Source organism: Neoarius graeffei, chromosome 9, assembly GCF_027579695.1.
Source record: "Neoarius graeffei isolate fNeoGra1 chromosome 9, fNeoGra1.pri, whole genome shotgun sequence".
Lineage (NCBI taxonomy): Eukaryota > Metazoa > Chordata > Actinopteri > Siluriformes > Ariidae > Neoarius > Neoarius graeffei.
In genome coordinates this window covers 36,755,494-36,814,932 of record NC_083577.1, presented here as the reverse complement: position 1 = coordinate 36,814,932, position 59,439 = coordinate 36,755,494, and the positions used below count along the sequence as shown (strand labels likewise).

General features: G+C 43.5%; 2 protein-coding genes across 2 annotated transcripts; both read right to left on the bottom strand.

Moving 5' to 3' along the window:
• Positions 1-2,176: 2,176 nt before the first annotated feature.
• mid1ip1a (MID1 interacting protein 1a) lies at positions 2,177-3,291 on the bottom strand. Its single transcript, XM_060928674.1, has one exon. The coding sequence runs from the start codon at positions 3,159-3,161 to the stop codon at positions 2,706-2,708; it is 456 nt and encodes a 151-aa protein (XP_060784657.1). The 5' UTR covers positions 3,162-3,291; the 3' UTR covers positions 2,177-2,705.
• Positions 3,292-7,870: 4,579 nt separating this feature from the next.
• On the bottom strand, positions 7,871-40,282 carry otc (ornithine transcarbamylase). Its single transcript, XM_060928673.1, has 11 exons — positions 40,212-40,282; positions 39,925-40,063; positions 39,671-39,752; positions 39,384-39,471; positions 39,134-39,287; positions 38,947-39,069; positions 38,783-38,836; positions 29,561-29,710; positions 27,696-27,833; positions 17,869-17,988; positions 7,871-7,908 (listed from the first exon to the last, which is right to left on the bottom strand). Exons 1-10 carry the CDS (start codon positions 40,280-40,282, stop codon positions 17,929-17,931), a joined length of 1,059 nt encoding a protein of 352 aa, XP_060784656.1. The 3' UTR covers positions 7,871-7,908; positions 17,869-17,928.
• Between the last annotated feature and the right edge of the window lie 19,157 nt (positions 40,283-59,439).

Sequence of the window (59,439 nt, the reverse complement as noted above, 5' to 3'; positions counted from 1 at the left end):
TCTTCTTTAACCATTCTTTGGTAGAACGACTTGTGTGCTTAGGGTCATTGTCTTGCTGCATGACCCACCTTCTCTTGAGATTCAGTTCATGGACAGATGTCCTGATATTTTCCTTTAGAATTCGCTGGTATAATTCAGAATTCATTGTTCCATCAATGATGGCAAGCCGTCCTGGCCCAGATGCAGCAAAACAGGCCCAAACCATGATACTACCACCAACATGTTTCACAGATGGGGTAAGGTTCTTATGCTGGAATGCAGTGATTTCCTTTCTCCAAACATAACGCTTCTCATTTAAACCAAAAAGTTTTATTTTGGTCTCATCCATCCACAAAACATTTTTCCAATAGCCTTCTGGCTTGTCCACGTGATCTTTAGCAAACTGCAGACAAGCAGCAATGTTCTTTTTGGAGAGCAGTGGCTTTCTCCTTGCAACCCTGCCATGCACACCATTGTTGTTCAGTGTTCTCCTGATGGTGGACTCATGAACATTAACATTAGCCAATGTGAGAGAGGCCTTCAGTTGCTTAGAAGTTACCCTGGGGTCCTTTTTGACCTCACCAACTATTACATGCCTTGCTCTTGGAGTGATCTTTGTTGGTCGACCACTCCTGGGGAGGGTAACAATGGTCTTGAATTTCCTCCATTTGTACACAATCTGTCTGACTGTGGATTGGTGGAGTCCAAACTCTAGAGATGGTTTTGTAACCTTTTCCAGCCTGATGAGCATCAACAACACTTTTTCTGAGATCCTCAGAAATCTCCTTTGTTCGTGCCATGTGTTGTGAAGCTCAGACTTTAATAGATCCCTGTTCTTTAAATAAAACAGGGTGCCCACTCACACCTGATTGTCATCCCATTGATTGAAAACACCTGACTCTATTTTCACCTTCAAATTAAGTGCTAATCCTAGAGGTTCACATACTTTTGCCACTCACAGATATGTGATATTGGATCATCTCATCTCATTATCTCTAGCCACTTTATCCTTCTACAGGGTCGCAGGCAAGCTGGAGCCTATCCCAGCTGACTACGGGCGAAAGGCGGGGTACACCCTGGACAAGTCGCCAGGTCATCACAGGGCTGACACAGACACAGACAACCATTCACACTCACATTCACACCTACGGTCAATTTAGAGTCACCAGTTAACCTAACCTGCATGTCTTTGGACTGTGGGGGAAACCGGAGCACCCGGAGGAAACCCACGCGGACACGGGGAGAACATGCAAACTCCACACAGAAAGGCCCTCGCCGGCCCCGGGACTCGAACCCAGGACCTTCTTGCTGTGAGGCGACAGCGCTAACCACTACACCACCGTGCCGCCCCTGACCAGTGAGTTTATATACATAATTGTATAGCTGATAGAGATATTTGTTTGGCACGCTTGCAACTAGTTTTAGCTGGTTTCAGTCAAATCCTTGAAACTTATCTTTGCTCACACATGTGCTCTCTATTTTTCTTAAAGCTATCCTGGTCAGTAATTCTCCATCACCCGTTAAAGCTATCCTATCACACTCGGCCAACACAGCTTTGTGAAGTTACATCATAGTCTTGAATGTGGATATATACTCATGTTTGTCTTTCAATAAACGGGAACATTTCTGAACAGCTGTGTCTGGGTCAGTGACTGTTGCTCCTGGATCCATGAGGCAGAATCTCCTAAGCAACAGAGAACATATATTTCTTGATCACTCATACTTTGTCAATTCAACCTTTTTCAGTACAGACAAATCAAAACCTATCAATAGCAAATCTGTATTTATCATACTTGAAGCAGATCTTTGTATTTGTTTCTCGGATTTCTTTCATTGTCCTGCCTGTCATGCTTGTGTATTTTCTTAATCCTCATATTTTTAGATACCCACATCAGTTAAAAGGGATGCACGGACTGAGTGTCATCTGGACAGATAGTTTTGGTGTCTTGAAATGCAAATAATGCATATTATTTCTAAATTGCTAATTTACTATAGGTAGTCATGAAGTAATAGATTACTATAAAGAACTACACATAGTAAAGTTAATACATGTTGTTATCCAAGAATGTTGTCGTTCCTATTTTTTTCTCCTCTGGAACTTTTAGGATTCAGAGTAAATATTTCATACTTTTCCCATCCATCCATCCATCCATCCATCCATCCATCTCTGGTCAAAGATCACACAAATGAGCAGGGATCATGAATCAAACACATCATGTTTATTTTAATACAAATTAATCTCCAATATAAAAGTAACAACAAATGTTTTGGACAAAGGCACTGGCAACAGTGGCACAACAACAACAAATATCTCAAGGAGCTCTTCATGAAGTGTACTTTTCAGAGCAATCCAGGTCATTGACTGACAGGTAGTTTCAGATCATTTTCCTTTCACTGAAACTAATTCTGTGTAGACTGCACAAACAAGAACAACAAAAATAAATACATTCAGCTGTGAAAGCTTTCAATGCAGCTGAAAGAGTGATATTCGAGAGGGATTGCATCATAAGAACAGATTTGTCTTCTGCCCACTCTCTGCATTACAGTAATACATACAACACAGCTCCCAAATACATAGAGGAGGTAAGATTTGTGCAAAAAGGTGGCTTGACACTTGGCATCAGCTTTGGTCAATACCAAAAATGATGTTAATCACAAAAGATAACACTTTTAATGCTGAAAAGTCATCTCCTTGTGGGGGTTTGAGTCTTGCTTGTCTTTCTGTCTCAATGTCCCCATCCAGCTATGCCGATCTCCTGCTTGTAGCGGTCGGTGAGTTCATTGGCGTGGCTGGTGAGTTTGGCCAGTACACCATACAGCCCCTTCAGATGGAAACGCAGCAGGTGCTCCAGCTCTGCGTGCTCACTCATCTCGTGCTCGGCTGCTTTCTCAGCGAGTCTCTGCGACTCTTCAGCGGATCTCTGCGGCTCCTCGCCTCGCAGTACAGCTCCCCCCCACTCGATTTCATTGCGGATGGTTTTCAGCTGTGTGTAGTAGGTGTACATGTCGGCCTCGGAGGCACGCAGGTAGTCTCCAGCATCACTGGCGCGCTCATGTGGCACGTCGCGTAGCAGACTTGGCACCATCACCGTCTGGTCCATGTTGTTGACAGCGCTGATGAAGCGGTTCATGGCCATGAATAGAGAGTTCTTCTGGCTCTGAAGCTCAGGCAGACGCATCATTTTTGACCTCTTGAGGTAATACAAAAGGCTAATAAATAAAACAAGTAAACAGGTAGTTTAAAAGTTTCTCTCCCTTGAACTTGGTTTTCTCAAGCTGCTCTTCCTTGCAAGCGTTTTTATCCCTTTGTGGGAGGATAAGGCGTGACCTCACAAACTTGTTAATCTGGTTTACACCGAGAGAAGAACCGGATTCCTGCCACATTAGAAATTCACTTGTACATGCCCACACCAGCATACACAAGATTTGTTGAAAATATAGTTCATGGTGAAATGTGTCTTGTAATTGCTGTACTTCAGATGCATCATTAGCCATTTATGCATGTCATGCACTGACTTTGAGTTCTGTATCCTAATATTGATATTATAGCATTAAAAAAAAGCACCATGATGTTCTCTAACACAATAGACTATTTACTGTATTGTTCAGTATCTAGGCCATTCTCTGTCTATTTTATAATCCATTAGCTTGGCTGTAATTAAAACAAATTATTTTGTGTGTTTTTTAATGAATTTATTTTTAAACAAATTAATCAACTGATTGATTACATGACAATATTATCATTGTCATAATCAATTGTAAGGGTGAGGAAGAGAAGAATTTATGAATATTAATACAGTGACCTGCAGGGTGACCTGTCTAACATTACAGTTCAGTTTTTACAAATGGTAAATGTTACATTTTCTCATTCAATTATCTTATGCCACTTCACTGCAAATTATCAGCCACTCCAAATGTTATTTCTGAACATACACCCATCCACCTGCTGTTTGATGCAGTTCTCTAATCAGCCGATCCCTTGACAGCAGCACAATGCATAAAACCATGCAGATACAAATCAAGAACTTCAGTTAATGTTCACTTCAAACATCAGAATGGGAAAAAATTGTGATCTCAAAGTACGACTTTCACTGTGGCATGGGTGTTGGTGCCAGATGGACTGGTTTGAGTGTTTGAGAAACTGTTCATCTTCTCGGATTTTCACACACACAACAGTCTCTAGAGTTTACACAGAATGGTGCAAAAAATGAAAAACATTGAGTGAGTGACAGTTCTGTGGGTGGAAACAAACACCTTGTTGATAAGAAAGCTCAGAGGAAAATGGCCAGATTGGTTCAAACTGCCAGGAAGGATATAGTAACTCATATAATCACGCTTTACAACCGTGGTGAGCAGAAAAGCATCTCAGCATGCAGCAGAAGAAGAACACATTGGGTTCCACTCCTGCAGCCAAGAACAGGAATCTTAGAATCAAGAACAAGTTCCTATTAAAGTGGCCGGTGAGTGTACGCTGAACAGGTACGTCAAAAAATGGCCAGTTATTTGGACAAATTTTTGGAAATATGCCTTCACACACACACACACACACACACACACACACACACACACACACACACACACACACACAATGTAAGAGCGGAAACAATGTTTAATGGAGAGAGGTTCAAGACACTAGTTATAGGGATTTCAGTCTAAACAGAAATTAAACACACAATGAAAGTCTCCCAGTGAAACGTTACTGGTATTGTGAGAATGTTGCTTTGGGCAAAAACCTGCTCCACTACTTTATCTCTTTGTGGCTCTTTCTGTACCACTCCCTTCCGATCATTTTCTGTCACTCTCTTTCACTCACACACAGAGGTGTAGCTAATAGGGCATGTCTAACACACAAGGCCAAAGCAGGGATGCAAATTCATGAGAAAATACTCAAACCCTACCAACCCCAAAACACGCACATACACCTACATTCATCAGTTCCATACGGCACACCCAGCGGTTACAGCCAGAGCACTCAGATTTAATTAAACTAAGTTCAATTCAATTCAAAGTCACTTTATTGGCATGGCTATATTAATATACAGTATTTCCAGTGCATTTATGAGTTTATCATACAACCCCAAATGAGAAAAAGTTGGGATAGTATTCTGAAATTGAAATTAAAACTGAAAACAATGATTTGTAAATAATCTTTGATCTGTATTGCGCTCAAAACAATGCAACACATTATTTGATATTTTACCTCACAAATTTTATTGTATTTTTGAAAATAAACATGTCAAAGTTGATTCTTTCAACACATGCAAAATAGTTGGGACGGTAACACATTTACCACTTTATAATGTTGCCATTCCTTCTCACAACACTTAAAAGATGTTTAGGAACTGAAGACACCAAGTGATGATGTGTTTCAGGTATTATTTTGTCCCTTACTACTTACTTACTTAGTCCGAGCTCCCGCTTGAACCAATCTTGACTGCTTACCCCCACTGCATCCTTTCTTGCATTGCCACGCTTATTTCTGTGACCTCCTGAAGACCTGTGTCTCTACGCAAGTTGTCAATATAGTTGGTTGGAGGTCTACCTCTACCCCTGCCCTTTGATGGTTGTCAGAGCACAAGTGCTGATGCAGTGAGCTCAGGGTGTCTAATACAGTGATCAGCAAGCTTCATCCTTCTTTCTGCTACCTTATCTGCAACCGGTGGCAATTCCTGGTAGAGCTCCTCATTTGTGAGTTTTTGTTTCCATGAGACATTTAGGCACATTCGTAGCATTCGTGTGTAGCATCTATTTAGCTTCCTCTCCAAAGATTTTGTGAGTGACCACGTTTCACTGCCATATAGTAGCACGCTCTCAACAGTAGCAAGGAACAACCTTACTTTGATCTTGCGTGGGAGTGAGGAATTCCAGATGTTTTTTAATTTATGGCAGCTACTCCAAGCTAATGCCTTCCTAACCTCTAAATCTTTCTCTGTACTTTCCATCCAGGATCCAAGGTACTTGAAATTGCTGACTACTTTCAAGGTATTACCGCTTCTTGTGATGATTTTAATGGGCAGTTCCTGGTTGTATGCCATGACCTTTTGTCCCATTCATTGTGAAAACAGGTCTTAAGTTGTGCAACAGTATGGGGTCATCATTGTCATTTTTCATTTAAAAATTCGCCACATATTCTGTATTGGGGACAGAGGGGACAGGCACCCTCTTCTTCCACAGCCATGCCTTTGTAATGTGTGCAGAATGTAGTTTTGCATTGTTTTGCTGAAATCTCCCTGGAAAAGATGTCGTCTTGAAGGCAGCATATGTTGCTCCAAAATCTCTATGTACTTTTCTGCATTAATGCGCCATCACAGAAGTGTAAGTTACCTTTGCCAAGGGCACTGACACAACCCCATACCATGACAGACCCTGGCTTTTGGACTTGTTGCTGGTAACAGTCTTGATGGTTCTTTTTGTCTTTTGTCTGGAGACAAAAATCTCCTACAAAAAAGACCTGGAATACTGATTCATCTGACCACAGTACATATTTCCACTGTGTGACGGTCCATCCCAGATGCCTCCGAGCTCAGAGAAGTTGATGGTGTTATTGGATACAGTTAACATAAGGCTTCCCTTTTTGCACAGTGAGGTTATAACTGCTATTTGTGGATGTAACTCTGTATTGTAGTGCTTGACAAAGGTTTGCCATAGTAATCCCAAGCCCATGTGGTTATATCAGCTAAAGATGACTGAAGGTTTTTATTGCAGTGCTGTCTAAGGGATTGGAGATCATGGGTGTTCAGCTTAGGCCCTTGCCCTTTATATACTGAAATGCCTCCAGATTCCTTGAATTTAATGATATTCTGCATCATTGAGGGTGAAATATCCAAATATTTTCCTATCTTTCTTTGAGGAACATTGTTTTTAAACATTTCAATAATTTTCTCATGTACAGTATTTGTTGACAAACTGGAGATCCTCGGCCCATCTTTGCTCCTCAAAGACTAGGCTTTGCCTGGATACTGATTTTGTACCAAATCATGATTATAATCACCTGTTGCCATCACCTGTTTCAAATCACATCATTATTTAATTATGTCATTACTAGCCCTAAGTTTCCCCCGTCTCAACTTTTTTTGGAATGTGTCGCAGGCCTGAAACACAGGAATGGATGTATATTAACAAATGAAATAAAGCTGACCAACAAAACATGAAATATCTTGGGTTCATACAGTCTGCAATGAAATACATTCAAAGTAAATGTAGAAATCACTACTTTCTTTTTTATTTGCATTTTCCATCTTATCATCTCTAGCCGCTTTATCCTTCTACAGGGTCGCAGGCAAGCTGGAGCCTATCCCAGCTGACTACAGGCGAAAGGCAGGGTACACCCTGGACAAGTCGCCAGGTCATCACAGGGCCGACACATAGACACAGACAACCATTCACACTCACATTCACACCTACGGTCAATTTAGAGTCACCAGTTACCCTAACCTGCATGTCTTTGGACTGTGGGGGAAACCGGAGCACCCGGAGGAAACCCACGCGGACACGGGGAGAACATGCAAACTCCACACAGAAAGGCCCTCGCCGGCCCCGGGGCTCGAACCCAGGACCTTCTTGCTGTGAGGCACCAGCGCTAACCACTACACCACCGTGCCGCCTGCATTTTCCATCCCATCACAAATTTTTCTGAATTGGAGTTGAAAATAAAATACTTTGAAATAACAGTCTTGAAAGGAATTTAATATGCAAAATAGTTATAACAATATTGCACTACTTTACAAAGTAGTTGTAGAACTTTGCACAGGTGGGTGGAGCACAGAAGTACGGCAGGCCAGAACTGAGTTTCCAAAAACTCTTTATTAACACTTGTCAGCATTTTTCACTCTCCCAGACACTCAGACACATACACACACACACATCAGCCGTCTGGTTGGGGAGAGAGCCCTCTTCCTCTGCTCTCTCTCTTTATATCGGGCGTGGTCGCTGGGAAGACACACAAACAGGTTAATTGACATCAGGTGTAGTGATTCTGCCACTTACCTTCCCTGACTCCGCCCTCCGGTCACAGACCGACGCTTGACCACGCCCCCGCTGCCACATACCCCCACCGCCCGACTCAGGCCGGGCAACCGTCCGGCCTGCAGCTGACTCCCCCCCCCCCCCCCCCGACGGGAGAGGAAGTCCGCCACAACCATCTACGCCCCCGGCCTGTGGATCACCTTGAAGTTAAAGGGCTGGAGTGCCAGATACCAACGGAATTAAGAGTGTTGTTCAATAGACCAGTAGTGGCTCTCTGGCCATTCTGGGGTTTTTACTCACAAACAGTGACTTTATGCAATAATCAGCAGCAAAATAATTCTGGAAAAAAAAGTAGAACTAGAAGTAATTGAATAAAACTAAATTATTATCTGTCACAGAACTGAATTCTTGTAGGTTTCTATGTAAATATCAGCAAAGGGGAGCATCAAAGTTTGCGAGATAAATCAAGCAACATGATTCACCACTACACTAGACAGAAAAAATGTAAATGATGTAATATCACGTAAATTTAGTGAAATCATTAAGCATTTCTATGCCCAGGTTCTACATATTAAAGATAATTGTGCCCTCTATTGACAAGAGAGTGGATTCATTATAATAAGGGTGTTGGGTTTAGTCTGTCATGCACCTGAGCTGTTATGTCAGAAATAAATTCATAAAATGAAATGCTAAATTGGTAAACAAGCAACGCTAGGTACATTCAAAGTCCTGAAATAAACTTGGGCCTCACTTTCAGACATAATAAAGGAAATTAGATAGGAAAACATGTAGAGATCCTGATTCTTGACTTACATAACATTACTGGCATTTAGCAGACACACTTATCCAGGGCAACATACAACAATACCCAGGGCAGCCTGGGGCGCAGTTAGGGGTTAGGTGCCTTGATCAAGGGCACTTCAGCCATTCCTTCTGGTCCAGGGAATTGAACCGGCAGCCTTTTGGTCCCAAAGCTGCTTCTCTAACCATTAGACCATGGCTTCTTAACTAAAATGTCATTTACAGGCTCTGGAATTTAGTTAGGTTCTCAAATGGGTGGCATGGCGGTGTAGTGGTTAGCACTGTTGCCTCACAGCAAGAAGGTTCTGGGTTCAAGTCCAGTGGCCAATGGGGGCCTTTCTGTGTGGCGTTTGCATGTTGTCCCCTTGTCTGCGTGGGTTTCCTCCAGATGCTCTGGTTTCCCCCACAGTACAAAGAGATGCAGTTAGGTTAACATGGGGCAGCCATGGGCTGAAGTGCCCTTGAGCAAGGCACCTAACCCCCAACTGCTCCCCAGGCACTGTTGTATAGCTGCCCACTGCTCTGGGTATGTGTGCATGCGTTCAGATGGGTTAAATGCAGAGACCGAATTTCACTGTGCTTGAGTGTGCATGTGACAAATAAAGGCTTCTTCATCTTCTTCAAATGTTGCAGGTTCAGTTGAGGGATCTGAAGACTACAGTCAGTCAAGATGCATACCATCAACCCCCATAGAAAGACAATTACGCATGAATGCATTAAGTATGCATACATATTCTCTTTCTCTCTCTCTCTCTCTCTCTCTCTCTCTCACACACACACACACACACACACACACACACACGTTCATATTACACTAATGGTCTATTGGTGGATTTGAGCCTCTTTGAATGACAAAAAAGCAGCTACACTTCCTGTCTGATAGTCAATCAGATCACAGGACAGAATCAGTCAATTATCCAAAGTTATCCATAAAGAAAATTCAAGGCAAATAAAATCTTCTTTTTTTTTTTTTGAAAATGAAAAGTTAACTACCTGATACACAGGGACTGTTGATCACGCCACTCCCACTGCAGACTTTGCACAGTGAACAATAATGCAGTATCACTTTTACAATGCTTCTCTCTCTCTCTCTCTCTCTCTCGCTCTCTGTCTCATACACACACGTTTACATTTATTTATTTATTTTTTACATATACTATCTCAATACGCTCACTCAACTTTCCACACATTAACAGTGACAGGTACTGGTTGGCAATATACTGTTGTTTATGCTAGTTGTCATTTTTGCACTGTCCTTGTTGTCTGCACTTTTGTTGTGTGTAGTTTGTTGTCAGCGATGTTTGCACTCGCTGCACTCTTGCACTTTATGTTGTATTTGTAGATTTGTAGCCCTGTGATGTTTAATGTAGCACCATGGTCCTGGAGAAACATTATTTCATTTTAACTGTGTACTGTACCAACTGTATATGGTTGAAATGACAATAAAAAGCCTTGACCTTGACCTTCTCTTTCACATTCCAAAACGGTGAAAATAGAACAGTTGCATAATTATAAATATTTTACTAAATATTTCACAATACCTTACTTTGCAATTTAATTCACAAGAGCAAAGTTTATGAATGGACTATGGCACCATGGCCAATAAGAATAATAAAAATGTGTAGTTATACCATAAGGGCTGGTTAATGCTCTGTCCATGCTGAAACCAAAAATGGACCCCCCTACACACACACACACACACCTACCTGAAGGGATTTATTCACAATATCTTGCCTTCCTCATTCAAAAAAGTTAATGCACAATGAAACAATTGTAACATAAGTAATGGTTAAGTTATTTTAGAATGTAAAACACGATGTCAGTTATAAACACTGTGCAGCCTACTGGACTCCAGATGGCAGACGTGTCATACTTAAAGGAAAAGGCAACTTTTGTACAAAACCAGGTGTGTAATAGGAGAAAAACATATACGTAATCAATTCCGTTAATTATTTCCATTATATATCGAACATGAAAAAATATTTTTAACTTTGAAATCATGAATTGACACAGAGGAGTCGAAGTTGGAGGAGGCAGCCATTTTGAGATTGTGGGCAACTATAAACCAATCAGAATCTTTCGTTAATGCGCCTCCCTCTGATCTGTGACGTCACTGGGCCCATGAAAACAGTGTTTACAAGCAGATCACTGTGATTAGGAGTCCCGGCGGGTGGCTTGTATTCGATTCGTTTATATCCCGACCTTGTCAGCTGTCAGATTTATGTTCATGGACCCGGTAAGCTGGTAAATAATCTCATCTCATTATCTCTAGCCGCTTTATCCTTCTACAGGGTTGCAGGCAAGCTGGAGCCTATCCCAGCTGACTACGGGCGAAAGGCGGGGTACACCCTGGACAAGTCGCCAGGTCATCACAGGGCTGACACATAGACACAGACAACCATTCACACTCACATTCACACCTACGGTCAATTTTAGAGTCACCAGTTAACCTAACCTGCATGTCTTTGGACTGTGGGGGAAACCGGAGCACCCGGAGGAAACCCACGCGGACACGGGGAGAACATGCAAACTCCACACAGAAAGGCCCTCGCCGGCCCCAGGGCTCGAACCCAGGACCTTCTTGCTGTGAGGCGACAGTGCTAACCACTACATCACCGTGCTGCCCCCTGGTAAATAATTTTTTTTTTCTTTACCAAATTCTAACAGAAAATGAGAGCGCCCGAAAGGGAAAACCGAGCCGAGCCGCTTCATGCATGCGCAGTAGGCTTGGTAGGACAAATCCAAATAGGAGTCATTCAGGATTCAGCCATGTTTTTGCTCCGTGTTTTTACTCAACCAAAGTTATACAGTATTATGAGCTTCAAGTTGCATAAATAAAACCATTTGGTGAAACTTTGAAGAAGCGATTGTACTGGTTTTTTACCTTATTACCATGAAGCACTGAAGAGTTCTTTTCAGTGGTGGGCCACATGACGTCACGCAGTAGATCAATATGGCGGAATGCATCTTCGCTGAGCTCAGCGCAAGCCCATATTATTAAAAGTTAAAAGATACTGTTATGCGGTCTGTTCTTTCTCTATAAATTCCATGATCGATTACTTTATATATTTATCTATCTATTTGTGGTGATTTTGTACAAAAGTTGCCTTTTCCTTTAATGCTCTGAGATGGGCATCTCTGTGGGGCATTGTTGAGTCCCTGCCACATACGTTGTAGACCCCAGTCTCAATTTCACAGAAGTCATCTTGACTGATTATAACCCCTTCGGACACAAGGAAAAATGCTATGGAACTTCATGCTATGAAACGTCATGCTATGGAACTTCATGTGTACAATTGTACACATTATGTCTGAAAGGGATAATCTAAGCTTACATTCAGGGGTGTCGGTGGGGTGGAGTGGGGTGGGGTGGGGATGATCAGGTGGAATACTGTCACATCAATACCTCTGATGTCATGGCCAGGATTTTTTCCACAGTGTTGTTTATGCCAATGTTTCTCAACCACTGGGCCATGGCCCATTAGTGGGCCACAATTTTTTTTTCAAGTTGAATTAAATTTTTTACTCGTAGTAGGGTACAATTGCTGGGTTGCATCTGACGTCACATCCGCCTCATTAAGCTATGATCACACTAAAGGTCACGATGCTTTGCAATGGGTTATCGATGAAAATGAGACATTTTGGTGGCGATATACATGTGAGCTAAAAGTTGTGGTCACACAGTAAGTGAACACTTGACTGTCACACTTTTGTGCGCTTGAGCCTGGCACAGCTCGAGCGGCTGCATGTACTCATGGCGCGTGCTGTGCGTGCTCTTGGGATCCAGTCATTATGGGAAACACCTGATGCTGATTTGAGCACAGTCAGCACGCACAGATATGGATGCTGTTTTCACAGAGGCTTTCTGAAGCATTATGATTATCACTGCCATGTTTGTTTCTAGCCATGTTTATAACACTGTTTAAATATCCAGCTTTCTGTTTTGCTTTTGTGAATGTCACACCTGCTAATAAACACTCTTCCTACACTTAGATCTGTCTACCGCTGTCTATTTTGTAGTGTGTTAATCCCCAGATCTTTAACCCAGCCACATATAAAAAGTTGTACTCCTCCATGCTCTTCCAGGTTTTCATCTGTTTGTCCATGTAGAACGATGTCTGCAGCACCAGGTAGCTTATGTCAAGGAATTCAACAGATGGATAATTTTACAAGTCAGCACACAAGTCGTTCTACCAAAGAATGGTTAAAAAAGAATAAAGTTAATGTTCTGGAATGGCCACGTCAAAGTCCTGACCTTAGTCCAATCGAAATGTTGTGGAAGGACCTGAAGCGAGCAGTTCATGTGAGGAAACCCACCAACATCCCAGAGTTAAAGCTGTTCTGTACGGAGGAATGGGCTAAAATTCCTCCAAGCTGGTGTGCAGGACTGATCAACAGTTACCGGAAACGTTTAGTTGCAGTTATTGCTGCACAAGGGGGTCACACCAGATACTGAAAGCAAAGGTTTACATACTTTTGCCACTCACAGATATGCAATATTGGATCATTTTCCTCAATAAATAAATGACCAAGTATCATGTTTTTGTCTCATTCTGGATTCTCTTTATCTACTTTTAGTACTTGTGTGAAAACCTGATGATGTTTTAGGTCATATTTATGCAGAAATATAGAAAATTCTAAAGGGTTCACAAACTTTCAAGCACCACTGTATGTAGAATTAGTCATTATGATTTTTTTGTAGATAACTTCAGTGACAAATATTTTGTGGCCTTTCTCTGTAAAATCTTAATTTGTGACTCTTACTTGCGTAAATTGAATGACTTAATTGCAAGTGGGATTCAAATTAGGATGGACAACATACTTCCCAATTTCGAAGAAGGATGGTGGTTTCTATCTAATTCGATGGTGAGAGAGTTGACCTGGTTCCTAAGAGCCTTCCTGTTTTGCATATTAAGGCTTTCAGATATTATTCATGCTATGCACACACAAGACTGGTACATCTCAGTGAAACTGTGCAATGCATATTTTCATGTGCGCAACGCTGCAGGACCCAGTCCTTGGAAGACAAACCTCATAAAGCATCTGTCATTCTGATTCTCTCTACCACCACAGGTCTCAAGAGGTATGCAAGCAACCCTTGCTACCTCTGATGGCCAGAGATGTAATGATGCTTGCATATTTGGAAGATAGACTTATGTGCCCTCATCATGTACCAAGCCATCAAAGACATATCTGCTCAATAACTAGCTCACAACACAAGGCTTTTCTCACAAAATGTGTCTGCCTGGTAGCGGTACCCCATCAAAAAGAGTCACCACCGATGCTTCCCTCGCTCACAGGTATGCAGTGTGTTCACACAAAGGCAAAAGTGGCATATGGAGCCCAAAGGTATCAACATACCACAACACAGCCTGGGCAGACTGTTGCACAGAAGTGATGTACCACATCTGGGATAGCACTGGCAGGGCACAGGTGGACCTTAACGCCAATGTTAAGTTACTTATTTGACTTTAATCAGAACAGCTTGGCAAATTTATTCCTGATTACATCTGTTATCCAAATGGAGAATAAAATTCGGCACCCTCAGCCAGGTTATCCCTTACAAAAAAGAAGTTTATTCAAGTGTGCTTCTAGTATACTTCTTTTAAACTAAAAATAAGAGTATGCTTTCAGTTTACTTTTTATTTACTTATCAGAGATATACTTAATAAAGTTATACATAAGTATACTTGGCTTATACTGAAAAGTATATAGAAAATTCTGTATATTAAGCTTATACTTTTGATCAAGATATACTTAACAAAAGTGAAATAAAGTGTTAAAATATTTGTGCCTTATGTTTAATTGTACTTGCCCTGTAGTTGTGCTTCAGCATTGTTGACTCTTAGGTATGTCTGCGGTTCCGTATAAGGTTTTTTTTTTTATTTCTCGAGTGGGATAATTAAAATTTTATTTATTTATTTTTCTTTAGAGCTTGGATGCCAATTTCAGTTGTCATTGCCATGCTTTTATACTTTGGCATTTAATCCAATGTTGCTTTAAATGTTGATTTTTAAAGAAAATGAATATGTTCTTAATTCTGAGTATCTGTTGTTATTTTGTGAATTCTTACCTTTATAATTTCATTGTAACTTAAGGAACAAAACACTAAAGTTGTCTACTGATAGTGTGTATAAGGTAAGGGTGAGGGCTAGAGAACTAATAGTATACCTAGAAGGGTAATTGCAGTATACTTCAAAACTAAAAAGTGGCCTATGGTAGATGTATATAACAAGTAACTAATAGTATATTTCCAATATGCTACAAAGTATACTTTTATAAACTGAAAAGTGGACTAGAAGTGTGTAACGAGTAAACCAATAGTATATTTCCAGTATACTATGAAGTATGCTTTTGTAAACTACAAATATAGAACTATAGTGGACTACAAATATAGAACTAGTAAACTATTAGTATATAAGTTTACTTGTGGTATACTTGCAGTACAAAATAAAAAAAAAATACTAGCTGTATACTCAAAGTTTACTTCTCTTAGACTTAAAGTATACTTTTTATCAACTAAAAGTGGGCCAATTTAGTCCCAAGAAGCATTAGATTAGTTTACTTACAAGTATACTGTAAGTACATTGATATCAGTATACTTGGTACACAAAAGTATACTTAAGGAAATATACTTTAACTTTACTTAAGTATACTTAATTAAATTAACTTGAAGTATACCTCTTTTTGATAAGGGATCTGAACCTGTAGGTTTGACCACTCTGAGTGAAGTGCAGGTTGAGGACTGCAACCCAGCACTCTGGGGAACAATAATGAACACAATTTCTCCTTGTACACAGGCTTTATGTTCTCAGGTAGAAACTGCTCCATGAATCACAGGCACTCCATCATCTGGAGATTATGTACTGCCTAGTTGCTAGAGTAGTAGCTTTGCTGCAGACTATAGAGTCCTGGGTATGACTTTGAACTGCAACCGGTGGTGAGTCTCAGATCCAGGAGGACTTGAGTACTGGGGAAAGTGGAGTTACCCCTTAATCACAATTGCTCCCAAGTCCTCTCTGACCCGGAGTGGTAGCACCTACCTGGGTTCCAGCTATGGGTTAAATAGTACATCACCAATAAGGCACTGGCAGCAGGGCGCTTTTCAGTACAATGTGGCAGATGAACCCAACAGGGTCAGTGGCACACCACCTGATGGCATGCGGAAGAGCCACTCAAATGGCCAGTAGATGGCATCATTCGGCAAGTCAGATGTCACTGCGGGGCAACTTCCACACCCGTCAGGTCTGTGGCACTTTTGTTTACCACTTGGCATCAGGTCTGGAGGTCCAGAGAGACAATACAATGGGGGCACGACATCGTTTGTCTTCCCTTACTGTGCAAGGTGCTTCATTAGGAGAGGAGAATGGTATGTGAGAGCTCACGAGGCCAGACATTCTGTGGTGGCTCGGCTGGGCTGTTCGTGCCGCCTCTGTGGGAGACTCTGTCACTCTGGTGCAGGCCTCGTGACCCATCTGTGTTTCTGCACATCCGAATGAAGCAGTCATCATCACTAGTGATGGACAGCTGATGACGACGATAGAGCTAGAGAGAACAAAGTCCCTGTCCCTCCCTGTTTTATGTATTTGGCTGCTGTTACAGTGCCTCACAGCACCATGGATGGTACTCTTGTTGCCATGTTTCCCAAAGAGCTTACTGGGGTTTCTCACTCTTGTACTGGAGTCCTTATAAAGACTACCTTTTTGCTAGTGATCGCTTCAGCAAAAGAGTGGGAGAACTGGATGACAGAGATAAGCTAGCCTTGCATGTATGGGTGGCCAGATGACTGTGGAATGACCTTGTAGTTGAATCCACAGTCTCTGCCCAAAATTATATTACTTACTTTTATTAACCAATTGACTTTGCAGAATTCCATGAGAATGTACCTGCTGAGCATTCATTAGTATGCCAAGTATGTGCTCTACAATACTAAACCTTTTCAAACACAGATCATGAGGGATGCAACCATTTGCAACTACATGCAATATTTGTGTCGTTCAATTTATTATTGCAAAATATTCCAATTAATCAATGAAAAACTCTCATAAAACTCATCAAAAATAGCAAACATCCTATTCCCTGTTTATTCTACCATCTTCTCAACACCATCTGAGGAGGATGCTGGGGCAAAATGAGTTATTCTGGTGGTGGTGGGGGGGGGCTCAAGTTCAAATTTTGTTTAGGACCCATCTTAATTGCTAGAGCCAGCCCTGATGAAACTATAATTATCCACAAAATTAAAGTGAGAAAATCAGCAGAGCTGGAAGTAAGAGTTGCTGCAAGTGTATTTTTAATAACAAATAATCAGCAATCAATTATCACTAAATAAATATAGACTTAACCATAAACTTTTTCCCCCAAGAACACAACTAAACTTTCACACTAAAATAAAAACGGTGTGTGAAAAGTAACACAAATAGGCACACATAATATAATTTCATTTACCCAAATATTACACATGCTGGTTGTGTCCTCTGTAGGCTAGTGAGTGAATTAATCAGGTTTAGTCTGCCATACACAGGAACTATTCTGTCATATCTCTTCTTCTTCTTCCAGCTGCTCCCATTAGGGGTCGCCACAGCAGCTCTGTTCCGCATATTTGAGTTGGCATAGGTTTTTACACCGGATGCCCTTCTTGACACAGCCCTCCTCAATCTATTCTGAGCTTGGGACCAACACTAAGTTCGTTCTGTCATATCAAAATCCATAAAAGCCATTAAAGTACATTAAAATTTTTAATTTTGGATTTGTAAACTAAAATTCTAATCTGAACAACATGCAACATTCGATAAATTGATGAATTAGCCCAACTATCTGAGTGAGGAAGGGTGTCAGAGTAGGTAATGTTTGATTCTGAGCTCTGGTTACTGTTTGTGCACAGTTTTGCATGGTCTCCTCATGTATGTGTGGGTTTTTATCCGAGTTCTCCAGTTTATTCCCACCTCCCCACCTTGCTACACTTAACTGCCCCATGATGTGAATATGAGTGTGTTTGGTATGCCTTGCAATAGCCTGGCTTCCTCTGCCAGGTGTATTAATGCCTTGTGCCCAGTATTTTTTGGAGAGTCTCCATTTCGGACCATAACCCTGAACAGGATAAGGTGATTACTGGGGATGACTTACATAAGAAATGAATTACTGAAGGAGTCCTGTGTTGTATGTTCTGGAGTTCAGTTCTGAAACTTACAGTTTCAGTTTGGGGATCTGAGGACTGTAGTCAGTCAGGATACACACAATCAAGCCCTACAGAGAAAGGCAAGAATTAGCCATTAATGCATTAAACATAGATGTGTTCATGCCCACATTCACATATACTCCCACACAAAGAAACTTATGGCCCTTTCCCACTGCATGGTAACAGCTCAACTCAACTCATTCGACTCTACTCGCCTTTTTTAGTTTTCCATTGGACCAAAGTTCTGGATAGTACCGGGTACCTGGTACTTTTTTGGTATCACCTCTGTCGGGATTCCAAGCAAGCCAAGGCAATACCAAAAGATGACATGAAAACACTGAGATTGGTCAGAGAGAATTCTATCACTGTGTCATCATTGTGCGAGATGGGACATTCTGAACAAACCTTCCATTTTTAAAAAGTTTTATATTTATTAACCCCGCCAACAGTAGTCGGAGGGGTTATTATTTTCACCTGCATCAGTCTGTGTGTGTGTGTATCTGTCTGTCTGTCTGTGTTTCTGCAAGATATCTCAAGAACCAATGGATCGATTTGGACCAAATTTTGTACATGTGTTGCCAATCACCCAGGAAGGAAACCATTAAATTTTGGAGGTCAAAGGTCAAGGTCATGGCAGAACTTCGAAATTTTCGCCCAATGTATTTTAATAGGGAAAAGGCGGGGTTTGCACTCGTTAGAGTGTCCCTGTCTAGTTATACTTCAGTGATTATGTGCATTTTCACTGCTTGTGTGTGTGCATGCACGCATGTGAAATAGTGCTGTCAAACCAAAGATGTCACAATTAGGCACTTTATTAACACATTTTGTTAAAGGTGCTGACTGCAAAGTCATCTGAAATTTTTTTTTTATTTTTACTGTGCATGGCATTTTCCTTTGTCTCGCAAGAACAATATCATGTGGACAAGACATGATCATTTTGATGTATTGAGGGTTGCTTTCCTCCATTTTAGGACTGTTTTCCTACCTCTTGGAGCCAAACAGTATAGCCCTACGGAAACAGCCGAATGAGAGGAGCTTAAACTAATTAGCATAATTATGGAACTGGGTCACACTAACATACCTGCCAACCTTGAAAAAATTTTATGAGTACAATTTTACAATTTCATGAGTACCCCCCCCCCCCCCCCCCCCCTCGCGTCAACCTCACCCCAACCCGGCGCGCATGCGCCCCCACAGACCACAACCAGCAGACCAAAAACACACTTTCAATCCAGTTTTATTGATTGACCTTGGGAACATAGTCCAGTTTTGTAAAACATTCCTATTGATAGACTTTGGGAAACTGTTATTGATGGCTCTTGAGAACTTCCTTCCATTTTGAAAAGCACAACAAACATTAAATACATGTGCAGATGAAATGAAATTAAACCAGAGCCACTCTTTCAAAATAAATAACAACACATTAAATTAATACAGTATGTAAAAAAGGCACTTTCAACACAAAACAATGTATGCACAAATTTCCCATGCAATAGGTTTAGACTTTTGCATTTTTTAACATGTTGGAAGTATATTGCATTATACAGTAAAAATATTGCATTATACAGTACACTGCAGTATTTTGTAGTATGCCTTTTTCATGTGCAAACTATTGCATTTGCATTCGAAATATTGCATTTACTGCAGTAATACTGTATAAAAAAAGCATTTGATACTGCAGTACCACGCAGGTTTTTTCATAAGAGGGATGACCAATTTTCGACTTCACATCATCTGCAAACATTCTAGGCTACCATTGACAGAAGTTACCGACTGCCCTTAAGATATACAACACGCTACGTTTTGTTGAGCACATCAATAAAATGGTACTTATCATAGTGATTCAATGAGAGCGCGAGAGGAATTGTAATCAGGTTTCGTTGGTTAGCGCATCGAATATGCAACCTCCAGTGACGGCTTCCAAGTTAAATGAAGAACTAGCCTGTACTGTTGGTGTTGTAAATGCACAAAATAATGGCTAGGAAGCTCTTGAGTACACGTGAAACACAACCGTTTCTGTTACAAATATAAAAACGACATTTCTAACCGACGTTTCAATCCCCGACTCGCTCTAGCCACCTGGCTGCACCGCTGCACTCAAGTCAGAGACGCGAAGGAGGAAGGGGAGGGGTTGAAGAGGGCAGAGCCATACGCTCTGGAAGAGGGGCGGGGGGATTGGGCAAAGCGTCCCATTCTGGCTTTGAGTTTTCTCACAGATCAGCGGTATCAACTTCAGCGAGAACTTGACTGAAATGCGAGTTCGGACAATATGCGTACTTTTTAATGTGAAAACGTACAGTCGTACAATGAGGTAAAAATTCGTAGCGGCTATGCAAGATGCGTACAGGTTGGCAGGTATGCACTAAGATGGTGATGTGTGGAAAACATTGTGACTCTGCACTGAACTCGGAGAGTTTTGAGTCGCAGGTGTGCAATGTCCATCGCTTTTCTGGCACGCTTTCTATCTGATTTGCTCATACATGTCAACCCCTCACGGCTCTCACCTGTACTCCCTGGTAAAGAAATTCATAATTTCCATACCAAATCCATAGTAATATTTCATGCATAATAAAAATGTATCAGATCTTACCTAATATATGCACTGGTTTATTTCTGTACGGTACATCCATATGTCCTGTTAACACTCAATTAAACAACAAAATTGCAAAATGCCACTTCTGAGTTTAAGATAGTGTCAGATACAACCTTTGTTGGTGTAGAGCTCTTTGAAGTGTGGGTGGAGCACAGAGGATGGCAGGACAATGCTTCAGATGCAAATAGGCTTTTTATTGCCAGACTTTTCAGTATAACAGCCAGTTTTAATCTGTTAGCGAAACACACACACACACTGTGTTCTTGTCCTGGGATGAGCTCTCCTCTGCTCTCCCTCTGCCTCCTTAAATAGGGCGCGGTTACTGGGAAAACACACAAAACACAGGTTAATTACCGTCAGGTGTAGTGATTCTGCCACTCACCTTCCCTGGCTCCGCCCTCCTGTCACAGACCGGCGCTTGACCACGCCCCCACTGCCACATACCCCCACCGCCCGACTCAGGCCGGGCGCCTGTCCAGCCCGCAGCCGACTCCCCCCCCCTTGACGGGAGAGGAAGTCTGCTACGACCATCTGCGCCTCCGGCCTGTGGACCACCTTGAAATTGAAGGGTTGGAGTGCCAGATACCAACGGGTGATCCGCGCGTTGGCATCTTTCATGCGGTGGAGCCACTGGAGGGGCGCGTGGTCCGAACAGAGGGTGAAAGGGCGCCCCAGCAGGTAGTAACGGAGGGCGAGGACCGCCCACTTGATCGCCAGGCATTCCTTCTCAATAGTGCTGTAGCGCCCCTCACGCACCGACAGCTTTCTACTAATGTACAGGATGGGGCGGTCCTCCACCTCCTGGGACAACACCGCCCCCAGCCCTCTGTCCGACGCATCGGTCTGCAACACAAAAGGGAGAGAGAAGTCAGGGGAGTGTAAAAGTGGCCCCCCACACAGTGCAGCCTTTACCTCAGAGAAAGCCCGCTGGCACTGCTCCATCCACTGGACCGGATCTGATGCCCCCTTTTTAGTGAGGTCAGTCAGCGGGCTGGTGACGTCCGAATAATTAGGTATAAACCTACGATAGTAGCCAGCCAGCCCCAGGAACTGTCTCACCCCCTTTTTGGTCTTGGGCCTCGGGCAGGCCGCAATCGCTGCTGTCTTATTTATTTGGGGACGCACCTGCCCGTTGCCCAAGTGGAAGCCCAGATACCGTACTTCCACCCACCCAATCGCACACTTCTTCGGGTTGGCAGTGAGACCCGCCTGCCTCAGCGACCTAAGGACGGCCCTCAGGTGTTGCAGGTGCCGCTGCCAGTCATTACTATAAATGATAATGTCGTCCAGATACGCGGCCGCATAGGTGGCGTGGGGCCGGAGGACCCTGTCCATCAGCCGCTGAAACGTAGCGGGCGCCCCAAACAGCCCAAACGGAAGTGTGACGAATTGGTGTAAGCCGAACGGTGTGGAAAATGCCGTTTTCTCCCGGGATAATGGAGTCAAGGGGATCTGCCAATATCCCTTCGTCAAATCCAGTGTCAAGTAAAAGTGAGCTGTGCCTAGTCGATCGAGCAGCTCATCAATACGAGGCATTGGGTACGCGTCGAATTTAGACACCGCGTTGACTTTTCTATAGTCCACACAGAACTGGACCGACCCGTCAGCCTTGGGTACCAAGACCACCGGGCTGCTCCAGTCACTGTGGGACTCCTCGACGATGCCCATTTCGAGCATGGTCTGAAGTTCTTCCCGAACCACCTTTTTTTGTGTTCGGGTAGCCTGTAAGGGCAGCTACGCACTACCACCCCCGGGGGCATCTCTATGTGGTGTTCTATGAGGTTAGTGCGACCGGGCAGGGGCAAGAACACATCCGAAAACTCGGCCTGCAACTGGGCGACCTCCGTGAGTTGGGTCGGGGAGAGGTTGTCTCCACAGGGGACCAGAGAGGTACGTGATGCCAATGTCTCTTTTTGAACCTCCGGCCCCAGCTCCGCCTTCTCCGGAACTACCGACACCAACGCCACGGGGACCTCCTCGTTCCAGAGTTTAAGCAGATTGAGGTGGTAGATCTGTAGCGCCCCCTCCCTGTCCGTTCGCCTTACCTCATAGTCAACGTCCCCGACTCGCCGTGTGACCTCAAAGGGTCCTTGCCACTTGGCGATTAATTTGGAGCTCGACGTGGGCAACAGTACGAGTACCTTATCTCCTGGAGTGAACTCTCTAAGGCGCGTGCCCTTGTTGTACAGGCGGGCTTGCCGTTCCTGGGCCTGCCGCAAATTCTCCTGAGTTAGGTGGGTGAGCATGTGGAGTTTTGCGCGCAGGTCCATAACGTACTGAATTTCGTTTTTACTCTGTGAAGGTCCCTCCTCCCAATTTTACCGCAGCACATCTAAGATGCCGCGTGGCTTACGCCCGTATAACAATTCAAACAGGGAGAACCCCGTGGAGGCTTGGGGGACCTCTCGCACTGCAAATAACAAGGGTTCGAGCCATTTATCCCAGTTACGTGCGTCCTCACTTACGAATTTTTTAATTATATTCTTGAGGGTGCGATTGAACCGTTCAACTAAACCGTCCGTTTGTGGGTGATAAACGCTGGTGCGGATCGGCTTAATACCCAATAGCCCATACAGTTCGCTCAGTGTTCGTGACATAAACGAGGTGCCTTGGTCAGTCAGAATCTCTTTCGGGATTCCAACCCGGGAGATGACGTGGAAGAGGGCCTCCGCAATACTGTGTGCTGAGATATTGCGAAGAGGCACCGCTTCCGGGTATCATGTTGCATAGTCCACCAGAACCAATATAAAGCGGTACCCTCGTGTTGACCGATCTAATGGCCTGACGAGATCCATCCCAATTCTTTCGAACGGGGTCTCGATTAATGGTAGGGGGCGCAAAGGCGCTTTTGGAATGGCCGCTGGATTTACTAACTGGCATTCACGGCACGCCATACACCAATTACGGACGTCGCCGCGAATCCCCGGCCAATAGAATCGGGCCATTATCCGGGCTAGTGTCTTATCCTGCCCTAGGTGTCCAGCCATGGGATTAAAGTGAGCCGCCTGAAATACCAATTCCCGGCGGCTCTTTGGAATTAACAGCTGTGTGACTCGCTCTTTCGTCTGAGTGTCCTGCGTCACTCTGTATAATCTATCCTTCATAATAGAAAAATAGGGGAAGGACGGGGTGGCGTTCGGCTGGAGCGTTTGACCATCGATTACTCTCACTTGGTCAAACGCATGTCACAGAGTCTCGTCTCGCGATTGTTTTAATGGGAAATCCGTGAGGGATTCCCCAACAGAAAGAGGAGGAGCCGGTGGCTCCTCACTCTGTCGCGGAGATGACGTAGACGGCTCGGCGACAGCAGCTCCAGCCAAAGCGACACCCGGACCTCCCCCTGTCAAATGGCAGGACCCACTCTTTACTAGGCGCATCATTAAACCCTGAAATCCCGGCCAATCAGTCCCCAAAATTAAAGATTGGGTAAGGCGAGGATTAACCGCCGCCTTCACTATAGATTTTTCCCCTCTGAAAAATATGTGGACCGACACCAAAGGGTAGCTGTGAACATCCCCGTGCACACACAACACCTTCACCCCCTGTGCTCCCCCCAATGCCTCGTCTTGCACCAGGCTTTGACGGATCGAGGTTTGATTGCAACCAGAATCCACCAACGCCTGATATGTAGCCCCTTGTATACTCACCGGTATGCGATACACTCCGGCCCGATCGAGGGCAGCTTCTGGCGCGTCGGGGATCCGTACCACTGCGCCCACCTCCATTGCTGCGCACTGTTGTTGCAGGTGGCCCGGCTCCCCGCAGCGCCAGCAAACCGGCCCGGGCTTTCCCTCTGCACCTGTGCTCTGGGGCTCACTCACCTGAGGGGGGGGAGAGACAGACACAGAAGGGAGAAACGGAGCTGGCCCCTGCATCCGTGGTGGGGGAATGGGGTGAGGACGGGACACAGAAGGGAGGGGAGAAAGAGAGATAGAAGAGGAGAGAAGAGAAGACGTCGTCGGTTGTCCTGCCACCGGAACAGCCACCAAATGATCCTCCGCCAGTCCTACTGCCTGATCCAGCGACACGGGGCGGTGGCACTGGACCCACTCCGCGGTTCCGGCTGGTAAGCGGGCGATGAACTGCTCCAGCACCACCTGATCGATGATTCCCTCGGCGTCACGATCGTCGGCCCTCAGCCATCACCAGCAGGCGTCCCGGAGCTGCTGGCCGAACGCGAACGGCCGGCCAACTTCCTCCAACCGCAGTGCATGGAAGCGCTGGCGCTGTTGTTCTGGCGTGCGCCCCACGCGCTGGAGGACGGCCCCGCGAAGGTCCGCGTAGGCCAGCCGACGGTCGGCGGGGAGCTGTAGCGTGGCCAGCTGCGCCTCTCTCATCAGGAAGGGGAGGAGGCGCGCCGCACGCTGCTCCATCGGCCACCCCGAGGCTTCGGCGACCTGCTCGAACAATGTGAGAAATGCCTCAGGGTCGTCCTGCAGGCCCATCTTGGTTACGGTGAGGGGAGACGGGCCCACGGCCGGGGCACTGGTGGACCCCGCCGACGCGAGGAGATGCCGGAACGCCTCGTGATCTTCCTGCTGGGCCAGCACCAGGGCTTCGAAGTGCCGCTCTTGCTTCTTTCGGAGCATGACAAGCGCCTGGTGCTGGCTTTGCTGAGCCATGGCGAGGGCGTGGACCAGGTCCGCGAACGGGGAGGATTCCATGGGGCTGCGAGGTTGGTGCTCCACCTTGTCCCGGGTTTTGGCACCACTGTAGAGCTCTTTGAAGTGTGGGTGGAGCACAGAGGACGGCAGGACAACGCTTCAGATGCAAATAGGCTTTTTATTGCCAGACTTTTCAGTATAACAGCCAGTTTTAATCTGTTAGCGAAACACACACACACACACACACACACACACACACACACACACACACACACACTGTGTTCTTGTCCTGGGATGAGCTCTCCTCTGCTCTCCCTCTGCCTCCTTAAATAGGGCGCGGTTACTGGGAAAACACACAAAACACAGGTTAATTACCGTCAGGTGTAGTGATTCTGCCACTCACCTTCCCTGGCTCCACCCTCCTGTCACAGACCGGCGCTTGACCACGCCCCCGCTGCCACAGTTGGCTTTTGCGTGAAGAAATTAATTGATGGCTGTCTCTTTTTCTGGTTTGCATTCTTCACATGCATTTGAGATTTCATGTGTTCCCTGACGTCATAAATTCCAGAAGCAAACACTTTCACGTCTCTACAACAAATTGTGCAGTTGACATACTCAGCACCCATTTTGGAAGCGATAATTATTCCATTGAATGTTTCTGTCCATTCGGGAAGAAAACGACCTCCAGTTTTAGATGTTTTGAGTTTTTTCTTCGGTGGTGCCGACATCTTGACCTCTTGACCTGTCTATTGTTACGCTACATGTGCTGTTATTTCCCACTCGGTGTGCAGGAAAATCACAATTGCGCATGCTCAGACATTCGGAATGGCTTGTTGGTACTAGCGGAAGTACCGGTTGAGTAATTCTAAATGTAGAAAATGGCGGCTCCCATGCATTTTCATATTTCATGACGATTTTTTTGATGGTAATAAATCAAAATAATTTTAAGGTGAAAACGTAGAAAAATCCGTAGTTGAATACCACTACACCTGTACCATTTTTAAAATGCCAAAATCCGTAGGGAATACGGGAAATCCGTAGGGGTTGACATGTATGTTTGCTTTCATATTTTCCTTTCTTTTTCCGTTGGCTTTTAGCTGGCGGGAGAACGGAGTCCGCCATGTTTGCCCATGCTGACTTGTTTTGGTTAAAAGTAGGTCAAACATGTCCCACGGTGGTCACGTGATATTGTTGCTCATTTGCTTTAACAATCTCCAGAATCGTAAAATGTGGGATGCTTTTTATCTCGGCAAAACATTTACACACAGCAATAGACGTAGAACATTTTTGCACAGAATTCAACTTTGCAGTCAGAACCTTTAAGCAAAAAAAAAATTACAAGAGGGAAAAAAGCTGCGTCCAATCTGTCAGGATGTCATGGTAACAACATAAAAAGTGCAATCAAGTTTACAAGCAGAAAAAAAAAACAAAAAAAACCCCACTTTCAATCAGAGAACCTGCGGTTGCTTTCCAGCTTAACATATTTGATCTGGGGAAAGTTTTGTTGGTGGTATCTCAATTAAAATTAGCTAGCCTGTACTGATATTTTGCTGAATCTTCTGTTGGTAAAACCAATGAGTGTACGTGCACTCTGCTTTTGATGTCTGTAGTCAGTAAGCATATTAAAACAAGTATCAGACCAAAGGCTGCTGCCTTCAGAAGCAATCATTCAAGACCCCAACTTTTACTAAGATAGACAGAATCCTACTTCAGTCTGAGTAATACCATACCATGATGTTTGATTTATTAGAAAACCTCGGTCAACCCATAATTTAAAAAACAAACAAACAGAGATTTAGGCAAAATATCGGTACAGACTGGCTAAATTTAAATAATTTACCAGCAGCAAAACTTTACCCAAATAAAATATGCCAAGCAAGGACACGAACCCGAGTGAAAGCCCTGTGCCCTCACCATTACACCACGGCTTTTTATGCCATTATCAATTGGTCCTGACAGTTTGGATGCCCGGAAATGGCCCGGTGCTAGAGCTCAGTGGAACGCACTTTCCCTCTGCAATAAGCTTAAACATGTCTGAAAGCAATTTCTTTAGTCTAGTCCATTTATTTTGAATGGTGAACTGAACTGTATACACTCACCGGCCAGTTTAATTGGAACACGTGTATGCACATGCACAGTGTGCGATTGTTACACTCTTACAGCACGGTGACGTAGTGGCTAGGGCTTCACAACAAAAATGATTTTGACCTTTTTGGTGACCTTGACCAGATGAACCTCAAAATGTTGGAGGTTCTATTTGAGACCAATGCCCATCTATCCTGAAAGTTTCATGAAGATTGATCCAGCCGTTTTCCTGTGATATCGTTAATAAAAAAAAACAAAGAAACAAACCCGACCAAAAACAGTACCTCGCCCCCTGGTGGACTCCATCCTGGGCGAGGTAATAAAGATGTTCTGATGTATGTCACATCGAAGATGACATCACAGCAGTTTCATGCTGCATTGCTATGACAACCAGCTGTCATGGAAAACGATCTACTGTGATAACAAATGTGAGTAGAGTTGAGTCAAGTCGAGCCGGTACCTTAAACACACCCACAACCCACATCTATATTACCATAATGGTCCATTTGCGGTTTTCAGCCTCAGGAAACACCAGTGAGCGTGGTGAGTAGAAAACCTCATCATCCACCTCTTCTGACTTTCGTGGGAGACAGTGCAAGAAAGTCCAGTCTGATGCTGCTACACTTCCTGTCTGAGAGTCAGTCAGGTTGTAGGACAGAATCAAATCATCAATCAATCAGTTTGTCATCCCAAACTACTCATGTTTTCCTGAGAGTTTCAACTAATTTCCCAGAGAGAATTAGTAAAAATGAAATAAATGATTTATTCATCTTCAGTAACTGCTTATCCCTGTCCCGGGAACACTGAGATGGGAGAGGCGAAAGGAGACTGGAGAACCCAACGCAAACATCCAAAAGAATGTTGAACACTGGATAATGTATAAAATAAACATTTTACAAACAATGATTTTAATTTTCCACTAAAACAACTTTCTAACTTTCCTTTACCAATAATTGCTGTCATCAGTGGCAAAATTACTGATAACCTATAGGATATTGAAAACAAATACAAACAAACTTTTTGAACTGAATTCAAATGAATGGAAAAAAATTAATTACTCAATTACTCAACTTCCTTTAAACCTGGCATATAAATACGAGAGGTTGCACATACGAGAAAACCCCTTTCTTATCCACAACCATGGCAAAGATTATTCATGAGCAGACTGGGTGAGGAGTAAAACAACCCAAAGCTGACAGTTCCACAATTACACAGATTGCAGAGGTGCCAACATCTGAAGTTTAGCCATAACATATACAGTTCCTATAGTGATATGGGAGACAACCGAAAACTACTCTTTGCACTGCACTCTGCTTGTTTGTTGAAAGCAGGAGACACAATTAAAGTTAATAAGATTTATCTGGCACAAAAGCCAACTCGTTGAAGGAGAAAGAATTAGATATGTATGTTATACATATGTTCTCTCCAAAACTCCTAGTGATGGTCTGTGCAACTCAGTGACATCACATGATCAGTTAGTTTATTTATTTTTTTCGCAGTCTGGTTTCCATCAAATCCTGCGCTCCGATTGGCTGGCGAGCGGGGCCGTATCCTACGATACGGACCCCAGTTACAGACCCAGGTTACGGACCTCTGGCGACTTGCTCGTTCACAACAACAAACATAGTAGCATTTTTTGTCAACATTTATCTTTTTTTATAAGATTTATTTCTAAGATTATCAAAAACCTTGTAAATTTTTGCCAGCATTTCTCAGGAGAATAGCATTAATTTTACATCATGGATAGTGATAACGACAGTCTTCACAGCGAAAGTGAGTTTTACTACCCTGAGGAAGAAGAAATCAAAGAAAACATTTCAGGAGAAAGCTAAAAACCTGTAACTGTTGCTAATGCCGAGCAAAAACATGGCTGAATCCTGAATGACTCAATTTTGTATAAATAGGGGACTACATAGGTGGCAAAATGTAGTTTTTTTTCCTGCCATGGAAGTGCACTTGTATACCGAAGAGGAAGCAATTTGCATTACAGCCGTAAATGAGGATTCAAAATGGCGGCTCGGCTCGGTTTTCCCTTTCGAGCGCTCTCGTTTTCTGTTAGAATTTGGTAAAGAAAAAATAAATATATTATTTATCAGCTTAAGGTCGGTCCGTATGGTGAAATACCGTGACCTCGGCCTTGAATACTGACCTTGGCCCAGAGGGCCTCGGTCTGTACTTTCAAGACCTCGGTCACGGTATTTTACAATACGGACCTCCCAGCTGGTAAATAACATATACATGTATTACTAAAAATATTTTAATGGATCTCAGTTGGAAAAACTGAAAAAGTTTAACTGTAGAAGGAAAAAGTGGAATATTACTGATAATATGCAACAGAGATGATAAAGGCACATTTACCTGCATGCTGATCTGGTACCCATGGAAGTCCTTTAGCCTCCTCTTCTTTTCATCTTCCTGGCCCATGCTAATCCATGTGTCTGTCACCAGAACATTGCTGCCTTGAGCTGCCTCCATTGGCTCTGAAAATACGTGCAACTCTGTCCCAAACTACAGAGTGTGCATGCACAGATTATGCACATTATTCACAAATCCATGATCTGTACATGCTTATGTCTCGCTATAGCCACGGTTTGATTCCAGGGATGGCGCTAGTATTTTTCATTTGGCCACAGGACTGGCCAAATTGGGGTCCCTGGTATTTTTTGTGGTTCCCAAATATTTTATATATAACAGTCAGAGAGAGAGCATATATATATATATATATATATATACACACACACACACTGTGTATATACAGTGTCTTGCAAAAGTATTCATCCCCCTTGGTGTTTGTCCTATTTTGTCACATTACAAGCTGGAATTAAAATGGATTTTTGGGGGGTTAGCACCATTTGATTTACACAACATGCCTACCACTTTAAAGGTGGAAATTGCTGTTTGATTGTGACAAACAATAATTAAGATGAAAAAACAGAAATCTGGAGTGTGTATAGGTATTCACCCCCTTTCGTATGAAACCCCTAAATAAGAGCTGGTCCAACCAATTCACTTCATAAGTCACATAATTAAGATCCATCTGTGTGCAATTAAAGTGTCACATGATCTGTCACACGATGTCTGTATAAATCCACCTGTTCTGGAAGGACCCTGACTCTGCTACACTACTAAGCAAACAACATGAGAACCAAGGAGCCTCCAAACAGGTCAGAGACAAAATTGTGGAGAAGTATAGATCAGGGTTGGGTTATAAAAAATATCCCAAACTTTGAATATCCCACGGAGCACCGTTAAATCCATTATAGCAAAATGGAAAGAATATGGCACCACTACAAATTTGACAAGAGAAGGCCACCCACCGAAACTCACAGACCAGGCAAGGAGATGCAACAAAGACACCAAAGATAACACTGAAGGAGCTGCAAAGTTCCACAGTGGAGACGGGAGGATCTGTCCATAGGACCACTTTAAGCTGTACTCTCTACGGAGTGGGGCTTTATGGAAGACTGGCCAGAAAAAAGTAATTGCTTAAGAAAACACATTTGGATTTTGCCCAACAGTATGTGGAAGACTGCCCAAACACATGGAAGAAGATTCTCTGGTCAAATGAGACTAAAATTGAACTTTTTGACCATCATGGGAAATGCCATGTGTGGCGCAAACCCAACACCCTGAGAACACCATTCCTACAATGAAGCATGGTGGTGGCAGAATCATGCTGTGGGGATATTTTTCAACTGCAGGGACAGGAAAGCTGGTCAGGACTGAAGGAAAGATGGAGGACACTAAATACAGGGCAATTCTGGAGGAAAACCTGTTTGAGTCAGCCAGAGGTTTGAGACTGGGATGAAAGTTCATGTTCCAGCAGGACAATGACCCTAAACATACTGCTAAAGCTACACTGGATTGGTTTAAAGGGAAACATTTAAATGTCTTAGAATGGCCTAATCAATAATAATAATAATAATAAATTTTATTTAAAGCGCCTTTCAGGGTACTCAAGGACACAACAATAAAAGTGTAAAAATAAAATCAAGCAATTATAAACAATTAGAAATAATGAAAAATAAGATGAATAAAACGAAGCAGGACAGGAATATATAACAAGTAAACTATCAATAAAAAACAAAACAATAAAATAGGTGGACCATTCTGACACTAAAATAATAAAACCGATTAAAAAAAGTATCTATTAAAAGGGAAAAGCAAGAGTAAAAAGGTGGGTTTTTAATTGTGCCTTAAAAGAAGAGAGAGAGGTACACTGCTGCAATGAGAGGGGGAGAGAATTCCAGAGTTTAGGCCCAGCTACACTAAAAGCCCTGTCACCCATGGAATGAAGACGAGTAGAGGGGGTGACAAGGAGGTGTGTGTCAGTGGAGCGTAGGGTGCGTGTGGGCTGGTATGGGGAGAGGAGATGAGTGAGATAAGGGGGTGCTAGATTATGCTGTGCCTTAAAGATGAGTAGGAGGATTTTGAATTGAATGCGTGACTGAACAGGAAGCCAGTGGAGTTGGTGAAGGACAGGCGTGATGTGTTGCCATGGTCTGGTGTGGGTAAGAAGTCTTGCTGCAGAGTTCTGGATATGTTGTAATCTGTTTATTGATTTGGCTGGAAGACCAGTAAGGAGGGCATTGCAATAGTCCAGTCTTGAGGTTATGAAAGCATGGATGAGAGTTTCTTCAGTGGCAAGGGTGAGAGAAGATCGGAGTTTAGAGATGGTTTTCAGATGGAAAAATGCTGTTTTTGTGACCTGTTTTATGTGGGATTCAAAAAAAAGTGATGAGTCAATAATGACACCAAGATTCTTCACTTCAGATGAGGTGGTGGTAAAGTAGCCTGGAGAACTGAGAATGGTTTATCTTTTTAAGGAGGGTGGGAGTGGCAATGAGTATGGCTTCTGTCTTATCATGGTTGAGTTTAAGAAAGTTACAAGTCATCCAATTGCTGATATCATGAAGGCAGGCAGCCAGGTCAGAAAGTGGGAGTGGATGTGAGGGCTTGGTGTGGATGTAAATTTGTGTATCATCAGCATAACTGTGGAAATGAAGATTATGCTGGCGAAGGATATGGCCAAGGGGGAGAGTATAAATAGTGAAGAGCAGGGGGCCTAGGACAGAACCTTGTGGTACACCATGAGCAAGGGGCAAGCTATGGGACCGGAAATCACCGATAGTAACAAACTGTTCCCTACCCGTGAGATATGACCTAAACCAAGAAAGTGCAGTGCCCGTAATACCCAAAAGTGTCTCCAATCGAGTGAGCAGTGTATTATGACAAACCGTGTCAAACGCAGCTGTCAGGTCCAGTAATAAAAGAATGCTAAAATGGCCAGAGTCTGCAGCAATAAGTAGGTCATTAACCACTTTGACCAAGGCTGTTTCAGTACTATGCTTCACTCTAAAACCAGACTGAAACTCTTCCCACAAGCCACATGATGTAAGGTGGTCTTGGAGCTGCAGGGCCACTATACGCTCAAGAATCTTAGAAATAAAAGGCAAGTTAGAGATGGGCCGGTAGTTTTTAAAATCATCAAAAGCAGCTCCTGGTTTCTTAAGGACTGGTGTGATGGCAGCAGTTTTCAAGGAGCAAGGGACGATGCCAGAGACAAGAGATGAGTTTATGATGTTGACAAGGAGAGGGCAAAGAGCAGGCAAACAGGCCTTCACAAGAGGGGTGGGCATGGGATCCAGGAGACAGGTGGTGGGCCTAGCCTTGGTGACTAGGTCATGAATTGTAGTGTCATCAACAGGGGAGAAAGATGAGAGTGACATGGCAGGTGTGGTCAGAAATGGAATGTCACACTGGGTAGTTGGTAATGACTGGAGTTTCTTGTAGATGGTGCAAATTTTGTTGTCAAAAAAGTCCAGAAACTCACAGCAAAGATCAGTTGTGGGGGTAAGCGGGAAGGGTTTGGATGGCTGGACAAGTTTGTTAATTATTGAAAATAGAGCTCTGGGGTTATTGTGACCACTAGTGATGACTGAGGAACAGTACAATGATTTAGCATCGTTTAATGACTGTTTGTAGGATAAAATGTGCTCTTTATAAGCCTGTGCATGCACAGTCAGTCCAGTCCTCTTGCTAAGCCGCTCAAGCTGTCTACCGGCTGCTTTCATCTTTCTTAGCTCAGGTGTGTACCAGGGAGCAGATCGTGTGAAGGAGACAGTGCGGGTTTTTAAGGGAGCAAGTTGATGCAGTGCTTCAGAGAGATGGAAGTTGTAAATCAGCAATGGGTCATCCAAGTGGGAGCTATAAGACTCTGACATAAGCCGTGTTTGTAATAAACTAGTGAGCTCAGCAGTGTTTATGTGTTTTATGTTTCTGTATGTAATGGAGCGCTTTGAGCGCATACGAGACTGAGGCTCAGGGATAGCAAAACCAAAAAGAACAGCTGTGTGGTCAGAGATGGCAAGGTCTTTAGATGACATATCAGATGGGGCTTTTCCACTAGTGCATACAAGATCCAGTGTGTGACCTTTCACGTGTGTGGGAAAATTTACATGCTGATCCAAGTCAAAACAATTTAAAACATTCAAGAACTGGCTTGAGAAATTACAGTGGTTAGAATCAACATGTATATTAAAATCCCCTAAAACTAGGATAGATGAGTACTTAGGGCAGACAGAGGAAAGAAGATCAGAAAATTCAGAAATAAAAACAGTTGACGCTTTCGGGGGCCTATATACAAGTAAAATAAGTAGTGGTTGGCTACCATTAAAACTAAGAGCAAGACTTTCAAAAGATGTAAAATCCTTTAAAGTCACATATACAGGCTTAAAGCAAGAACGATAAAGCACAGCCAATCCACCCCCATGACCTGATAGCCGGGGCTTGTCAATAAATGTATAACCAGCAGGCACAGCTTCATTTAGTGCTATAAAGTCATTAGGAGCTTGCCACGTTTCCGTTAGACACAAAAAGTCCAAGTTCAAATCTATGATAACATCATTAATAAAAGGTCCTTTGTTGTTTAACGATCTCACATTTAAAAGAGCAAAAGATGAAAAAGTTTGGTTGCAATTTTGAGAAGGCAAGGTGTACTTCACAGTGCGCAAATTGTTCACGTCAGCTGGTCGGTCTGCAGTAGGCCTACGAGCAGGCGAGTATTTGCGGCGCAAACTCCAGAGGGAGTCGATGTCATTGGGGTGGCTATAGCAGGCAAAGTTCCTCCTAGAGCCTCTGTGGGTGTATTTTGGACGACGAATAATACCAAGGTGTTGGTGCATTTTGAGGTCGTCAGGAAATCCATAAGTGTTCTTTCGCAAGCTGTGTAAGAACACCACCGAGTATTTTAGGGCCATGACCATTGGCGAGGAACCCCACTTTACGCACAGATGTAGAGAGGGTTGAGATGGCAACAGCCAGTGGACAAGCCAGAGCAAAATGACAGCCAGTCACATGAAGACCCAAGAGAGGGCTCGCACAGCCAGTTTGGTGCGTTAGCCAACAGGAGAAGCCACTGTCATGCACAAGCAAGAGACTCACCCACTAAGCAGTAAGCAAGTAACTTACCAAGCAGGCCCAGTAGAATACCCCAGAGAGGGCTCGCACCGACACGGCGCAGGCAGGCATTATACCAGCAGACCAACCCTCGGTGGCAGCCAGGGCAGAGGCTGCTAACAGAAAGTCCATAAAGCGATTCAGGCCAACCCTGACCCAAGGCAGATAATCCAGGGCAGGGGCAGATGTCAGGTATGCACAGCATTGCAGTCCACCAGCATATCAGGTACACTCCGTATTTTTTGCAGGACAGTTTTCCAATAGTCGGCTAAAATATCCAGAGGTAGCAGAGGGATAGTTCCACGACAGTTCACTCAAAATAAACACCAAGCATTTACTCCGGTACACCCCAGGTGATACACTCAAGTTGCGGTAACCAGCGGCAGGAAGCTAGGTCAGGTGGAAAGTTTTAGGTCCAATGTAATACGTTAACGCAAAAAGTAACATATCAAAGCCCAGACCTCAATCCAATTAAGAATCTGTGGCATAACTTGAAGATTGCAGTTTTGCCTTGAGGAATGGGCAAAAATCTCAGTGGCTAGATGTGCTAAGCTAATAGAGACGTACCCCAAGAGACTTGCAGCGCTAACTGCAGCAAAAGGTGGCTCTACAAAGTATTGACTTGGGGGGGTGAATACCTATGCACACTCCAGATTTCTGTTTTTTCATCTTAATTATTGTTTGTCACACAATAAAACAACAATTTTCACCTTTAACGTTGTAGGCATGTTGTGTAAATCAAATGGTGCTAACCCCCCAAATCCATTTGGATTCCAGCTTGTAATGCGACAAAACAGGACAACATCAAGGGGGATGAATACTTTTGCAAGGCACTGTAATATAACATATATACACATACACACATGAAAAAAATGGCAAGATCGTGGCTGCACATGGTGACTGTATGGCTAGTGTGCGGCCACAATCTTACCATTTTTTTCACTGACAGTCCATGGAGTTAAAGGTTTTTCTTTGTGAATATTTAACCCAGAATAGAATATAGAGGACTTTCAGTGACATCACAGATTTTTGTTTATCATGCAGCATCCACCATATCTCCGGGTAAACAAAGAAACAGCCACGACAGTTGATAATGAAAACTGAGACGACTGCAGTCAGTACAATCTCTCTGAAATGAATAAACATTTTATTTTATATCAGCAGATCGAGTTACATCCAAAAGCTGAAACATACATGCATCAAACAGCCATATAATTTACCCACAAATGTATTTATTTATTATTTATTCTGCATACTCTCTCTGTGTGTGTGTGCGCATTCACCAGTTCAGATGGGTTAAATGCAGAGGAGGAATTTCGCTGTGCTTGAGTCTTCTCATCTCATTATCTCTAGCCACTTTATCCTGTTCTACAGGGTCGCAGGCAAGCTGGAGCCTATCCCAGCTGACTATGGGCGAAAGGCGGGGTACACCCTGGACAAGTCGCCAGGTCATCACAGGGCTGACACATAGACAACCATTCACACCTACGGTCAATTTAGAGTCACCAGTTAACCTAACCTGCATGTCTTTGGACTGTGGGGGAAACCGGAGCACCCGGAGGAAACCCACGTGGACACGGGGAGAACATGCAAACTCCACACAGAAAGGCCCTCGCCGGCCACGGGGCTCGAACCCGGACCTTCTTGCTGTGAGGTGACAGCGCTAACCACTACACCACTGTGCCGCCCTCTGTGTGTGTGTGTGTGTGTGTGTGTGTGTGTGTGAGAGGCTATAAAGTTTGGAATGTTATCTGTGAAAGGGAGAGCCAGTGTGTGTGTGTGTGTGTGTGTGTGTGAGGGGGCTATAAAGTTTGGAATGTTATCTGAGGTGTTGGGGGGAAGGTGAGTCTCCCCCCCCCGTGGTTTGCCTTGAGACAAAGGAATTCCACCTACTTTATAACATTATCAAATTCACTGAAATCTTGATAAGGTCAAAATGTATAATAAGAATGAAATTGAGGATATTAGTAAGGAATAAGAGAGAGAGAGAGACATGCACAGCCTATCTAATTGAGATATTAAAAACAAAACAGATCAATTCAACACGCTGCATGTTTAACAGTGTAACAGATAAACCTGGGTTTAAATTCACACTATTTCAATAAAAGCTAAATTCCTAAGACTGATCTTTATTATGCCCAAATGCCAAAGCCTTACTCAATATTCTTTAGCCAGATATGAAGAGATATTCGCCGTTGTAGAGCACGTGAGTCGATTCCGTGGATCAATTCCGTGGACAGAGAACTTCTCTTGATCCGACGCGTCGTGGCTCGTGATGAGAAGAAAAGTCTCTGATTAAAATGAATGTGCACAGCGCTTCAATCAGGAGGAATTCTGGTCGCTCCTAATTACAAATTAAAACTGCATTTGGGCAGCAGTCGTGACGTCACTTCTTTTTTTTTTTAAAGATTTTTTGGGGGGCTTTTTTCACCTTTATTATTGGATAGGACAGTGTAGAGACAGGAAATGAGCAGGAGAGAGAGACGGGGAGGGATCGGGAAATGACCTCAGGCCGGAATCGAACCCGGGTCCCCGGATTTATGGTATGGCGCCTTATCCACCTGAGCCACGACACCCCCGTGACGTCACTTCTAATACGAATAAACCGGTTGTAACTCAGGTTGAGTTTAAAGCTCGCGCGACTCTGGAGTTTACCTTGGCCAAGGGTAAGAAAGAAATCGCGCTAAATCGTGGATCTTGCAAGAAAGAAAGAAAAAGACGTCTTTATCTGGTTTTCTGGTGGAGGGTCTCTCTTTTCTGCGTCCAGATGGCTTGGATCCAGACACCAAAGAGAAAGAGCGGAAGTGTCGTTCCATTATTTATGTCTTCGTAGAGGACATGGTGTGGGCTGATGGGAAATTTAGTTTTTAAAGAGAAATCGGACTGTACCTACACTGATATTTAGTATTTGGACTTCTAAACACACTGGAGATACTAAAGGTTTATGAAAATACAGATGCCTACCAATATATCAACGCAGGTTTGCTGGAATGTTATTGGAAATTCCTGATCAAGAAAAATAACTTATTATAATAAAGGTAAACTCAAACGTGGACTTCTAATAGTAATAAACAAGCCAGGGCCAGCCAAGATCTAGCATACTTTATAGTGTTTAGCCAAGTCTACATTATCAGTACATAACAAAACATGCTGCTAATAAAATATATCACATCCAAAGCCCACATCCAGATACATTTTAACGTTGCACAGAGCTTTCACACTAACTGGATATAAAATGTTCTCCACACACATGGGAATGTTTTTAATCATCCAGTCTTCTTGTTTAACTGCAGCTCACCATTTTTCTTGTCCTTCCGGGTTCGCTGGGAAGTGGTGAAAAGTTAAACCAGGCTTATCTCCACGTCTGTTATTACATCCAAAAGCACTACAGGTCTCTGGAATTATTCTTTTAGATGTAACTTCTCCACATTTATCTGTACCGGTAGATGTTTACTGAACTGGGCTTACAATCGCTCGTGTACACTTGTGCCGATTGCTGGCAAACACAAAGCTCACCAGGCAACATGGCCGCGTCAACAAATTCACAGTTGTGATGATGTCATGTGAAAGTGACCACGATGTTGTGACCTTTTCGTTCTGTTCCCTTTTGCTTTGTTTGTTAAACAACATAAGCTAACAGATTTGCCAAGGCAATCAGGAAAAATTCTTCAAGTAGGAGCCCTGCGTCCTGGGATGCATTAAAATTCTAAACATGCATTTTTTGTCATTTTTGTGCATAAAAGTGCACGATTTCTGTGTTAACACGATCCCTGCATTCCCAACCATACCGCACTGACACACCACCCAGGGGTGAGTTTCCCAAAAGCCTCTTAACTAGGAGAGAGAGCGTTCATTGTGCTGCTCGCTCTACCATTTAATGATGATCTTTGTGCTACAATGCCTTTGGGAAACTCAGGTCAGTTTAGTTGCTGCAGTTTCAGCTCTGAGAGTTTAGAGTCAATGTTCACATTTTCCTTTTTTAAATAGTAAATAACAAAAAAATAAGGTTCCTTATTTGTCGGAACGGTGCTTTTTGATTAGCAGAAACAGGAATTTGGAAATGTGAGACTTAGTTTCAATGCAATTTAAAAAAGTGTTATACAGAGCCCTCTGGTCATATACCTGCTTAGAGAGACGCAGTGCCTCCTGAGTGACGTTAGCATCTGGCTCATAACCCTGAGTAGGAGAGAGCGTAGGTTAGAGAAGTGCTTTAATTACTTTCTGCTGCATGTGTTAGTGCACAGAGACATGCATTTGTATAGTCTTAAACAGTCAGAAGTGCAAACCTTTGGTGTGGCTATTCTCAGATTGACACCCAGTTTGGCCAATGACATCATGAGGGAGTGGAGGACATTGTTTCCATCACCTATCCAAGACACTGTCAGCCCCTTCAAAGAACCATAATGCTCCTACAAAAGAGCAAACGATAAGGAGACCTATCAATGCTAAATGAGCGTGTGTGTGTATTTGTACCTGCAGAGTGAGCAGATCAGCTAGTATCTGTATAGGATGGTAAAGATCAGAGAGGCCATTGATGATTGGTACAGAGGCTTCCTTATCCAACTGCTCCAAAGTAGAATGGCTGTACACCCGGGCTAATACAATATCAGTCAGGCTTGAGAGCACTCTGCAACACACACACACAACTGCAGAGTATATAAAGATGAACTATGAATTAATGAGGTATGTGTATGTACATGTATGTGTAAATTTGTGTTCAAACCTGGCTGTGTCTTTTGTGCTCTCATTTACACCCAGGTGAATGTCCTGAGGGGTGAGGAAACATGGATGACCACCCAACTGAGTGAACCCTGGGAACACACACACACACACACACACATACAAACTGTATGTGCCATTTTTGTGTTTTGCTTACTATTCACTATGCACTAGTATTCAGTGTGCTCAGTGACCATGTTGCTTGACCCTCATTCACTTACTCATGCCTGAAACACATACACCCTTACTAACTTACACACACACACACACACACACCTCTCTCTTTTGCACCTGTTTCAGTTGACATGCGGGTCCTAGTGCTTCTCTTCTCGAATATCATGGCAATAGATTTGCCTTGCAGGAGAGGAAGATACTACAAATATGAATAAACATAAATCATTAAATAAATTCTAAGCACAAAAACAAATGACCATCATCCTCGATGCCATTTCAGTTTTGTTTGTGCCAAGACAACCAAATGAACGATGAATGAAAAGCACAGATTTGGACTTTTGCAGTCACTCTTGAATTAAACTGATTGATACCTGTCCTTCACGCTTGAGTCGATGCTTCAGGTCAGCAGATACCCACAGGATGTGCTTCATCTCATCTGGGTTGAAGTCTTTCAGGGTCAGAAAACTGCGTCCCTTCAAATTCACAGATCCTGAGCATGTCCTCCCCACCCTGGTGTCATAGAACACCTTAGCTATATTGTTAATTACAGTGTATCTGACTTTCATATGTACTGTCTGCACACTAACAGCTTTCTCACTGCCAACAAGAGCATTTACTACTTATTATGAGCTATAAAAACACATTTTATGACACTTACCTAAAATTCCTTGCCTGTTTGGATAAGACAGTTTTGAGACTGTTCACAAAGGTGTTCCTGAATGGAAACATGCTGTTTGGGGTGTATAGCACTGAGAATTATTATTATTATTATTATTATTATTATTATTATTATATCACACCTTCTCTCTATAAAATCTCCTCAGTCCTCGCGCACGATGAGGGCGGGACACCTTCAACTGCTCGTGCTCATTCTTCATGTGAGGACACGCCCATAAAGCGCTCGTAAACCCCGCCCACTTGTGCCCTCAACTGACATTAACTGTCTCGGGGGCTGAACCGCACAACCTCAGGCTGTTAAAGTAGTAGTTGCAGTTTTCCCCAGTTGTCTCATGCTGAATCTCAAATGACTTTGGTTATAATCCGGTTTGTCTAGTCACTTGAATTAAATGTTTTTAACCCAAAACTTTATCAACAAAACAATATAAATAATACGAAATAATAAACTTGTAATTGTTCTGTATGAATAAAAACTGCAGTATGGACACATACTTGAATAATGAGCTTAATACCAAGCTCCAAGTTTGAGAAGCCCTGATCGGGTATGAACTATTATTCCATCCACATTCACTGGATATGAGCAATCACACGCTCTGATTGGCTACTCTACTACTAGGATATCAGTTCATATACCGTGAGTAGAGAAAATCAAAATGGTGGAGCGTTACTGAACCGACCGAGGACGAAATAAAAACTCTACTCGATAAACAAAACCCCAAAATATACAAAAAAAGCAACAAAATATGGAATGAAAGTATTTGATGGTAAGAACATACACTACCGTTCAAAAGTTTGGGGCCACCTAGACAATTTTGTGTTTTCCATGAAAAGTCACACTTTTATTTACCACCATAAGTTCTCATCTCATCTCATCTCATTATCTGTAGCCGCTTTATCCCTCTACAGGGTCGCAGGCAAGCTGGAGCCTATCCCAGCTGACTACGGGCGAAAGGCGGGGTACACCCTGGACAAGTCGCCAGGTCATCACAGGGCTGACACATAGACACAGACAACCATTCACACTCACATTCACACCTACGGTCAATTTAGAGTCACCAGTTAACCTAACCTGCATGTCTTTGGACTGTGGGGGAAACCGGAGCACCCGGAGGAAACCCACACGGACACGGGGAGAACATGCAAACTCCACACAGAAAGGCCCTCGCCGGCCCCGGGGCTTGAACCCAGGACCTTCTTGCTGTGAGGAGACAGCGCTAACCACTACACCACCGTGCCGCCACCATAAGTTGTAAAATGAATATAAAATATAGTCAAGACATTTTTCTGGCCATTTTGAGCATTTAATCGACCCCACAAATGTGATGCTCCAGAAACTCAATCTGCTCAAAGGAAGGTCAGTTTTATAGCTTCTCTAAAGAGCTCAACTGTTTTCAGCTGTGCTAACATGATTGTACAAGGGTTTTCTAATCATCCATTAGCCTTCTGAGGCAATGAGCAAACACATTGTACCATTAGAACACTGGAGTGAGAGTTGCTGGAAATGGGCCTCTATACACCTATGGAGATATTGCACCAAAAACCAGACATTTGCAGCTAGAATAGTCATTTACCACATTAGCAATGTATAGAGTGTATTTCTGATTAGTTTAAAGTGATCTTCATTGAAAAGAACAGTGGTTTTCTTTCAAAAATAAGGAAATTTCAAAGTGACCGAAAACTTTTGAATGGTGGTGTATCTTGTTTTATTTTTTGAGAATTATTATTATAACATTTTTCACAAATTGCTACTGTCATTTCGCTAGCTTGTTTACATTCTAAGCGGAAATGATTTTGTCAGACGATTTGTGTCCAGTTTTTATGTATCGAATTTGCAAAAAATAAAAATGCTCTGTTTCTCAAACTCCAGTGAATGTGGATAGAATAAAACAGTTATTCCACTCAATCTCATCATATATGGCTTATAGCCAACTTGGCACTACGTGCCTCGTCGGCTATCAGCTCATGTATGACTTGGTTTCATGGAATAACTGTTAAATGGCTTCTACAAGCTATGTAGTAGGTTACACTGAGTGTCAATTAGCGAGCTATTTACATTTCAGAATTATTCATGTAGCTAAGACTGTGTGATAAGTCCTCAGCTACATCAGTTCAGGGTATGTCTTTATTCAATGTTTCCTCACACATGCACTGCAGAACACATTTTGAATTGGTCAGGCCCATCATCCCCTAACCAACACCTCATCACACATCTATCCACACACACAATTCACCACCCCCTGACTTGCCCTGAAAAAAATTACATTACATGAACACAAATATGAGCAGAGAATGATAGCTGGTTGTCCAGAACTACACTAAAGCTAAGGTCTCACATAGTTGGAATCACTTCACAGTAAAGGGCGGTAGACAAGACACATGTTCAAGGCGTTTCCATTGGAATACTTGAGAACCAGGGAGCTACCTTCACAACCAGGAGGGCGTGGCTTCCATCCCTGGAAAGTTTCGTCGTGTTGAAAATTGCTCTGGGTCAGGTGCCAGATGAATTCATCTGTCACAACCGTGAAGGCATCTGTGAGCATCCTTGTGCATCCTTGAGGCATATGTGAGGCTTATGTGAGCTACCAGGGGTTACTGTAGCATTCCGTCGCAACCATCAAGCTTAAAATGTTCATGGAACAACATTCTGCAGAAAGTGAAGAGTTTGCCTCAGGGGTGTGGCTTATTTCATCTTGCTGTGGCTATGCTGTACTACAGCCATGTAAACCATACACACTGCCATCATTGCCATAAGGCCATACAATGCTATTCATCACTGCTGCCATTGGTTGTCTTCTGTCGCTACCGTCACGGCTACTGTGGCTTTATTTACATGTTTACTCCACCCAAATGTATGCAATGGATCGCCTCCAAAATCTGTCAGAATGGCCAAGGTAGCCCCAGTCACAGTTCTCACGGATCAACCAGCTATGTGTGACCTTAACTTAAGATTTTGAGCACTGTCAGATGGTGTTAGATGGATTTCTCTAGTAAAATTACAAGAGCTTGATGTGAGGTTCTCCAGGTACAGACATCAGCTCAGTTTTACTGGAATTCAGTTCATTTGGGATATCTGCCAGACATGCCGAGATACAAACTGAGACATGAATGTCTGAGGAAAGGAAAGAGAAAATGAATTATCGAATAATCTAAGCTCTAATACTCAAGCACGGGCGACTGCTTTAAGACAACGAGGGAGGCTCAGCCTCCTCTAAAAATGATGAACATCGTGTAGGATGAATTGCGCTAGGCTTATGTTATAGCCGACCTTATAACATTGCTATTTCAGATCCAGAATCATAGAAATATATGTGCTCAACCCAACTACACTGCGAAATCATTCTGTTATAACTTTCCCCAGTTCGCCTAATGTGTGCGTGAGTTTTTCCCCCTCGTGACAACGCGATGCAGCCCAGCCTCAGTGGACTTCAATGGCATTTGGGAGCTATGCGCTTTTTAATATCAAAATGCAAGACGATTATTGGACAAATACTGCGAAAACGCCCGCCCACCGGACTCCCAGCCTCACAGTGGGAGGGACATGGCAAAGCTTTCCGCGAGGAGACTGGTGATTGGTGACAGCAGCCAGATATTTTCTTTGATTGACAGCTCGTTTCAAATATAGACAGGCAGCGGTGAATTTCAGTTCAGTCCCATGCGGATTTGCAAGTGGTGTGGTGTATTGTAAGAGATCAGCTTACATTTCGATTTCATTCATTACATACGGTTTCTACCAGCTTTTTTAGTTTGTATATATTTTCATTGTAAATAAAGTGTAAATATAGTGTTGTCAAGTTTGCTATCTTAGTTCCAGAAATTTCGTTTATTTGAGTGACTGAACTTGAACTTGAGGGGGCTAGTCAGCTAGCAAGAAAGCTGCGCACGGATGCCATGCATTGTTGATTTAATTTTGGCGAAGCCATTTGCCAGTCTTCCTTTCAAGGAAAAAAATTAAAATTAAAGAGCAGGGTAGACCAACGCCTCAAATTGACTTGGTGAAAAAGGTAGGGAATAATACTCGTTCCTTTCAGCTCTCCTGGTACGAGAAAGTGAATTGGCTAACAGCAAGTGACCCACATCAACAACAGTAAATAGGCTACTTTAGTAATATGTCATGGATGGACCAAAAATATAGAATCTATTTAAAATGTTTATGCTGAGTATATTATATTGGAATATATATTTTTCTGGATATGAATTAAACACAGCTACAATTTGGAAAACATTTTTAAACAAAAACACAGCCGAGAACATTTAATACTACAGACCTGGATTAAAAGTGAAGGGTTATCAAAATTGTCAATAAAACATTTCTCAGTCAAAATAAGTAAAATATAGGGAAAGTGTCATTGAATGAAATGTGTGGCACCCAGCTCTATGTTTGGCTCCCCAAGGTCAGTGCTTGTGCCTATTCCAGAACACTCTGCTGTTACTGCTGAGGTTCCTGACAAAGAGCTGCTTTCAATAATGATCAATTTTTAAACAACATGCCACAATTTTAAAATATAAAATGTTAAAATATACCCCCCCCAACACCACCATCATGTATATTGGACAGTAGGCTAATGGGCCAAAAGAACCTGTTATTTCACAGTTTGTGACCCTGCCAACAATCAGCCAGATCAGAGGCAAGAGTATGGGCAAAATTGATGTGTTTTTTCTTTTTTCTTTTAAAATCTGGAAATATCGTAACCGACCAGCCTCCCCTGTTTGAATGACTACCAGCCACCACTGTACTCAAGGTGAACTGTGCTATATGTATATGGTCTCTGTTTTATTGCCTTTTTTTTGGCTCTGCACTGCTACTAATTGAAGCAGCACATGCCTATACCAATGAGGAAGAACAGTCATTTTCCTTTTATCTTTTTTTCTTATCACCCTGGGAAACAAATTCAAATCAGCATCCTCAGACATTGTTAAAAATTGCAGAACAGCACAACTGTGGACTAATCAGTCTGGATCAGGAGACAGATGAGCATAATAGATGAGGAAAGCTATAAGGCAGGACATCATAGAGTTTGAGAAACTGGATAGGTATTAGAGAGAAGAGGAAAAGACACAGAATTGGAAGACAGTCAGAGGAAGTAGATGTAAACAATTAGTTAAACAAGTGGATAAAACAATTAGTTGGAGTGAGAAACTGACTATTCTTTACTAAAAAGGAAACCTTTACTAAAGAAGGAGAGGGAGTGGGAGTCTTGAACCACCTGAAAAAGATGAGATTCACTAAAGCTATAGAGCAAATGGGACAGGAATGAGAGGTGGGGAGTAAAAGGATAAGCAATAAAGCTAAGGATGAAGAAGATAAAGGAGAAAAAAGATGTAAGACAAAGTACATCACCATGGAAATGGAGAGCAAGCCACAGAAGATGGAAATTTTTAAAGAAATGGAAAGGAGGGCCGTGACTCTGCAGGAGACAAACATGAGATAGCAATGATGAAAAGGAGACAGCAAAGTGTAAAGAAAAAAAGTTAGGAAAGCTGAAGTGAAGAAGAAGGAAGACAGTGAACAATAACTTGTAGTAAAAGAAGAAGCAAGGACATGAACCTAAACCACAAGCAGTTGTGAGAAGAAACAAGAAAGTCCAGCAGGAAGAACCTTTGCTCCTCAGAACACTCAGTTCTGGGAAAACATTACACCATAGTATCTAGACCATAAAAGACCTCATGCACAAAGAAACTACTGGAAACTTTATAGTTGTTGAACACATTTTGTGCTAGTGCAAAGTTTCCTACACTTCATTAATAATCCTGTATGCCATACTACTAAAATATAGTTCTTTCATAATGCTCCACATTCCATCAAAGAAGAAGAAGAAACTTAAAAGAAGAATAGTCAGTTTCTCACTCCAACTAATAGTTTTATCCACTTGTTTAACTAATTGTTTACATCTACTTCCTCTGACCGTCTTCCAATTCTGTGTCTTTTCCTCTTCTCTCTAATACCTATCTAGTTTCTCAAAGGTTTGTTCTTTTAACAGTTTCTATTGAGCACCACGTCCAGTGGCGTCATTAGGCCCTATCACTTGGGGCTATAGGCCTGGGTATTTCCACCCTCAAAAAAAGTAAGATTAACAGAAAACAACTGACTGAAACTGATTAGAACTTGACTTGCAGCGTCCAAAGTTTGGGGGGGCTCATAATCGAGCGCTGCACAATACACATTCAAAATTTTGGTAACTGCCAACAGAAGAACAACATTCAGAATTGGTTGGAAGACGACTTCAAAAAAAAATAAAACAATCCACTATTGTTAGATTTTTCAAGATGAAAACAGATGGTAAGTCATTAACCATGGGTGTATACAGAATACATCAACAATGCAACCTATCAAATGGTGTTGATGCGCAGAAACCTCTCCGTGTAGCCTGGTTATGTTGAATTTACAGCGTAGGGTCTGCATGATTAGTGTGCCAGGCAAGCTCAAAAGTTCGAGTGGTTTCATGAATATCTGCAGTGGTGGTTTATTTGCCCTGACTAAGTTTATTTAACAGACCAGCAACAATATGTGTTCATGTAGACATCAATAGTTGCCCTGACATAATTTGTTTTAATGCTACATGTAGCCTACGCAGAACCAGCCAGCCGACCATCCCATAGCCAGCCTTTGGCATATTAGTCACATATAGGGATAAAATAGTTTTTTTGTTTTGCCATGCAATATTAATGTCAACATAAATGTGTGTTGTCCAGATACCATAAGTGAGCTGCTGCAGTCAACTGAGCTTGGATGCATTGGAGAAAATGGTATTTATGTGTGTGTGAGAGAGAGAAACTTGGAAGACATTTACATGATCATAGTCTTGTGAGATAGGATGTCATCTGGGATTTTGAATGTTGTAATATAATAATGTAGCTTAGAATTTGTCTTGGGCGGCACGGTGGTGTAGTGGTTAGTGCTGTTGCCTCACAGCAAGAAGGTCTGGGTTCGAGCCCTGTGGCCGGCGAGGGCCTTTCTGTGCAGAGTTTGCATGTTCTCCTCGTGTGGGTTTCCTCCGGGTGCTCCAGTTTCCCCCACAGTCCAAAGACATGCAGGTTAGGTTAACTGGTGACTCTAAATTGACCGTAGGTGTGAATGTGAGTGTGAATGGTTGTCTGTGTCTATGTGTCAGCCCTGTGAGGACCTGGCGACTTGTCCAGGGTGTACCCCGCCTTTCGCCTGTAGTCAGCTGAGATAGGCTCCAGCTTGCCTGCGACCCTGTAGAACAGGATAAAGTGGCTACAGATAATGAGATGAGAATTTGTCTTTGTGGTCCTAAAGGAGAGAGATATGAGTGAGAAATGATGTATTTTTATTAAACTGATGATAAATTTTACTAGTGATGTTTAATCGTCAGTTGATGCATGCCTCAGTTTCCTGAGACATTATGGGTGTTGATAAAAACTAAAGGAGACAGAAACTAAAGTGAACTATGTAAATTTAAAAAGAGCAGTGCAAAAATCAGTAATAAAGATGACACAACCTCTGAATGTGTGTGGGGGATAATATTTCATGTAAAGTGAGATATAACCTCACCAATCTATCTATGCCAATCTCCCTTAAAAATACAAGCCCCAGGAAAACTTGACGTAGTCCCTGGTCTTTTCAATAGCTAGAAACGCCCTTGGCCATGTCCATACTTTGTGAAAGAAATTATGAATGGTTCAGATTAGGAAAAAAAAAATCACCTGGCTTTTTGCAGTCTTCAACTCTCCAGTTTCTGGGAGGCTGTACCCATAAAAGCCCCAGGTTCTTGTTCTTGGCTGACAGGAGTGGAACCTGATGTGGTCTTCTGCTGTTGTAGCCCATCCACCTTAAGGATGTGTTGTGTGTTCTAAGATGCTTTTCTGGTCACCATGGTGATAAAGAGTGCTTATTTGGCTTATTGTAGACTTCCTGTCAGCTCAGACCAGTCTGGTCATTCTCCTCTGATCTCTCTCATCAACAAGGTGTTTCAGCCTGCAGACCCTCCACTCACAGGACGGGGTTTTTTTCTTTCACACTATTCTGTGTAAACTCTACAGATTGTTGGATGTAAAATTCCCAGTAGAAATACTCAAACCAGCCCATCTGATACCAACAACCATGCTATGGTTAAAGTCACTGAGATCACTTTCCCCTATTCTGATGTTTGATGTGAACATTAACCGAAGCTCTTGACCTGTATGTGCATAACTTTATGCATGCTGCTGCCACATGATTGGCTGATTGGATAACTGCATATGAGCAGAGGCGATTTTTCTCACCAGGCAAGCCAATCAGCTGCTTGGGGCCCCCACCAGGTGGCGACAGAGAGTCAAAATTTGCACAGCAGTTGATAGAGAAATTTGCGAGTCGAGAGTGAAGAAGAATCGAAATTTGCGTTTTGAAAAGTCATTCGCTGAGTCTGACTCTCACGGGTTTCCTGTTTACAATAAGCTGCAAAAGTTACAAAAACTTCACAATGTTCATGTTTGTTTATGTAATATTTCTAACTTGTGAAATAAAACAAAACTATACTTGCTACAATTTGTTGGTTATTTATTAAAATTACAAAGGTCCAGAGTTTGTCCTAGTGAAATTCTGTTGTGTGTGTGCGTGTGTGGTGGTGGTGGTGGTGGGGGGGGTCGGGCGGGCGGTGGTGGGGCCCCCCAATGAATTTCTGATTGGGGCCCCACTAGACCCTAGAATCGCCACTGCATATGAGCATCTGTAAAGGTGTTCCTGTTAACCTGAATTGTGTTTGTATTTACATATTCAACTGAGACTTTGGACAATGCTACTGTTTGCTCTTCTGACAGATGCTGAACTGCATTTCAGTGTTGAGTACCTGTACTGTGCAATGACAATAAATTTGTCTCATCTCATTATCTGTAGCTGCTTTATCCTGTTCTACAGAGTCGCAGGCAAGCTGGAGCCTATCCCAGCTGACTACAGGCGAAAGGCAGGGTACACCCTGGACAAGTCACCAGGTCATCACAGGGCTGACACATAGACACAGACAACCATTCACACTCACATTCACACCTACGCTCAATTTAGAGTCACCAGTTAACCTAACCTGCATGTCTTTGGACTGTGGGGGAAACCGGAGCACCTGGAGAAAACCCACGCGGACACGGGGAGAACATGCAAACTCCACACAGAAAGGCCCTCGCCAGCCACGGGGCTCGAACCCGGACCTTCTTGCTGTGAGGCGACAGCACTAACCCCTACACCACCGTGCCGACCCACAATAAATTTGTGTCTATCTATTAATGTAGCATACATATTTATTTCTTGGAAGTCATATACTGCTGTGTGAGCACAGAAGTGAGTCCTTCAGTCACTTGCTTATAAATGCCATTCTTCACTGTCTGATCAAGTAGGAGCAAGAGAGTCTTTTATAATTTCTGGAGTTAACAATAATATCTCATCTCATCTCATTATCTCTAGCCGCTTTATCCTTCTACAGCAGGGGTGGGCAATTATTTTTTCCATGGGGCCACATGAGAAACAGAAAATTTTGTGGAGGGCCGGACCAAAAGGCTGAATTAAATTCTGCATAATATTAATTGTATTTCTTTATATAAAGCAATAAATAACATTGTTTTTACAAGCTGCTAAGACTGGTAAGAGTATGGAAAAAACGAGGTTGCCTTACAAAAAATGTCATTTATTCAATCAAATTTCCCAAAGCAATGGTTAACAAAATGTGAACGTTTGTACCATTTTTTTTCAGTCACATTCACCCCAAAACACAATAAAGACATCACAATATTGTCTTTCTACTCCACATATCAAGCAAGATACATCATATTATAATAATGATGCCCACATTTGTAGTCTAATCACCTCATTTGGTGTTTTTCAGTTTTTTATTTGTTCAGTGAGAGAAATCTAGTCTTTGTTGGTCTTTAACGAGTGCATCAAAGTCAGGTTGAATGTCTGAGGTGGACATGCGAAGCACAGCTGACAGATGATCATCAGTCCATTCGGTGTAGGTATCAGATTTACAGATCGGCTCGGGCTCCGGCGCCTGCTGGTGACATCACACTATGTGATTGGCTGGACTGTTTGAAGGATGACGTGCAAGTTTGTGGTTGGTCTAGACAAATTACGGAAGTAGTTATCGCGGGATTAGTTTTCGTGGGATTTCATGTCATGTTCATGTCGCACGCATTGCGTTTTTGTTGAACACAACTTCAAAATAAAAGCAATGCACATTCAGTCCATGCATGAGGTAAAATTAGAAAATACGTTTATTTTGTAATTTCTAATTAATCTTACGCGGGCCGGTCAGAATGAACCAAAGGGCCAGATGCAGCCCGCGGGCCGGAAAATGCCCAGGTCTGTTCTACAGGGTCGCAGGCAAGCTGGAGCCTATCCCAGCTGACTACGGGCGAAAGGCGGGGTACACCCTGGACAAGTCGCCAGGTCGTCACAGGGCTGACACATAGACACAGACAACCATTCACACTCACATTCACACCTACGGTCAATTTAGAGTCACCAGTTAACCTAACCTGCATGTCTTTGGACTGTGGGGGAAACCGGAGCACCCGGAGGAAACCCACATGGACACGGGGAGAACATGCAAACTTCGCACAGAAAGGCCCTCGTCGGCCACGGGGCTCGAACCCGGACCTTCTTGCTGTGAGGCGACAGCGCTAACCACTACACCACCGTGCCGACCCACAATAAATTTGTGTCTATCTATTAATGTAGCATACATATTTATTTCTTGGAAGTCATATACTGCTGTGTGAGCACAGAAGTGAGTCTTTCAGCCACTTGCTTATAAATGCCATTCTTCACTGTCTGATCAAGTAGGAGCAAGAGAGTCTTTTATAATTTCTGGAGTTAACAATAATATATTTAAAAAATTAAATCTGCACATTTGCTAAAATGTTGATTGGCTTATCGCAGTATTTCTCAATCCTAGTCCTGGAATACAACCACCCTGCATGCCTGCTCCCAACGTATCTGATTAAACTCAATAGCTAATTAAAAAGTCTGAACTATGTTGAACAAGGTGAGTTAGAGGAAGGAAAACAGTGCAGGGTGGTGATACTCCAGGGCCAGGATTAAGAAATACTGTGATAAATCAAACAAGATTTTAGCAAATGTGCAGATTTTCTGCCTGCAGCATGCATATTTATGGTGTTTTTATTCAATATACATTGTACAAAACAGAAAACGACAGAAATTTCCTGTGTTACTGTTCAGGAGGCTTATTCTCACACATTCTCCAACACTGTTATTGCCACATTCCAGCTGCTACTTTTACGAGTACTGTTAGTAAATGTAAAGTAGAGCAAAGGCTGATAACTGTAGGGGAATTGGTTTTGAAAAGTCTTCTTCTAGTGTGAAAAATGCATAGTATTTTGTTTTGGGAAGGATGAAAGATATTAAAATTTAGATCATAAACTTAATCATATTTAAATGTCCTAGCTAACAGGTACTGCTTATTCAAATCAGCTGTCAAATACTGTACTGACCTAACATGCACTTTGCTGCAAAAACTGATATCTTATGAAGCAGACTTATTTGAATATAAACAAATTCATCTAATATGACTCATTATGAGATAATGATAAAAAAACACTTCAACTTCAAACGATCTTCAGCTGCCACATCCGACAGAACCTGCATGTCTTTGGATTGTGGGGGAAACCAGAGCACCCAGAGGAAACCCATGCAGACACGGGGAGAACATGCAAACTCCACACAGAAAGGCCCTTGTTGGCTGTTGGGCTCGAACCCAGGACCTGCTTGCTGTGAGGCAACAGTGCTAACCACTACATCACTGTGCCACATATTATCTATTAATTTATTGATTTTTGACTATATTTGGTATGTTCTTTCCTATGATGACCTGGCGACTTGTCCAGGGTGTATCCCGCCTTTCACCCATAGTCAGCTGGGATAGGCTCCAGCTTGCCTGTGACCCTGTAGAACAGGATAAAGCAGCTAGAGATAATGAGATGAGATGAGATGAGATGAGATGAGATGAGATGAGATGAGATGAGATGTTCTTTGGCAACAGGTCAGTGTGGCAGCGGGGGCGTGGCCACGCAGCAGTTTGTGAATGGAGGGCAGGGTTGGGGAAGGTAAGTGGTCAAGTCATTACACCTGCTGTCAACTAATGTGTGTGTGTGTGTGTGTGTGTGTGTGTGTGTGTGTGTGTCTGTTTGTTTGTGGCAGGGATAGAGCATAAAAGGAGGAGGATAGCAGAGAAGAGGGCCCCTCCTGACCACAACGCATGTGTGCTTGTAGTGTGCGTGATAGTGTGTGAGTGAGTAAAAGCTGAAAAGCCAAAATAAGTGAAATAAAGAGTTTGTGTGTAACCATCAACTCTTGCTTGCCGTGCTTCTGTGCTCCACCCACATCAGGAACTGCTACAGTGGTGCTGAAACCTGGGACGCACAGAAGGGAACCACCCCATGGAGTCCTCCCCATTCGAAGAGCTCATCCTTGCCCTCGCTACCGCCCAGCAGAACCAGCATCAAGCACTGACCGCCCTCCGAAAGGAACAAGAGCAACGCTTTGAAGCCTGGATGCTGGCCCAGCAGTAAGATTGCCAGGCATTCTAGCATCTGCTCGCGTCAGCAGGGGCATCGACCATCACCGCAGCCGGCACCCTTATGAAGATGGGCCCACAGGACGATCCAGAAGTGTTCCTCGCCCTCTTGGAGCAAGCAGCCGAGGAGTGTGGGTGGCTGCTGGAGCAGCGCGTGGAGCGCCTCCTCCTGCTCCTGACTGGCGAGGCACAGCTCGCAGTGCAGTAGCTCCCTGCTGACAGCCAAGTGGTGTATGCTGACCTGAGGAAAGCTGTCCTGCAGCGGGTTGGCCGCTCCCCGGAGCAACATCGCCAGCGCTTCCAGACGCTGGCATTGGAGGAGGTCAGCCGGCTGTTTGCATTTGGCCAGCAACTCTGGGACACCTGCCGACGGTGGCTGAGGACAGAAGACCATGATGTCAATGAGATCATCGATCTGGTGGCACTGGAACAGTTTATCTCTCGACTTCCAGAAGGAACGGCGGAATGGGTCCAGTGTCATCGCCTGGCATCACTGGAACAAGCCATTGAGCTAGTGGAGGACCATCTGGAAGCAGCTCAGATGGCAGGCAGATGAGGCGTCTCCCCTTGCTTCTCTTCTCTCTCTCCCTTTCCCCCTCTGTCTCTCGTTCCCCTCCCCACCCTGTTCCCCTGCCACGGAGGCAGCAGCCGGCTCCTCCCCAGCTGGCCCATCGCACCCATGGTGTCCCCCCATCTCCCTCTTCTATTTCTGTGTTGTCTCCTTCTCAGGTGAGTGACACCCATAACTCCGGTGCAGAGGGAAAGCCTGGGCCGGTGTGCTGGTGCGGCGGGGAGTCAGAGCATCTCCAGAGTCGGAGCTCTGCAAGGGAGATGGGAGCTGTGATCTGGATCCCCGACATGCCAGAAACCACCCCCAATCAGGTCAGAATGTATCACATACCAGTAAGTGTTCAAGGGGATACATATCACACATTGGTGGATTCTGGTTGTAACCAGACCTCAATTCACCAACGCTTGGTGCAAGGTGAGGCATTGGGGAGAGCACAAACGGTGAAAGTGTTATGTGTGCATGGGGATGTTCACCATTACCCTCTAGTGTCTGTCCATATTCTATTCTGGGGCCGAACACAGAGAATTAAGGTGGCAGTTAACCCTCATCTCACCCACTCGTTAATTTTGGGAACTGATTGGCCAGGGTTTAAAGAATTGATGGAACACATCATGCGAGGTGGGTCCTGCATAAATACGTCATGGGAAGCTCCCAGTGTGGCATTGATTGGGGAAGCTATCGCAGAGCCATCTACATCAGCACTGTGCCAGAGTGATACGAGGAGTGACTAGCACCCCACCCCTCCTCCCTCTCTTGGGGATTCCCTTGGGGATTTCCCATTAGAGCAGTTGCGAGACGAGACTCTGCGTCATGCGTTTGACTAAGTGAGAGTAATCGATGGTCAAACTCTCCAGCCGAGCGCGACACCGGCCTTCCCTTATTTTGCTATTATTAAGGATAGGTTGTACCGAGTGACGCAGAACACTCAAACAGGAGAACAGATAACTCAATTATTGATCCCAAAGAGCCGTAGGGAACTTGTATTCCATGCGGCTCACTTTAATCCCATGGCTAGACACTTGGGGCAGGACAAAACTCTAGCCCAAATAATGGCCCAGTTCTATTGGCCAGGGATTCACAGGGATGTCTGTCGGTGGTGTGCGGCATGCCATGAATGCCAATTAGTAAATCCCGTGGCCACTCCAAAAACGCCTTTGCGCCCTCTTCCTATAATTGAGACCCCGTTTGAGTGAATTGGGATGGATCTCATTGGGCCATTAGATCGGTCAGTATGGGGATATCACTTTATTTTAATTATGGTGGACTATGCAACATGATATCCGGAAGCAGTGCCTCTCCGCAATATCTCAGCATGCAGTATTGCAGAAGCGCTCTTCTGCTTTATCTCCCAGGTTGGGATTCCGAAAGAAATCCTGACAGACCAAGGCACTTCGCTTATGTCACGCACATTGCGCGAGCTGTATGGGTTACTGGGGATTAAGTCTATCCGCACCAGTGTCTATCAGTCACAAATGGATGGCTTAGTGAAATGCTTTAACCAAGAAGTCAAAAACATAAGCCAGAAATTTGTAAGTGAAGATGCATGTAACTGGGATAAGTGGCTCGATCCCCTGTCATTTGCAGTACGAGAGGTCCCGCAAGCCTCCACGGGGTTTTCTCCATTTGAATTATTATATGGGTGTAAGCCGCATGGCATTCTGGATGTGCCATGCGAAAATTGGGAGGAGGGACCTTCGTCTAGCAAAAACGAAATTCAGTATGTTCTTGATTTGCACGCAAAACTCCACACCCTCATGCACCTAACCCAGAAGAACTTGCGGCAGGCACAAGAACGTCAAAGCCGGCTGTATGACAGGAGCACGCGCCTTAGAGAGTTCACGCCGGGAGACAAAGTACTTGTATTATTGCCCATGTTGAGTTCTAAATTAATCGCCAAGTGGCAAGGGCCCTTCGAGGTCACACGGTGAGTAGGGGACGTCAACTATGAGGTGAAGCAAATGGATAGGGGCGGAGCATTGCAAATTTACCACATCAACCTTTTAAAATGCTGGAATGAGGGGGTCCCTGTGGCATTGGCATCGGTAGTCCTGGAGAAGGCGGAGCTGGGGCTGGAGGGAAAAAGGATAACATCTTGAACCACTCCAGTCCCTTGTGGAGACCACCTCTCACCAACCCAACTCACGGAGGTAGCCAAATTGCAAAAGGAATTTTCTGATGTGTTCTCACCCCTTCCCGGTTGTACCCACCTCATAGAACACCACATAGAAATGCCCCCAGGGGTGGTAGTGTGTAGCCACCCTTACCACTTGCCCAAACACAAGAAAAAGCTGGTTCGGGATGAACTCAAGGCCATGCTCGAAATGGGCAAAATCGAGGAGTCCCACAGTGATTGGAGCAGCCCAGTGGTCCTGGTTCCCAAGACCGAAGGGTCAGTCAGGTTCTGTGTGGACTATAGAAAAGTCAACACAGTGTCTAAATTCGACACATACCCAATGCCTCGCATTGATGAGTTGCTTGATCAGTTAGGCGCTGCTCGCTTTTATTTGACACTGGATCTAACAAAGGGATACTGGCAGATCCCCTTGACTCCTCTATCCCAAGAGAAAATGGCCTTTTCCACACCGTTTGGATTACACCAATTTGTCACGCTCCCTTTTGGGTTATTTGGGGCGCCTGCTACTTTCCAGCGGCATATGGACAGGGTCCTCCGCCCTCACACTGCCTATGCGGCCGCATACTTAGACGATATCATAATCTATAGTAATGATTGACAGTGGCACTTGGAACATCTGAGGGCCTTTCTAAGGTCGCTGAGGCGTGCGGGCCTCACAGCTAACCAAAAAAAGTGTGCAATTGGGCGGGTGGAAGTACGGTATCTGGGGTTCCACTTGGGTCATGGGCAGATGCGTCCCCAAATTAACAAGACTGCAGTGATTGCAGCCTGCCCGAGGCCCAAGGCCAAAAAGGAGATGAGACGGTTCCTGGGGCTGGCTGGCTATTATCGTAGGTTTATACCTAATTATTCAGATGTCACCAGCCCGCTGACTGATCTCACTAAAAAGGGGGCTCCAGATCTGGTCCAGTGGATGGAGCAGTGCCAACAGGCTTTCTCTGAGGTAAAAGCTGCACTGTGTGGGGGGCCACTTTTGCACTCCCCTGACTTCTCTCTCCCCTTTATTTTGCAGACTGACACATTGGACAGAGGGCTGGGGGCCGTTTTGTCCCAGAGGGTGGAGGGTGAGGAGAGCCCCGTGCTGTACATCAGCCGTAAACTCTCGATGCATGAAAGCAAGTACAGCACCATCAAAAAAGAGTGTCTTGCCATCAAGTGGACGGTCCTCACCCTCCGATACTACCTGCTGGGGTGCCCTTTCACTCTCTGTTTGGACCACGCACCCCTCTAGTGGCTCCACCGCATGAAGGATGCCAATGCGCGGATCACCCGTTGGTGTCTCACCCTTTAGCTATTTAAAGTGCATATCATGGGTAAATTCAGGAACAAGATCATTCTCATCTCATCTCATTATCTCTAGCCGCTTTATCCTTCTACAGGGTCGCAGGCAAGCTGGAGCCTATCCCAGCTGACTACGGGCAAAAGGAGGGGTACACCCTGGACAAGTCGCCAGGTCATCACAGGGCTGACACATAGACACAGACAACCATTCACACTCACACCTAGGGTCAATTTAGAGTCACCAGTTAACCTCACCTGCATGTCTTTGGACTGTGGGGGAAACCGTAGCACCCGCAGGAAACCCACGCGGACATGGAGAGAACATGCAAACTCCGCACAGAAAGGCCCTCGCCGGCCACAGGGCTCGAACCCGGACCTTCTTGCTGTGAGGCGACAGCACTAACCACTACACCACCATGCCGCCCGGAACAAGATCAGTGTACGGTAATTCTCCTATTTTATATTAAACTTTGGTCAAATATCTGTAACATTCTGCATTCTCTCCAATTTTTTTTACCTTGCGCAACACCAGAAAAATTCAATTGAAATCAAACCATTTGAGGCGAATTGGTCCACCTCTGAAAAAACTTGGCATTTGAATTTCCCGGCAAACATTGATTTTCGTGATGTCATCTGCAGGACGCCTCCCTCTGAATCCTACGTCAGCGCTGGTTTGTTTATGAGAAAACGACATGGTGGTTTTCTGCAAATTTCTTCAACGTTATCGCGTAATTATTAAAATGGTTAACAGATGTATTGTAGGAGGGTGTAGCAACACCAATCTTGATGGGATTAGTACTCATCGTTTTCCAAAAGACCAGACAATGAGAGAGAAATGGGAGCTCTTGGTCTACACAGGCTGTGCACTTAAACCGTGCAAAGCTCGCGCAGCCTGCTCGCGCTTCCGCAGATAACGTCACGAATCTGGCTCCAGACTCCCTTGGGATTTTTCCAGATGCGTTTTGTTATTTTATTTTTTTCTGCTGTAGACAGATGGCCTTGTGCAAAATTACCCTTCTGGATGAGTGTGTAAAGGGACATACTTTCATTTAAAAAAATCACAAAATTGGTCCAGAATATGCACTTTAAGTTCGAGGTGGTACACAGACCGGGGGCACAGATGGTGGTGGTGGACTTGCTATCCTGTTGGGGGGAGTCAGCTTCAGGCCGGATGGCTCCCTGGCCTGAGTTGGGTGGTGGGGGTATGTGGCAGTGGGGGCGTGGCCAAGCAGCAGTTTGTGAATGGAGGGCTGGGTCGGGGAAGGTAAGTGGCCAAGTCATTACACCTGCTGTCAATTAATGTGTGTGTGTGTTTGCTTGTGGCAGGGACGGAGCATAAAAGGAGGGGGAGAGCAGAGAAGAGGGCCCCTCCCAACCACAACGCATGTGTGCGTGTGATAGTAGAATAGAATAGAATAGAATAGAAAGCCTTTATTGTCATCACACAGAGTATAATGAAATTCAGAGCTGCTCCATAAAGTGCACACACACATAGAATAAAAAGAAAAGGTATATTCAAAATACAAAAACTACTATTGAACTACTAGTTACTATATACAGACACATTTGTATAGGTCCTGCATGGAGAATACACACAAGACAAAGCACAGTAGATAAAACCTTAAGGGCAAGTAAAGTGGCTGATAGTAGCAGCATCCAGTGGTGTGCAACCATGTGTAACATAATTACAGTTCAAGTATATTGGCATTGTAATAACAGTATATACATACACACACATGCATACATACATATATATACACATACATACATACATACACACACACACACACACATATACATATATATATATATATATATATATATATATATATATATATACACATACACACACACACACACAGCTCAAGTATATTGGCATAATTGGCATTATAATAACAGTGTATACCTACACATATACACATATATATACATACATACACACACACATATATATATATATATATATATATATATATATATATATATATATATATATATATATATATATATACACACACACACACACACACACACATATATATATATATATACACATACATATACACATACATACATATACATATATATATATATACACATACACACACACACACACATATATATATATATATATATATATATATATATATATATATATATATATATATACACACACATATACACACACATGCACATACACACACACACATATATATATACAGCCAAAATAAGTGAAATAAAGAGTTTGTGTGTGACCATTTGTGTGTGACCTGCCCTGCTTCTGTGCTCCACCCACATCAGAAACTGCTACAGTCAGTAACATGGTTGGGTATCAAAAAAGGCCATCCCAGAGAGGTGGAGTCTCTCAGAAGTAAAGATGGGGAGCGATTCACTACTCTGTGAAAGACAGTGTGGGCCAACAGTACAACAATTTAATAATAACGTTCCTCAATGTAAAATTGCAAAGAATTTGGGGGTCACATCATCTATGGTACATAATATCATTAAAAGATTCAGAGAATTTGGAGAAATCTCTATATGCAAGAGACAAGGCTGAAAACTGACATTGGATGCCTGTGATCTTCAGGCCCTCAGGCGACAATGCATTAAAAGCAGACACGTGTCTGTAGTGGAAATCACTGTATGGGCTCAGGAACATTTCAGAAACCCATTGTCTGTGAAAACAGTTCATTACTGCATCCAC

Bases quoted from the DNA above. Each gene is read 5' to 3' on its own strand.
- mid1ip1a (XM_060928674.1), bottom strand. From the start codon at position 3,161: ATGATGCGTCTGCCTGAGCTTCAGAGCCAGAAGAACTCTCTATTCATG.
- otc (XM_060928673.1), bottom strand. From the start codon at position 40,282: ATGTTTCCATTCAGGAACACCTTTGTGAACAGTCTCAAAACTGTCTTA. The intron at 40,064-40,211 runs GTAAGTGTCATA...CTATGACACCAG, and splicing joins AAACAGGCAAGGAATTTTAG to GGTGGGGAGGACATGCTCAG. The intron at 39,753-39,924 runs GTATCAATCAGT...TCATATTTGTAG, and splicing joins GACTCAAGCGTGAAGGACAG to TATCTTCCTCTCCTGCAAGG.